General features: G+C 43.9%; 1 protein-coding gene and 2 long non-coding RNA genes across 3 annotated transcripts; 2 read left to right on the plus strand and 1 right to left on the minus strand.

The window, feature by feature from the left end:
- Positions 1-22,204: 22,204 nt before the first annotated feature.
- LOC309529015 lies at positions 22,205-43,630 on the minus strand. Its single transcript, XR_014218032.1, has 3 exons — positions 42,845-43,630; positions 22,857-22,939; positions 22,205-22,384 (listed from the first exon to the last, which is right to left on the minus strand). It is a non-coding gene; the product is annotated as an uncharacterized lncRNA (long non-coding RNA).
- Positions 43,631-45,062: 1,432 nt separating this feature from the next.
- Positions 45,063-52,106, plus strand: IRF2BP2 (interferon regulatory factor 2 binding protein 2). Its single transcript, XM_082216710.1, has 2 exons — positions 45,063-46,424; positions 47,267-52,106. Exons 1-2 carry the CDS (start codon positions 45,389-45,391, stop codon positions 47,971-47,973), a joined length of 1,743 nt encoding a protein of 580 aa, XP_082072836.1. The 5' UTR covers positions 45,063-45,388; the 3' UTR covers positions 47,974-52,106.
- A 2,579-nt stretch (positions 52,107-54,685) lies between these two features.
- LOC309529258 lies at positions 54,686-59,670 on the plus strand. Its single transcript, XR_014218144.1, has 2 exons — positions 54,686-57,457; positions 59,346-59,670. It is a non-coding gene; the product is annotated as an uncharacterized lncRNA (long non-coding RNA).
- The last annotated feature ends 1,278 nt before the right edge of the window (positions 59,671-60,948 follow it).

A 60,948-nucleotide genomic window follows, 5' to 3' on the forward strand; every position in this document is an offset into this window, starting at 1 on the left:
TAAGTGTAAAGAAAGTCAATATGGGGAAAAAATGGGGTAGGTACGAAGAATTGGTATTGAAGGAAGGAGGGAAGTGGAAAATTAAACCATACGACCAGGTAAAAAGATATACATACGATTGGCTGAGTTACTATCAAATAAATGAAATATTTAAAAAAGAAGTGAAGGAGAGGGGCTATGATGAAAAGACATCGAAATTTCAGAAAGAGATAATAAATTGTGATCGGAAAAATCTGTCAAGTATGTATAAAATATTGTTAGAATGGAATATGAAAGATGAGAAAGTTAAAAAAGTGATGACTCAGTGGACAAAGGACCTCGGATATGATATTCAATTGGAAAAGTGGGAGAAATTGTGGAGAGTGAATATAAAATTTACAGCATGTGTACTGCTAAGGGAGAATATGTTAAAAATGTTATATAGGTGGTATATAACACCCGTTAAACTAGCCAAGATGTATAAAACAGATAACAAATGTTGGAAATGTAGACAAAAAGAAGGGACGTTCTATCACCAATGGTGGGAATGTGGGAAGATTAAAAGCTTTTGGGACGAAGTCTATAATGAAATCAAAAAGATTTTAAGCTATACATTTGTAAAGAAACCCGAAGCTTTTCTATTAGGTATGGTTGGAAAAGATATCAAAAGAAAGGATTGTAAAATCTTCCAATATGCGGTAACAGCAGCTAGAATGGTGATAGCGCAGAAGTGGAAGCAGGAAGAAAGCCCAACGTTAACAGAGTGGAGATTAAAATTGACGGAATATGCGGAGTTAGATAAATTAACAGGGAAAATTAGATATATGAAGGATCAAAAATTTATAGATGACTGGGGAAAATTTGCGGACTATCTGGAGAACAAATGTTTAGTAAACACAACACTAGCAGGATTTAAAGAGGCACTGTAAAACACTAAGAAGTATTGCTTATGGAAAACAATGTTTGAAAGATGGTACTAATGGCAGTACGAAAGATTGGAATGCGTTATTAAGAGATAAATACGAATGAATGTCAAGGACGTTGAAGGAAGTCCAAAAGAATGAGATGTATGAAACAAGGATTTAATGTATATATATGGAAAGATTAATAAAAAATTTTTAAAATGCAAAAAAAAAAAAAAAAAAAAAAAAACAGCCAAGTACAGGGCAAGCCACATAGAATCAGTAGCACACTCTCCCTTCCCCCTATTGTGGTAATTGGGCTACATTTGGCCGAATCCTGAACCAAATCAGGGCTGGGCTGGAGCAGGTCAAGGCAGCTCTGGAAGGACACTGCTGACTCAAACAGATCCAGAGTTCAAAACACTTTCTAAGAAAGCCAGACAACCTGTTTCCAAAGTGTTACAATTAATTACAATGACATATAAGGAGAACCCTAGTGTGGAGAGAGAAGGCAAGGGAACACAGGAGCTGGGCTTTGCTCATGGATAGCTCTAGCTTCTAGTCCAGGGCTAGAATATCCCCCAGTACTCTCCAGTCACCATGCTTGAGGTTAGGGATGGTGAAGTCTTAAGAGGAATTTCCACTGCCTTTTTTTTTTTTTTTTTGCTTTTTTGCAAGTATAATGGTACCTGTGTTCTTGAACTTAAACTATTCTAGGAGTCCATTCGACTCCTGAAACCGTTCAAAAACCAACGCATGGCTTCTAATTGGCTGCAGGAGCTTCCTGCACTCAAGCGGAAGCTGCGTCAGACGTTTGGCTTCTGAAAAACGTTCACAAACCAGCACACTTGCTTCCGGGTTTGCGGCTTTCAGGAGCCAATTTGTTTGACAACTAAGCCGTTTGAGAACCAAGATACCACTGTATTCTGAATGTTAGAAAGAGTTGAGTGGCATTTTTTCAACTTGTCCTTTGCTTATCCTTCAGTACCCACCCCAGCCTTTATACCTGTTTGTTTTCCATTCCTACAAAAGCATTCCCAATCCCAACCTTTTAAAAATAAAAAGTAAAAATGTTTGTTGTCTGTGTCTTCCGAGTTACGTAGGTAGTGTCTATTAACAATTCAGTAAATACTTGGGCCTGGTTTGCAAAGCAGTGCTAAACCATGGTTTAGATTATGGTTTATCTGGGTAGGATGGCGTACGAAACTGTGGTAATGTAAAACGTAGCAAAAGTTTCCAAACTCCTCCACGCAGCTGCATCAATGGTGGAGGGGAGAGCACATGAGCCTGAGGCTCACTTAGGCATCTTCTTGTAATGCTAAGCTTACATGTGAGCCAGTGCAATAGGAAAAGAACCCCTACCCCCAAATGTTTAACAAATGGTTCCAGAAAATGAATACAAATTTGAATGGGGACGCTAACAATCCTCAATCAAACACAGCAGGTGTTCTCAGACTTCATTGACTCCATGGTGATATTATTTTCTCTTGCATGTAGGTGATGCTTGTCTATGCAAATTTCCCTTCATAGCTTACAATTAATCACTTTCCATCTTGTTTATCTTCCCTAGGTATGATAAAATTTTGATAGATTGTCCACTGTATGATTATATTAACATATGGTTGGCTTGTTCTGTCACTATAGAAGTGATATAATTATTGTTTTTATTTTTAAAAAATACATTTTAATAATACAGAGATCAGGACATAAATAGGTATTGCACAGGGTCACAGTCAAAATGAACCGTAATGTAAAGGAGACAATTGAGAAAGAAGCTAAGATTCAAGTGGTCACCATCCAAAAAAATCAGCATTGGTCCAGTTGAAATATGGATTTTCAGGACACAAAAGGATGATCAGCTGTATACATGTAGAAAGTTAGTCTTCCTGAAAAGAGTAAATACATTTTACAAATGGGAAAGACACTCCCCCATCCCATATTGCAGACTTGTAAGGTTTATATGGTCATGCTTATTCTATATAATTTTTATTGGGTTTTCAGTTTTTTACATTTCAGAATAAACATTTGCAACGAGCTTTTCCAGCTGTGTGAAAAGGGCTTTGCCTTAGGTTTTAAAACAGTGTAAAATGAACATCTCTCTTCAGGTTTTTTGTGCTATTTTAAAAATTATCTTTAGCCGTATTTTTCTGGTATGTTTGAGACCCATGCAAAAGGAAAAGCTTGCACAATGTCACTGTTGTTGTTGTTACTTAATTACAGTCACTGAATTAGTCCCCCATATGTACAATGTGGAAATATGAGAAAACAGTTCCTCTGAAACAGGTTATTGAAAATTAGATGTGTCTTCAGCAGACAACAATGAGTAGAAATAGGCACACTTGTAGGTTTGGGTCAGCAGAATGAAAATGGCTAACTTGTAGAAACAAAAGTAGGGACGTGGCATTAGTGGCCTCTGGAGCTGGAAGTATCTGTCAATTTGACTTCTCTCGATTTCTAATTTTCTCCATTTTAAATTACGTTATTCACATTTATGCAGGATTATTTTTTAACCCAGTTAAACTCTTGATAATTCACCAGCATGTTAGTGTGAGGTAAAGGACCCCTGACGGTTAAGTCCAGTCTCAGACAACTCTGGGATTGCAGCGCTCATCTCACTTTACTGGCCGAGGGAGCTGGCGTTTGTCCGCAGAGAGTTTTTCCAGGTCATGTGGCCAGTAGGACTAAGCCGCTTCTGGCAAAACCAGAAACGTCGTTTACCTTCCCACCAGAGTGGTACCTATTTATCTACTTGCACTTTTTGGCGTGATTTTGAACTGCTAGGTTGACAGGAGCTGGGACCGAGCAACGGGAAATTATCCCATCGCAAGGATTTGAACCGCCGACCTTCTGATCGGCAAGCCCAAGAGGCTCAGTAGTTTAAACCACAGTGCCACCCACGTCCTTGATTGGAGAACTACATTGCAAAAGTAAGATAAGTGTGAATTTTTAAGATAGCTGTATTTGGTTCTCATGTCATTTTGGAAAATGCCAGTTTGATGGATTCACCAAATCAAATTGCTTCCCCATCCCTACAGCTCACCCCCCCCCCCAAACATTAGCACACATATGACAAACTGCCCACCCCTCCAAAATGAGCTTCCATAGCAGCTGCGACTGAATCTATATCAGACAGAGGCAAACTCAGTCCTCCAGATGTTTTGGGACTACAACTCCCATCACCCCTACCTAACAGGACCAGTGGTCAGGGATGATGGGAGCTGTAGTCCCAAAACATCTGGAGGGCCGAGTTTGCCTATGCCTGATCTATATAATTGGTTATTTTTATTCACCAGTTTTTCCGGGTTAAGAGCAAATCTGCATTAAATGTAAAAAAATGTACAGGATGGTATTTTGATGTCAATAGCATCGGATGGGCCCTGTGAAAATCATGGCTGCACAAGGAGCACCAATTCCCCAACAAAATCCCTCATGGAAGTATTCATAGATATCATCACACAGACATATCTTTTCCTCACAAAGTTAACAGCAGCTTTTTAAAGAGGAGACAATTTAGATCAGGGGAAACAGCATGGAAGAAAAAGCTCGCCTGCTTCTAGTGCCACTTCCCTGCTTTTCAATGCATCCCCAAAACAAAACCCAAAGCATGAGGGATTCTGACCCTCATTCTCCTGCAACACTTCTAGTTTGCCAAGAATCGATGGGCCACTTCAGTCCCCAAGTCAAAGTCTACCACCCAGGCAGTAGTATTGGTTGAAACTACAGGAAGAGATGGCTTTAAATTGGATCAGGGGGCCTTTAAAGTTGCGGAAAGTGTATCATGAAAATTACTTTCAAAGGTACAGGTGCACAACTTTGAAGTATTGTTGACTGGAATGCTTTTCCCTTGATGATTTTAATCACATCATGAAATCAGCCATTCATGCTTTTGTAAAACACTTGATTTATAGGACATTTTAATTTATTACTCAGTGCTCAAGAGCCAACTGTTCGCTCTGCTGCTCCCCTGAACAGAACACAAGAATTGCCTTAAAGGTACATTTACCCCATGCAAACATTTCCAAACATCTTATTAACACTCATTATCTTAGATGCATGACTTACTTTGAAGCAAATTTCCTTGGAACATAACTTCTTAATAGCTTTTTGGCAATCTGGTAACCCTTTTTCTGTTTTGTCTTAAGCTCTTATTCTTCCTCTCCTCCTCTTCCTCCTCCTCCTCCTCTTTTGAAATTGTAATTGCTTTGGTTATGTGATGTTCTTAATTGATGATGTGAGCCATGATAGTTTATAATGATATATTCACTTATAAAATGAACAAATCAACAACTCCATGTTTGTGGCCTTAGAATGCAGGTCCTGGTGTCTGTTCCTTCTCTCCCAGAGTGTTTCTCCTGTACTCCAAATTAACATAGACCCGAAATAGACTAATTCATCCATCCTGGTCTACAGTGACAGTAGATGCAGGCAGGGGTCAAAAGCATTCAGCCTCCCCCAGCTGTCTGTCCCTCTTGCTATTAAAATTGGACCCCCACTCCCTCTTTAAACATGAGTGGGCCATTTCATGTTTAAACACCTGGACATGATGAGTATCTTGCTAGCTCCTGCATGCTTGCCTTTGTGTGGAGTGCGTGTAAATAATCTGCACATACCCCTTGTTGTCCAAAAGAACAGCAGATTCTGGGGGACTATTGGGCTGGAAACTGAGCATGGAATGGTGTCCATTCACAGCCGTACTTTGTGGGCACTTTCTTGGAGAGTGCCTCAACTGTGTGGTTCTTCCAGAGCTCATTCTGTGCCACCACACTTGAATGAATGGCCTGGTTTCATCTTTAAGTTAGGCAGAAACACTGTGGCAGATGTGCCAACCATGGGTCTTGAAACACTTCCCAAAGCAAATATTGTGATTGTGGTTCTGTAACAACAAGGAAGCTGAACAGAAGAATAAATTTAAATCCATGACACTGTACTTTTAAACCATTTACTAGTATTTTAGCACTGAATACAGAGGTTGGGGAGGAGTGACCATCACACAGCCTTACATCAGTCTTACCAATCCTTAGAATGAATACAGTGGAGATGGACAGATCAGCAAGTTGTAGCCTAAACAAGCTTTCAAGGAACTGCCCAGCAAAACATCACAAACACCAAAGAGCACAGTGGTACTTCAGGTTAAGAACTTAATTCATTCTGGAGGTCCTTTCTTAACCTGAAACTGTTCTTAACCTGAGGTACCACTTTAGCTAATGGAGCCTCCCGCTGCCACCGCCACACAATTTCTGTTCTCATCCTGAAGCAAAGTTCTTAACCTGAGGTACTATTTCTGGGTTAGCGGAGTCTGTAACCTGAAGCGTCTGTAACCTGAGGTACCACTGTGTTGTGAATATACAGCATTCAGTATAAATTCATGTTACTAGAAATGACAGTGACAACAGACTGTGCTAGAGATACAGGTTCTGTAGGCATCCTGAAGCCAACAATTATCAAACATCACTCAGCTAACCTTGATGACATGGCTGAAACCCCAAGACCAATTATGCCAGTTTCCTCCCATTTGAATGGAGTACTGAAGAGTCATCTTCCTCATCCTAGAGGTTACCTTTTTACTGTACCTCTAATTTCATGGAACTTTGAAGTGTCAGGCATAGCTCTAATGGCTTTAGCCCAAACGTAGCAGAGTTTTCCTGCACAGCGAAGAAGCTAGTCGAGGTGGAAATGACTAGTCAGCTAGACTCAGAATAACTATTTACAGGATTTATTAAAAGGAAAAAAAATAAAACCAGCAGAGTTTCTGCATACAAAACAAAGCAAAATAAATCCTTTCTATCTCTCTCTCTCTTAACCATACACAGCACTTCTACTCCTTCAACACACCTAACACCAAACTGTGCTAGCATTCCTAGATAACAGAGTTGAGTCCTGGTCGTTAACCAATCAGAGTAAATAGTTTCTAGGTTAAGCAGACCTTGGCTTTCTGCCAAGAGTAAATTGACACTGCCTTGAGTTAATTGTGTGAAGCCAGAATCTGTAAGTTCCCATGAGAATCAATTAACAGAAACTGAACATAATTTTCAGTTCTGAAAGTACTTGAGATCCTATTTTTGTACAGATGCCATAATTTATTATTTCTTAGAAACATGTTCCCAAAGACCACTGTTTAGGAAACGAACTGTGCTCTGTGTGGCCCTGTAAAAGTGCAAAGTCACCCTCTTCTATGACTGTGGAATGGACAAGTTCCCCTTTGTGAAGCAGAATGCTCCACACCTACCTTCTGCAACCAGGGGCCTCCAGATGTTCTGGATCGCAACTCACATCAACCCCAGGCAGCATGGCCAATGACTGGGGATTATGGGAGTTGTAATCCAAAGCATCTGGAGGGCTCCACACTATGGAAACCCACATTCTGTCCCACAGCCATAGCTTGACAAAATGTAGGGGGTGGGGACTTTACCCAGGAAAGAAAATGCAACACTGGCACAGCAGTATGGAGGATAACAGGAATATCATTGGGGAGACTGGAAAAACTGCAAGTAGATTGCCCTGTAAATTACTTAGAAGCCCAGTGCTCCTGCTACATTTGGGAAGCTAGATTGGCAGTTGTAAAAGACACTTTGGGAGGGCTTTGCCCTGGAAGATGACATATAAGTACTTTAAACTAAGTCAGTCATAAAATAATGTGGGCCAGATGCAGTTTGCCAGGTGGAGTGGAGGCATGACACTAGCTTCCCAGCAAGTGAGCTACTGCTGCTTACTGGGAGAGAGAGGAGGAGAGGGACAGGGACTGAGGGGCTGAGGTGGTGGAAATACACTGGTAGAGCCAATTTGGTGTTCCTCCTCAGAGACTTCCTGCTGCCTTTCTCCTTCTCTTCTCCCTCCCAGTAACCAACATCAACCCACTTCCCTGGAAGTTGTGTAGCAACTCTGCCCTGCCTGGTGAGCTCTTTCTGGGATGGGGGGCTGAGCCTTAGAGTGCCTTCACAAAAACCAGTCAGTAAGTTTACAGTTTGGGATTTGAACCAGGGATATCCTACCTCATACGCTTAGCAGGGGTGCCAACTTGATTGAAATATTGTGGGGGCCCAAGGAAGCCCTGCCCTCCATAATTGATCACATGATGCAGTGCACACACACCATTTAAATGGGAATGTCCATCAACTTTGTGGGGGCGCCGGCCCCTTCAAATATTTTATTGTGGGGGCTGAAGCCCCCATAGCCCCTAGGAGTTTGCTCCAATGATGCGTAGCCTGCAGTACAAGCAGAAATGTGATTCATTCATTGCATTTATATCCCAGCTTTCCTCCAAGGAGCGCAAGGTGGCGTATGTGGTATCTGCTGCACTCTGTCCCAGTCCCAGTATCACACTTTAAGCCAATTGCAGTTTCCAAAGGCAGCCCCACCCTCATGTGCCACCCATTGTAAGTAGTCCAAACATGATGATGCTGGAGGATAAATTGCCAGGCTAGACTGTCTCTAGCCGGGAAGGGCCATAGTTGGCATACCGGCCTAAGCTAATGAGAGGTGCTGAGTGCCACAGAAGATTTAATAGCACTCCCCTTGCATGTCAGATTTAATAGTGCCAGCCAAACTGAGGACCTGGACCTTCAGAGGATGTGCAACGTTGCCCAGGACAGGTTTAAAGCCGCCACTCTCAGTGAAGCCAGATTGAAATTGATCTAATGATCTTTGTCAGCCATGTGGACTGGCAAATCAAGACTTTTGCAGGCTGCAGCATGTTGCCGATGGTATTCAGATGAGCTGAATTAGAAACCATGTAGATTGCACTACTTTAAGTATACATTTTTCATTATCTCAAGCCTGTCTTCCAGTTTGGCTTATTTTTGGGCAGGGGGTTGTTATTACAGGAACAGGCAAAGCTGACAGCATTATTGCTACACTTAATAAGGAGAAACCTGGGCTTCATACTGACTCACTGCCAAAAAAGAAAAGGAAATGTTCAGCACTGCAGGTTCTTCTTCACCTGCAGCCTTAGTTTACAAAACCACATTGAACTTCCAGTAATATTGTGTTGGCTTCAGTGTGACTACCTGGATGAGTCAGGACTATTACCATAAATCCCAGTTGTAAGATTTTTCTGTGAAGCATATTCCTTTGGAAGTAACGACACCCTTCATGGCAAAGTTGGCTTCATTAAAAAAGAGATTCATTCATAGGGGGCCATCGCTGCATTTCTGCTCTGGCTGAGCTGGTCCTAAGCATGAATCACGCTTTCCTTCCAGATGACTTTTTATTGCTTCTATTTTCTCCATCAGAGGCATTGAATTTTGACACTTTTTGTGTAAATGAATCATAGACCGCCTTACATAAGAACCTTACATAAGTTGCGAGTTCCCAACTATCGTGCCTTTCCGTCAGAACTTACTTCTGTTAATAGCATCTTATCATCTGGCTGGCTTCAATCAGAAATTACTTCTCTTCCATTTAAAGGCCGTTTACCCTTTGTTCTCACTCATCTTCTCACATAGCCTCTTGAGATGGCAGATCCAGTGCTTGTGTGTATAGGAAACCTGACTGTGACAACCACTTTCAAACAAGTGCCATCATGTCTCTCCCCAATTTAATGCTTTTTATTTGGGGAGGGGCATCCATGAACAAAGCCACCCCCCTCCTTTGAGCCATACTTTCTTCTTCTCTTGCTAGTCTTTCAGAAGCCAAGGTCACATCAGCACCATATATCTAAAGCCATGGCATCCTCAAAGAATCTTGGGAACTGCGGTTTGTTAAAGGAGCAGGAAATCATTGTTCTGTGGGGGGCGGGGTCAACAACAACAACAATTTGTATACCACCCTATACCCACAGGTCTCAGGTATAGTTCCCAGGATTCTTTTGGAGGAAGCCGTGTGCCTCAGATGTGTTTTAGATGTATATGGCATGGTTGTGACCTCTCAGTAAGTAATGGCAGTATCCTTGCTTTTTTATTCACCCAGAATATTAGTTCTCACAAATCTGCCTATGGACTGTAAGTCTTCAGACTATAGGAAAGTGCTCCCATGGCTGAGTGCTCTTCTGCACAATCAAACCAAATAAAATCCCTGTGCAAAGAAAGCTGGCGTTTTAAGTAGGAGGCCAATCTGAAACTTTGTCATCTTGACATCCAGTTTTCCAAAATGTATTCAGCCTTGTTAAGCCATTACAAAACATTTTGTGCAATCTATTGCTCTGGCTCCATTAAAGTTTCTTGGGTGGGTTAAGGTTACTTGCATAAATTCAAGTGGAAATGCTTCTACAAAGCACAAGAGTCCCATATAGTGTGCTCTTTCAGAGGCGAACCCAGTGCTTTGGTGCTATAGTGCTAAACAGAAAGTATGAAATAATATATTTTAAAGTAGTAACAAAATATGCCATTGAAAAATCCATCACTGGCGCCACTGTTGCCAGTAGCACTTTTCAATTGTTCCTTTGTAGCCTCCTGTTGACAGGAATAAGGGGCTGAAGCTAAATTCTGGGCATTGTTTGACTTGAATTGGGGGGAGGATAGGTCAGTTGAATGAATGCCCTGATTCCCCTTCCCCTAAAAGTGCCATGAAGATACAGCTTCCTCTTGGCAGGTCAGTCCTAGACATTTTGCTGCCTGAGGTGAATGACAAGATGGTACCCCTGTCCCACATGCCCAGTGATGGAATTTTGCCAATTGTTCCTTACGTTGCATTTGGACACGTGTTACTAACCCCATCCCCAGCCACAACATTGTCAAGCTTGATAGCTTTCACCTCACCTCCACCCCTTGACGTTGAAAGCTGAGACCCAGATATAATTTAATGTGTCGTCTGTAATCCAGCTCTTATAGTCAGACTTGTCCATGCAAGTTCAAGTTCTCAGATAACTTGGAGAAAGGCTCGTGGGAATTGGGTTATATATGAAGAGAGCCAGCAGCCCTTTCCATGGCCACTTTTACCAGTAGCCCCAATCTGAGCTGGGTTTGGCAGTTCCTTGCCCAGTTCATGATAGTCCTTCTCCATGCTTTCTACTGTGGCGTTTCTCCTAATAATTATGATTGTTTGCACCAACCCTCACTCTGTTGTTTATAAAATCCCTCTGGAATTGTTAGCAGAGCATCAAGGTACTTCAAGCAGAAGAAAGATGGGACTTCGCCCGCGTTGTGGTGGAATGCATGCTGCACTCCGCAGAGATGTCTCATGGATTCTACTGCAACACAAAATCAGGAGAAATGTTATGCCTAAGCTCAGTCAGAATCCTTCCTGGAGTTCATTCTGCCAATGCCCTTTTCTGAACCCCTTTCACTATAGGACCTTTAAAGGCACCCAGTCTAGCTTTTTAATCAGAATTAGCTATGCACTATTAACTGTCAACAGTTCCTTTGTTCCTCTAATGGGTGTCTGCTGTTGCAACACTTGCGCTTATTAACCTTTGCCGGTGACTCAGCATGTGTGTCCTTCCGCTAAATAATGGAGTTTTAAAGAGGAGGAGTAAGTGAGCTGGGGATGTCAAAGGCAAGCATGCCTGCTTAAGAATGGAGTTCCCCTCCTCCTCCTGATTAACTCTTGTTTCTCCCCTCCTCTCATCTTAAACACAAACTGAACTCCTCAAGGAAAACAATAAAGCAGCATTACCTAACTATAAACCATGAATACTTTTTATATTACAAGAAAAGCGGTCGATGAACAATCCCAACCGGTCATGAAGATGACCTTTTGTTCTATACATAAAGTCAAACAGGATGGTCTAGAGCAGTGTTTCCCAAACTTGGGTCTCCAGCTGTTTTTGGACCACAATTCCTATCATCCCTGACCACTTGTCTTGCTATCTAGGAATGATGGGACTTGTAGTCCAAAAACAGCTGGGGACCCAAATTTGGGAAACACTGGTTTAGAGTATAAAAAAAGGCAAGAACAAAAAATCTCACTTGAGGAGCCTTAAAGCCTGGTGGCAAATTATGGTATAGTCACTCAGCCGCATTGAGTGGTACCTTGGTTTACGAACTTAGTCTGTTCTGGAAATCCATTCTTAAACCAAATCCATTCTTAAACCGAGGTGCATTTTCCCTAATGAAAATGCCGCTGGTGCCCTTCCACTGTTGGCTTCTGTTCTTAGACCGAGGTAAAGTTTGCAAACCGGGACACTATTTTCGGTTTTGCGGAGTTTGTTAACCGAATCGTTCTTAAACCGGACAGTTCTTAAACCGGACAGTTCTTAAACCCAGGTACCACTGTCAGGGCTAGCTCAAGACTCAAATGTTAGAGGCAGGAAGCCACTGAATACCAATTGTTGGGGTCACAAGTGAGAAAAATTTAGGTTTTTCTTGCAGGCTTCCCATAGGCATCTGGTTGGCCAGGGGATCTATGGCACCATTCACATAACAAAAACTGCATAGAGATACTGTATCAAAATTTTCAAAAGTAAGGGGTCTATGGCTTGGCTTTTGAAAAACAGAGGATCCGCAACACTTAGCTAATTGGGAACCACTGGTTTGTATCATATAGCTGACATTATTGCACAGGGGTGCATTTGGTGTGGCTAAAGTTTGCAACTATATTTCCCATGAGGAGTATATTGCCTCCTCTCTTGTTGAGCATTGTGCTGGGCCTGGGGCTTAACCGGAGCAACGCGGTCCAGGTCCGGTCCCGAATCCAAGGATTCCGCGAGGAGTCAGTCCAACAGGGCCAAGGCAGGTCACAAAGTCAGGAAAGCAGGCTAGGTCAGGCACAGGGTCTCAGGCAGGATCTGGCATACAGCAATGTTGCTCCCGCAACCTGGGGTGGGGTCCGACAGCCTTTTATCTCTGTTGGGGTAACGGCTGGTCCTTATCCCCCGGTGACTCACCTCCCTTTCTCGCCCGAAGGCGAGCACTCCTCCTGCGAGTACTCAGGTCTCTCCTTCTCTCAGACCTTAGTCTCTGCAGCTCGGGAGATGTCGGTGGGTTACTAGACCCAGAGGCTGCCTCAGCCTCTCCTGACCCAACTGGTAGTGGAACAGCTGTAAGTGATTGCCTAGCTGAAGGCAATGAGGTAATCCCCACATCTGGAGCCAGGGCAGGCTCAGGCCCCTGACTCGGCCCAGCTGGTGCTTCTTGCAGAGGAACCTGTGCAGATTGGGGCTCTTCAGAATCAGGCCCCAGACTCAGTTCAGATGCCGCCTGAGGCAAAGGATCCGGTGCAGACTGAGACTCCTCTGGTTCCGAGTCTGAGCCCAAGTCCCAGGCCATCACAAGCATGCTCATATTGTTCAGGGCCCTTTCAGAGTTTTATTTTGGGTTCGGTGGCTCGATGACAAGTTCGGCAGTGCTTGACATGGTCATGTGGCGGCTTCCCTCCCATGCCAGCTTGCCACAATGCTGCAAAACTGGTGGAAACAGGTACACTGGCATTGCAGTTTTGAAAAGTTGCTTGAGTTGGGAGCCAAGCACTTGGTAGAACAGCCATTTGGCCACATGCCAAACTTGCCAGTTGCAATTCAGCTGCTGTCAACTGATTCTCATGACAAGAATCTTAGAACAAGAAACAGTTAGGTAAACATTATCTGCTCTCACATTGGCTTCTATGTAGAAAAGGAAAAATGGCATGAAAGCTACAAAAAGATAGATATTTTTTATTAGTATTTCTGGAGTTTGGTTTCAGTTCCATCCCTCTGACCTGAAGTATTTCTGTGCAGAGTATTCCAAACCCACAAATGAGATTCATAATTTAGTTTATTCTCCCTCAGATGTACAATATAGGATTGATTTATCACATACTGTATACAGGTTGATATATAGCTAATGTTTCATTTTCAAAAGCACCCGCTCCTTGATGCACACTTGCAATTCTTTGTTGTTTTTAAATTTGCTATCCTCTGCACAAGGAAGGATGGGAAATGCCATCTTTTTTTGTAATATATTTAGGATGTATGGTTCAGTTATCACACGTCACGTTACTTTGGAAGGCTAGTAAGATGTCTGCTGGTTCCCCCCTCCTCGTTTGGGCCAAATAGATTTGGTAAAAAAGAGTCACTGTCTCTCTAGTCCAAGTCAAGTATTAATGCTCCTGTGCTAGTCAGCGTTGCACTGACAAGGCCTGGAAGTGAACCAAGGTCTTTTTGAGCCTCTGCAGTCAGTCCACCTCTCCTATGCACCCCACATCGCTTTCTGGATATCTAAAGTCTCTTAAAGACCTTCTTGGTAGTGGCACCCACCCTGTGTAACAGCCTCCCATCAGATGTCAAGGAAATAAACAACTATCTGACTTAGAAGACACCTGAAGGCAACCCTGTTTAGGGAAGTTTTTAATGTTTGATATTTTATTGTGTTTTTAATATTCTGTTGGGAGCCACCCAGAGTGGCCTAGGAAACCCAGCCAGATGGGCAGGGTATAAATTATTATTATTATTATTATTATTATTATTATTATTATTATTATTTATTAGGTCAGCCCTCTGGTCTGTGGATGGGCACTGATCCTGGCCCTCATGGTCTCCCTCCCAGAAACTTTAGATTGTTAAAGGCACTGAGAGTTGTTACGGGACCCCATTCGCCTCAGTAAGCTACAATTCCCAAAGTTCCCTCAGAACAGGGACTGACTGTTACAACATCTCGGGGAATTGTAGCTCTGTAAGGAAAAGAGGGGTCTCCCAATAACTCTCAGCACTCTTCACAAACTACAGTTCCCAGGATAGTTTGGGAGACGCCAACAGCATGATATAGCTTTACATGGATAGTGAAGATGTGTCCATAGTGGTTAACCCAGCCCTGCACATTCCAGATTGAATAAGATTTGATGTTTCTTAGTGACAGCTTTCCTCCTAAATCCATTGCAGCTATAACACTCTCCTAATGAGCCACTGCATATAAAATGGGCTATCATTTTCTTCATTTCTCCCTTCCAAAGATATTATTAACAATTTCCGTGATGCATCTCCTTAGAATATGTTCAAGCAGGATGTTATTTTGGTAGAGTCAGGATAAAAATGTACATTTGTGCATTTTCATCTCCCTTATACTTTTCTTCTACAAATAGGTGGTTGTCTAAAATTTCTGACTCTGTACAAGAATCATAGACTTTACCAGTTTAAGCATTGCATTAGTCACACCCGAGAAAGTATGCACTTGCTGCTTAAAGAGAAACAAGACAAGCCACGGTCATTCAGTTCCAGCCCTGAATGAAATTCAAGGATTTGCATAATTGCATATTTTGCAGGGTGGTTGTAAGAAAGGCCCAGTTTGTATGCAACACTAAGTCAAACCATGGTTTAGTGTGAATGAGTGAATATGTAGGTTCCTGGAGTGAACATCACATCTGCTTCTTCCCTGGTCCTGCCACCGCCACACTATTCACAGCTAAGCCAGGATTTACAGGCTTGTGGTTTGTCTCATTCTAAGACACGAGATCAAGTTTAGACAAATGCACAAAATGGAAGCATGTTTTTGAACTGGGAAAACTACTTTTAGGTGGTTGCTATTTGCAACCAGGAGGAGGGGGAATGGCAGATGGGCAACGGGTTAAGAACGACCAGGATCAACACCTGGCATCCTTGGGCAGCTTTCATGCTCACAGTGTCTTGTCAGGGCCCATTGAGCTTTGCTGATGCCTGTCATGGACCACTGGGTAGCCCCCGCAAAGCCCCCAATGCCCCATTGCTCTGGGGAATTGTGGGAAATGTAAACGGCAGCCACTTGGAGAGTTGTTGCTGCTGCTTCTGCTTACTGCCACTGTCAAGTATCTTTTCCACTGAGAGCCAGTGTGGTGTAGTGGTTATGAGTGGTAGTCACGTAATCTGGGGAACCGGGTTTGTGTCTCCGCTCCTCCACATGCAGCTGCTGGGTGACCTTGGGCTAGTCACACTTCTTTGAAGTCTCTCAGCCCCGCTCACCTCACAGAGTGTTTGTTGTGCGGGAGGAAGGGAAAGGAGAATGTTAGCTGCTTTGAGACTCCTTAAAGGGAGTGAAAGGCGGGATATCAAATCCAAACTCTTCTTCTTCTTCTTCTTCTTCTTCCAAGACCCATCAACAAAGGAGGGAGTCCACCAGCCCAGGACTCTTTCAAATCTGGGGCTGGCCCTGCTTTCCCTGCTTCTCTGTTCCAAATCACAACCACTGGAAGGGACTTTTTCTGGTTCAAAAAGGTGTCACTTCTGTTATGGTGTTGACATGCAACATGTAGTTTGGGTCTGCATCTTTGGATTTAGACACCAGTCCATTATGAAATTGGTGGCATTGTGAAAATAATGACATTATGTTATCATAAGCATTTTGTTTTCATTTCTATGGACAGCGGCAATGTAAAAATAGATCCTTCTTGCTGTGAAATTTGGGTGGCTGCCTGTTTGTGATAGTTGCCTTTTTCACCTTCTCTTCTATGCTTCCCGAGATATTCTGGACAAAGTGGGTGAGTGTTTCCTGTTCTTAATGGGGCTGGCTAATTGAAGCCTCTTGCCTCAGACGGGAATAATTTCCTGTCCCTGTCTGGGTACCACTCAAGGTGTTTTGTTTTTTGTTTTTAAGATAAGACTCTTAAGGTCATTTCAAATGACCGGCTCTTTCCAGTACAGCTATTTGTATAAGGTTTTAGTCCCAGGTTCACAGATTCCAGTGATCTTATCTGCCATTTCAAGTGTATTTGGACAATTCTGTGCTCTGCTTCCTGAACGGGTTGGATGGGGAGAAGTTCACCTAAGCTTTTGTAAATGCCTGCATCTCATAGTCAAAATAAAAAAAATCCTTCCAGTAGCACCTTAAAGACCAACTAAGTTAGTTCTTGAACTAACTTAGTTGATCTTTAAGGTGCTACTGGAAGGAATTTTTTTATTTTGACTATGGCAGACCAACACGGCTACCTATCTGTAACTGCATCTCATAGTGAGATGTTTGGCTGTCATGATTGACATGAAGGGTTTTATCACTCTAGTTTTGCCTGACAAAGTAATGGGTGGTGGAGGTCTAACAAAAGACTTGATGATTAATGGGCTGGAAAGCTCTCTTCCAGCCTTTGGAATATGACACCCATCCAAGCTGGCAAAAGGACAAAGACAGCTTATCCACAGCATAGGTGTAAAGTTTACAGAACTACAATTCCCAGCATTGTTAATGAACGACAGTTCTGAGAATTCTTTGTGGCAGGGAATGTGCTTTAAATGTATTGTGTGGATGTGACTATCTGTAGACTGGCGTTCAGAAAGCTGAGAGAAAGCTAAGAGGGTCGTGTTTTTGCTGCTGCTGCTTGAATTATCTGGGCTTGGAGCAGTCTTTGGGGTCATTTAGTCATGTCTAACTGTTCATGACCCCATGGACCAGAACATGCCAGGCACTTCTGTCTTCCACTGCCTCCCACAGTTTGGTCAAACTCATGCTGGCAGCTTTGAGAACACTGTCCAACCATCTCGTCCTCTGTCATCCCCTTTTCCTTGTGCCCTCCATCTTTCCCAACATCAGGGTCTTTTCCAGAGAGTCTTCTCTTCTCATGAGGTGGCCAAAGTATTGGAGCCTCAGCTTCCGGATCTGTCCTTCCAGCGAGCACTCAGGGCTGATTTCCTTAAGAATGGATAGGTTTGATCTTCTTGCAGTCCATGGAACTCTCAAGGGTCTCCTCCAGCATCATAATTCTGAGAAGCTGATGCAACAGAATCGTCATCCTGTTGCCTACTTACAGATGCCCTCAGACTATCAGTATTTTGCGGGAAGAATTCAAGTCTATCAGTGGCTAGTAGCCATAGTGGTCATATTCTACCTCTTCTATCAGTCAGCATGCCTCTGAATACTAGTCGCTGGGAATCAGAGGGGGCAGAGTGCTGTTGCACTTATGTGCCATTTGCAGGCTTCCTATAGGCATCGGGTTCATTTATTTATTTTTAATTTAATTTATATACCGCCCTCTCCCCTCAGGTCTTAGGGCAGTTTACAAAACAAAATAAAAATATAAAACCGCAAAATCCATAATCAAAATAACAGCAACAACTCAATAACTCACCCGCTCCCCTTATGGTCATTGTGAGACCAGGATGGTGGACTAGATGGGTCATTGGCCTGATCCAGCACGCTCATCTTATGTCCTTAGGATAAGGAGTGTTTGTGAACAATGGAGACTCTTGGAGATTTCAAGCCTGCTGACATGGCCATCAAGGTGACATGAATATAATGGGACAAGGGCAAATCGACCTAACCAGAAGGGGTGAATCACTGAAAGATGAAAGGGCCTTCTTGGTAGTGGCGCCCGCCCTGTGGAATGCCCTCCCATCAGATGTCAAAGAAATAAACAACTATCTGATGTTTAGAAGACATCTGAAGGCAGCCCTGTTTAGGGCAGTTTTTAATGGCTGGTGTTTTAATGTATTTTTAATCTTTTTGTTGGAAGCTGTCCAGAGTAGCTGGGGAAACCCAGCCAGATGGGCAGGGTATAAATAATAAATTATTATAATATTATTATTATCTTACGAATATTTATAATGTTATCACCCGATCACCTTTTGCTTCCTATTAACAGCTTCTGAATATCAGTGAAAGGAACTCTTGTCACTACATAGGCACATTCCAAGTTAGACCATTAGTGCACCTAGCTCTGGCTGGCAGCAGCTCTTCAGGGTGTCAGGCAAGAGTTCCTCTCAGTCCTATCTGGTGGTGCTGGGGATTGAACATGGGATCTTCTGCATGCAAAGCAGATGCTCTTCCACTGAGCCACAGCCCTTCTGCATAGCTCAAGTGGGATAGCACAGTTGATAGAACAGGGGATGCTTAATCTCAGGGTCGTGGGTTTGAGTCCCAAGTTGGGCAAAAAGATTCCTGCATTGCAGAGGGTTCGACTAGATGATCCTTGTTGTCCCTTCCAACTCTACAGTTCTGTAATTTCTGCTTACCACCAACAGAACTGATAACCAATGAAAGTGGCCGGTGTGTGTCCATCAGTTTCCCTGAAAAAAAGCCTATCGTCTGATGTCCTTCAAGGAAGATCCTATCATGGAGGAGAAAACAGAAGTGGAAATGCAAGAGGTTGTAACAGTAATGCGGTGAGCTGTATGCTTCTCCGGTGAAAGCTGTTCTGCAACTGTGTTGGTTTTACAAAATTACACAAGCACCCACAAAATTTTGCAATGGGGGCATAGTCTACAAACCGAAAAAATTGAATTGCCTGCTCATCTTTGTGGCATCTCTACGGTTCTAACACATAGCATAATGGAAGAGGGGGAAACTGGAGTTACATGGGTGAGGAATTTGACTTCTGTGTGTGCTGTATGGTTTAGTTCTCATGGCTACCTCTGCTTTTTATAAGTAGAGTGTTTAAATGCCCAAAGAACACCCAAGTTCATAGAGCCCTTAATTCCAGAGTTGTGTTTAGGATTAGGAGAGATGGACCAAGCCACTAGTGGCTCTATATCTTCCAACACTAGGAGTTACAGCTCAAATAGGGTCTGTTGCTCAGTGGCAGAGCATCTCCTTTGAATGCAGAAGGTCCCAGCTTCAGTCATCAGCGTCTCCAGGCAGGGCTGGGACTGAAACCCTTCCTGAAACCCTGGAGAGCCATTGCCAATCAGTGTAGCCGAGTTGTATGGGCCAAATGGTCCAACTCAATTTAAGGCAGCTTCCTATGTTCCTAATGTAGAATAAAGATGCAGTGCCCTCACATTCTGCTTGATAAATTCTGTCACTCAAGAGTATTTACATTTGGACCACAGCCATACGCTTATGTTGACGACACAGAACAGTTGATTACACAGAAGATTTGCGAGGTTCTTCCTTTGTAGACTCTGGTTCATAATAAGAGCAGGGCAATTTCTGATTATAGATAGCTCTTTGATTTAGTATACCATATTATAATTGGACAGAACTGAAGGTCAGCTCCACACACACACACACACACACCCCAAACACACCATTTTTTCATGGAAATTAAGGACAAATTAAGAGAGAGTACATATGTCCAGATTCCACAAATTTGTTGGCTTCTGGTGAATCATATTATGGTATTAATTTGACCAAGTCACCATGTAATTTTGTCCGCTTCTCCACCCTATCCCCATACAAGGAAGTGGCTGTTCTTGTTCCACTTGTTCCCATCTGTAAATAAACTGTTTCCTTATCTATATAATAATTCTCCTACAATGAAGCCACACTTTTGCTGGGGGCCCTATTCTACACCATAGTTCTTTAAGGCAAAGTAATGGCTAACCTGGCCCATGTTAACTAGGTTCTCTTCCCCTCCAGTTTAGCCCATGATAACAAAACCTCTTGAAAGTTTATGCCTTTGCAGTTACTGGAAATGTCACAACATGCATGGAAGGCCTAACTACAGCAATAAGCCTCACTCCTTCATGGGTTTAAAATGCATCAGTTTAGGTAGGCTTAAGGTACATTTCCAAAATGCAAAATTACCTTTGTTACTGGACATGTGGCCTACTAGGAGTGTGGTAGGGCTCCTTTGCTGTTGGAAAACTATTCCACATGCAAGAGAGCTCTGCTTGACACTCCAACAAGATACCTTCCATTGCAAAATCTAGTAGGGCAGGTAGTGTAAGCAGCCTATAATAAAACTGTACACATATCACAGACAAGCACAGATCATTCCCTTCCCTCTTTATCAGATCAACCCAATTGTGGGTCTAGGTGGATAATAATAATAATAATAATAATAATAATAATAATAATAATAAGAAGAAGAAGAAGAAGAAGAAGAAGTAGAAGAAGAAGTAGTAGTAGTAGTAGTAGTAGTGTATACCATGCTTCATCCCAGGGTGGTTCACAACAGAACACACAAAATGAGAATACACAAAACAAAACAAAAACAAACAAATAACCCCCCTCCCACAAACACATTTAAAATGCCATAGAATGTTCAACAGCCAAAAGCCTGGTTGAAAAGTAATATTTTTATACCAGGCGCCTAAAGATATGTAATGAAGATGCCAAGCAAGCCTCCCTGGGGACAGCATTCCACAAGTGGGGAGCCACCACAGAAAAGGCCCGTTCTCATGTTGACACCCTCTGGGCCTCTTGTGAGGAAGCTACACAAATAAGGGCCTCAGATGGTGAACAAAAGGTCCAGGTTGGTTCATATGGGGAGAGGCGGTCCTTCAGGTATTGCAGTCCTGAGCCACTTAAGGCTTTATAGGTCAAAATCAGCACTTTGAATTGGGCCCAGAAACTAATTGGCAGACAGTGCAGTCGGGCTAGGATTGGTGTAATATGCTCAAACCGTCTTGTCCCCGTGAGCAACCTGACCACCAAATTCTGCACCACTTGAAGTTTCCAAACCATCTTGAGAGGCAGCCACATGTATAATGCATTGCAGTAATCACAGTCGTCTCTAAGTGGTGTACAGGAGATCCTGTACAATAAGACTAAAAATGAGTTAAAAATAGAAAATCAGAATTCAATTAAAAAGCCTGCTGAAATAAGAGCCAGCTTCGCTCACAGCTGAACCCAAAGAGAAGTCAAACTAAACAAATGTTTGAGCCCCTGATTCACTCACATAAATCTTCAACTGATCCCTAAAATGCAGTTGCATACCCATGCAACCACAGCTGATAGTTAAAACACACACACGCACAGTGTGAACTATAGGAAGGCATATGAGGAAAGAAGCAGCCTTTGCCTTCAATGAGGTTTTGTTTGCTGGCTCCAGATTCTTCCAGTAATAACCCTTCTGATAATAAACTATCGCTGGAGCAATTTGCCCAGGAGTACTGTGGCGATGTTGCAGTGCCTGAAGCCACAATACATCTCCCTGAGGAAAGAAAGATGTGGAGTTACCAGACTCTGAATCTGGAACTGGCAGCCCCTTTAAAAGTTCCTGAATTGAGACATTGGTCTTTGGGAGTCATCGCCAGGCCCTACATGGCTGTGGACCTTGTTAAACCATCCCCTGCTGTCCCTGGGAACTCTTTCTCCTATGTCCTCTGGTGTCAGAATCTGGCCAGTTGCCCGCAAATTGGCTGTGCTGAGATCTGCTCTCTGCTCCTAAGGACCACACCCTGCCAGGGGCGAATGAAGGCATTGTGACACCTGGGGCAGGGCGGGGCATTGCTACGTAGGGCACATGTGCGGCATCACATTGTATGACGCATGCGCTGTACGTAGCAAAGCCACACATGCGCTGTACATAGTGGTTTGCCAGCACCACTGCTCCAGCGCCATACGGATGGTGCTGGGATCCTCTGCTTGCGGCTGCAGCCGCAAACAAAGGATCCTCCACATGCTGCTGCAGTGGCGCAATGGGTGTGGCAGGGCGAGCCCCCGTGGGGTGCCTTCTTGTCACCTCCCCAGACATGGCACCAGGGGCGTACCGCCCCCTCCTGCACCCCTGTTGCAACACCACTGCACCCTGCTACCTGTTGCTGGTCACCTTCTGCTCCAAGCTGGTTCCTGCCCATCTTGGTGGGTTCTCAGCCCAGTCAGAACATGCCAGGATGACAGTAATGTCAATGGGTTGTTAGTGATATATCTTATTTTCTCCCTTTCTCCCGTAACAGAGGAATAGAGAAAAGCAGGGCAATTTGTGTTTACCTTTTGGATACTGCGAGTGCTGGGCTTGGGTCTAAGATGCACCACCAATACGGCACAGTTTTAAACTGCTTTCAGTGTGTACTGCAGACATGCCTTTAGGATATACTGTAAAGTGAATCAAGAATAAGTTTTATATGAAATTGCTTTGAAAGCTTCTGTTAACTGCAGTGAGAGTAACTGAAAACGAAGATTAAAGCTCAGATGTTCTGAAACGCTCTGCCACAAGTCGTTGCATGCCTCTCTTGTGAAAAGAAGAAGATCTGAGCTATTTCCTCTTCTCCTCACAACGATCTTGTCCTTCACTCCTCCTGGAGGCTCTTTGGCAATCCAGGCGTGGAGATAAAAAGACATGACATTGCAGTATCTTTGGCGGCTCCCTTTACCAAGCAACAGATCTGCAGAGGGAGGGCAGCTTCCTTGTCATTGCACAGCTAACCATACCAAGCACAGAACACTTGGACTGAAGCAAAGACACTAAATACAGCAATGAATTTGTATGCAGGAGAGCAACAATGTTGTTTCGAAAACAGTTTTACAGCATTGGGGGAAGTAGAGCGGTTTCCAAAGAGCTACTTACTCGTGTGTTGTGTCTCCAGTGACTTTGATAAGATTCAGAATACAATAATAGCGATCCGGAGTGTAGCCACAGAATGCAGTGCACTAGAGAAAATACAGCAAAGGGAATCTGTGTCAGTGGATTTCTTTCTGAGAAGGGCAAGCCCTTCCTCCTTGTCCTGAGATTCTTTGTGCAGCTCTTTGAACTAGCAAAGACCCACAGATTGGGTGCATGTTGCTTATATCCTGTTAAAGAGACAGCCTTCACAAGACACTAATTCACGTTCTGCATTCAACATGCAAGCCATCTGTATATGGCATACACAAATATGTACTGTGCATTGGTGCCATTTAAGTGCAGCTGCCATGTGGGTGCCTGCCTGCTCTGTGCATCACACTATTCCTTATTTGGTGGTACCGTCTGTCTGGCAACATCTACTATGTCAGGCCCACACAATCATTCACAGCAACCATGAATCCTTAAGCCATGCACTGCAGCAGCTTTCTTAAACCACTATATGCTTCCAGCAGTTTCCGCCAGGGCATCTGGTAGTCAATGGTCAATGAAAAGGTGTGTTGCAATCTTCTCTGCTTTTATTAGAACTGGACATGCAAATGGAAATGTTAAGACTCTGCAGTAATAATAAGCTAATTGCTCTCGATAGACAATCTCCTCAAACTCTCAATCCACAGAGTCCATTCTTGAATTCTTCAATGCTTACATTGCCTCTGTCTTAAAAGGGGGATTTGTGATCAGATTATCATCAAAACTGAGACAAATAGGGGAAAGAATGAGCACTGGAAGCTGCCTTGCACCAAGCCAGACCACTGCTCCATCTTGCTAAATGCTGCCTACATTGTCTGGCAGCTGCTCCTGTCTGGAGAATTGAACCTGAGATGTGCTCTCCTACTGAGCTAGGCGGATAAGAAGCAGGTGAAAAATTATTGGCGTAATCTGTGCTAATGCCTTCTTCTTGTGTGTACTAATGGCCTTGAAATGGCAGAATAGCATGAGGTATGTCAGGACATAGCAAAATTCCCCCAGGAGGGGCCTGGGAATCTAGGAAGCAGGTTGATATGGTCCCATAACAGCTTCATTCAGGTTGCAGCCAGGTGAGCGGATCAAACTCCAGGAACACAGCTCACCAAAAAGGGGGCAAGGAAGGCTATGAGTCAGGGGGCCCTTGAGACATCCTTTTTATTGTGCATTCATCATTATATCGTGCTCATGATGATATTGGAGCAGTTATATGCAACTGCACTTTCAATACAACTAGCAGCCGGAAAAGTTTTGGGGTAGTTATACTGCTTCTGTTGCAATAGGTGCCTGTCCTGTTGTTTTTTGTTAAAATCTCATAACTTTTTATACGGAAAATGATGTTCTCTCCCCCCACCATTTTTAATGCATTATAGTGCAAGAGCACCTTAGCAATATACCAGATTGTAACTGCTTTTTGTGATGTAGCCGCTTCCATATACTTCCTATTGATGGTGGATACTGGCATTCCTTTTGTTTTTGTGTCTGGAGATGAGTGATGATTTAGCACAGCCATCATATAACCTGTACAGGGAAAACTTAGGTAAAGGTAAAGGTACCCCTGCCCGAACGGGCCAGTCTTGACAGACTCTGGGGTTTGTGCGCCCATCTCACTCTAGAGGCCGGGGGCCAGCGCTGTCCGGAGACACTTCCGGGTCACGTGGCCAGCGTGACAAGCTGCATCTGGCGAGCCAGCGCAGCACACGGAACGCCGTTTACCTTCCCGCTGGTAAGCGGTACCTATTTATCTACTTGCACCCGGGGGTGCTTTCGAACTGCTAGGTTGGCAGGCGCTGGGACCGAACGACGGGAGCGCACCCCGCCGCGGGGATTCGAACCAGTGGCATGGCATCTTAGCACAACTAACTTGCACTCAGAAAATAGGGGTGATGGGGTGGGGAGTTCACATGTGGATGCAATAATGCAGAAACATCAGAGAGCATCACAGAACAACTGATAAAGTGAGGTGGTGTCTCCAGTATGAATTCAAGTGCACTACTAATGCATCAACAACATGTTGCTGCATACTTCCAAAATAAAATAGCCATCTGAATAGGCCCAGAGCTGAAGAAAGGTTAGGCAGATTGCGACAGAGAAGTCTAACTTGCTGGCTGCAGCCAGGTCTGAGAGCAGCGTACCTTGGAAGGACTTATAAAGTATTCTCAGGCAGCCAGAAGGTACCGTATTTTTCGCACCATAACACTCACTTTTTTCCTCCTAGAAAATAAGGGGAAATGTCTGTGCGTGTTATGGAGCGAATGCCTACAGATGGCGGGGGGACCTGCTGCAGTCGTGAGCAGAGGATCCATGGTTCCCCTTCCTTCCCTTCTCTGTGGCTCGCTTTGAAACAGCAAAGCGGGAGAAGAACTGCTGAGTGAGGAGGAGAGAGAGACAGAGAGCCTGCTTGCTTTAAAGGAGCAAAGCGGGAGAGGAGAGGAGCCGCTTACACGAGTGTAAGTGGCTCCTGTCCGGTTGGCTCCTTTAAAGCAAGCAGGCTCTCTGTCCCTCTCTCCTCCCCACTCGCTAAATAACAGCAAAGTTTTTCGCAAGCAGGCTCTCTGTCTTTCTCTCCTCCCCACTCGCTAAATAGCAGCAAAGATTTTTCAAGCAGGCTCTCTGTCTCTCTCTCCTCCCCACTCCTCTTATAAGAGCCTTCTCCTCTTCTGCATTATTAACAGCATCCTTCTCCACCCACCCCACGCGTGTTCCCTGTCTCTTGAGTGCTTTTCCTTCCCTCCCCACTTAAAACATGGTTACAAAGCACGGATCCACACAGATCCTCAGGATTTTTGCACCGGGTCACCCCAAATTCGCCATCTGATCACATAGAATGTCCATGGCTACAGCTTGCACCAAAAAAATCACGCACCCACTGTTGCCTGGGGCCGCAGTGGTGCAAAAACGTGGTTACAAAGCACGGATCCACATGGATCCTCAGGATTTTTGCATTGGGCTACCCCAAACTCACTGTCAGATCACATGTCTGTGGCCACAGCATGAACCGCAAAAATCATACATCCACTGTTTCGTTTAGAATTTTTTTTTCTTGTTTTCCTCCTCTATTTTGCTCTAGTATGTAATTGACATGCACTGGCTGAAAGTACTGAGCATCCTTTCAGAGGGGGGGCGGAAAGAGGGGGAATGTGAGAACAGAAATTGCCTGCTGTTGGTGAGCGTACATTCAAATGGTAGAGTTGTCTATCAAAAGTCACACAAGAAAACATCTGCTCACGCAGAGGGGTTTCCAAAGCATTTTATGGGGATGGAGGGGCACATAGAAGTCTGGGATGAGGTGCAGAAGGATGCAGCAGGAGTGGGTGAAAATCAGAGACAGAGGCAGCTAATAGCAGGGAGGAGGGGGCAGGAAAGCCCTATTGCCAGAATGGCCTTCTGCTCACATAACTTGGGATACAACCCATAACCATCATAATTTACACCACTTAGAGAATACTACTGCAGACAGTGCAATACAGACACAACTAAAAATCACCAAGCCCTTCCTATAGACTTACCATCTCAAATCACAACAAACCATTCCACTTTATGGAATTAAAAATGGTATGTAAACAAGTATGGCATCGTGCTTGGAGCCCTAAGCACAAACTGATGGTTATTTGGAAGTAACCCTCTTTGAAATCAATGAGATCTACTTTCAAATGAATATGTTCAGGACTTTGGTCACAAGCCATTTGTCTGACTGACAACAATGTTTGTTTCATCTCGCCTCTCTAATGGATGCAGTTTTTTGTTTTGTTTTTTAATTCGTATTGCTTCACAGGAATCCTTACTCTGAAACAGGCTGATTCATACTATCCTTTGAAGGTTTCTTTGTTATGCTTTACTGTATTGTTGCATTTAGGGCTGCTTTCTTGGCCAGCGCTAATAATGGTCATTAAGGATAAAGCCAGAGCTTTTTTCTCAAAAAAAGTAAAATAAGGCCATGCTTTCTTGACAGGTATCAAATACATTGATATTTTGGGGAAATCTTGTGCCTTATCCAAAACCTCTATCTCAAAATTATGTTTGTGTCTACTGCACAGGGTCAATAGATGAAGCGTGACTGTAGACCTTAATTATTCAAAGGAGGCGATGGCATTGATTGTTGTTGCAAGTGTACAAAGAGGTCTTTGGCATCAAAAAGAACCACCTACAGTAAATGGAAATTATCTATAGATGTAAAGGGCACTGTTAATTTTTTCTTAAGGAGGAAAAAATAGCAGAGTAAATCAATGCCTGACAAATGAAGAAGAAGAAGAAGAAGAAGAAGAAGAAGAAGAAGAAGAAGAAGAAGAAGAAGAAGAAAACAAGTGAGCTGCTGGCAGTGAGAGCCAATAGGAGTTCTACGATAATATCTGACCAAGTTCTTCTTTGGTAGGTCATTCAGTCTCCTGCTGATTAAACCTTTCCATTACACTTCCCCCTCATGGCTTCTGTGTTTTGTGTATCTCTGCTATAAACATGAGCCAGCATTTACTGAAGAGGCAACATAAAGGTAATATAGATAAGCGATCCCCAGACTATGATTAAACGAGTTTGTTCATTTTCTGTGGGAGAACCGCTGCAGCTCAGAGGCAGAGAAACTGTTTTGAATGCAAAAGGTTCCCGGTTCAATTCTCCCCTCCCCAAAGATGTATTTGTTAAACATTTCTAAACAATAAATCAATTCCAACCCGACACAATTGCAGTGTGATTTAAAGGCAGTGTACACACAAACGTGAAATCTATTTTCCTGTTGCAATGCAACTATCACTAAGCAACACAATCCGCAGGCAAATTCACAGGCAGGTAACCATTATCCTGTGGTGTGCTGCAGGCAGGTGAGGATCTATGAAGTTATTCCCGTAACTGGATCTTATCAAATCTGTCATGTTTTGCAGTGCCTGGTGATACACCAAATGCTCAGAGATGGGCGATGGTCCAAATAGTACTTATCTACCCCTCCCAAGAAGGCCCACTAGCTGACCTCCAACATTTAGCAATTTTTATTCTAACCACTGCCAGAAGTACCACAACCAGTTCTGCATGTTCAGGTTCAGTTCTTAGCATCTTGAGGCAAGGTTGGGAAAGACTCATGCCTGAAGCCCTGAGTTGTAGCTGTCAGTCAGTGTAGACCAGGAGTTCCCAAACTGTGGTTCACAAGTTCCATTCCAGTGGTCTGTGATGTACCAGTATTAAACATACATATTGATTTTTAATTGTATTTTTATTGCTTCTTTTACTTCTTACATTGCATTTGATTGTATTATCAGTTGCATCCTATGGAATTCAAATTGTAACGCAAGGAAATAATATATAAGAAATAAAAGGGGTAATAAAAATACAGTTAAAAAGAACACAGCATCTATCACAGCACATTACAGCTGCATTAAATGGTCTCCCAAGACCCTCAGCAATCTTCAAGGCATCCAGGAGAGAGAGAAAAATTGGGAACTACTGGTGTAAACAATACTGAGCTAGATGCATCAATCATCTGACCTGGGCCACAGTCACATACATTAAAAGTGGTATCATACTACTATAAACAGTCATGGTTTCTACAAAGAATTCTGGGAGCCATTGTTTGTTATGGGTACTGAAACTTGTTAGGAGACCTCTATTCCCCTCCCAGAGCTACAATTCCCATATGGTTTAAGTGCTGAGAGATGTTAGGAGACACTTATTCCCCAGACCTATAGTTCTGAGATTGATTTAACATAGGGAACTATGGGAACTGTAGCTCTGGAAGGGGGAAATTTTCTTCTAAGAAGTCTCAGCAGCCATAGCAAACCATGGCTCCCAGAGTTCTATGAGTTGCTTCAAGTGATATCATGGTGCTTTAAATGTATGGTGTGAATGTGGCCTTGGTATAAGTAAGGCAGCTTCTAATGTTCCTATATTCTCTTCACCATTCCCTTCGGCGCTGACACGTTCCAGCCAAACAAAAGTGCTCAGCAAGGACATAGGCCGGGGCACAGCCTAAGAAAAGTCCCTGGCATTTGTCCCCCCGCATGTGAGGTTCCCCAGTCCTTTGATAAGAGATAATATATCCTGTTAATTTCTTAGACACTATGACCTCAGACTTTGCCCAGGTATTTAACAGCCACATCTGCTGTCTAGAAACCAGAGTTTCAAATTACACTACTGGAGCAAGCCTTGTTATTTTTCCAGGGCTAAGGCAATTTGTGGATGGGGCTGTGTGACAGCAATACGGTTCCTTTAATCATGTGGGTTGTCCGTTTAGCTTTGTAAACAAAACTGTAATAAGAGTAATAAAAAAAGGTTACAGCACAACAGTATTTCAGAGTTTACTGCCAGGTAGAAATGGAAAGGGATAGAAGATCATAAGAACATTTTCTGTTGGTGTTTTTTTTATTATTGTCTTAAAACCAACAGAACTTTCTTTTTTAACTGAGACGTTGCAGATCTTGCATACCTTTCTGTGCAAACACTAGCTTCTATTAAATTAAATTAAATGGTAAAATGTAGCTTTCTTTTGTGTCTTAGTATCACTTCCGAGAGCAGTAAGGGAAGGGGGTGGGGGAGAGGAACTGGCAACAAAACAGAATAAATAAAAATCCCTGTGCAAAGAGTGGGCATGATCCATGCACAGCTAAACATGATTGAATCCCACCCCATTGCTATCAGGGGGACAGATTTAAACATATGCTGAAATCCAATTATACTTAAAAGTATTTCAAGTAGACTGGATCATTTCACGCTCTGCCAGTTCAAACTCCATGGTAAATCCAGCACCTACATTGCTCCTGAAAATGGACCTTTGGCCATGCAACGAAAACAAATGTTTTGAAAGTCACACCCTTTCTGTTTCCCTTTATTTTAACTGCCTTCTTCTGTTTTATCTTTTTTTCTCAATTGCCTTCCTCTTTGATTTCCTTACTGATTTCAGTGGAAACTCGTCCTGCCTCCTGCTGCTGTTGCTGCAAACTGGTGTTTTTCACCCAGGTGGCATTAAATCTGCAGGGAACGTACCACTCCCACTGCCAAATTTCTGAGACCCCATGTAAAATAAAGGCAAAGAACAAAAGAAGAAATGCGTCCATATTCATTTTTATTTTAATGTTAAAATGAATTGTTTCAATGTTAAAACGAACATGGGTGCATTGTTAACATGATTGTACACCCTAGCCACTGTGTCAAGATTTGATGCCTTACTTGCTTCTCATCCAAAACCCACCCATAAATCAAGAGGCAATAAATTGCAAATAACCTCCAGTCAATGTTTTCCTGTAAAACCCTGACTGTATTTTGTATTGCAATATATTTCTTCTGCTCTTAACTAAACAAAGAGATCAAGGCAGGTGGAAATTTGCCATTAGCTTCAAAGAGCAGAGTAAGTTGAAAAAGAAGTATCCGTGTTTACCTGTTATCTTCTCTACTACCTTGGCATTTGTTATCACAGTGTGAGTCTGTGTGTTTATGCTGTAATTATGACTCATAAAAAGTCCCTCTGGGTTTATTTAGATGTGGAATCTACAAGAGTGTAGTAATGTGTGGGAAGGAAAGCCTGGCAGCCATGTTCAAAGCAGAAAACCGACCTGCCTCTCCCCAAGGAGATAGCCCCACCCTGTTTAAACACCACCTTTTCTTTCTATTCCACTTTTAACCCATGAAGAACCACAGAGAGAATATATAAATGGGCTTTCTACCTTCCTTCTCTATACTGAATTTATAAGGATGGTGTCTTGGTCAGACACAGTTGGCAAAACAGCTTAAGGTACTCCTATCACCTGTGCATTCAACGGCCGAATCCAAGCGTGCCCCCAAACTGCAAACATTCTGCAAAGAGTATCCTAACAGGAGCTATTATTCCAGGGCCCATCACCTTTTTTTACCAGGAGCACCTCCACTCAATCAGTTGCCTTGATCAAGCTAGTGGTGCAGCAATGAAACTACTAGCACATTTGCAAAGCTAAGCAGGGTCCAGTATGGTTTCAAACTGGATGGGGGACCATGTGTTGAGATTCATGCATTGCAGGGGGTTGGGCTAGATGACCCTCCAGATCACTTCCAACTCTACGATTCTATGTATTGATTAGCTTATTTGCCCGTTTATAGCACATCAGCACCACCAGATACCAACTGAGAACTTCATCATCTAAAGCTGTACTGCTGAAGAAGGCCATTTACCTCTGAGAAGGAACACTACATAGAGTGAAGCTTTTCACCAGCACCTATACAAGACTACGCTGCCTTTGTTGATCCAGGTAGACATCTCCCCAATTGGCTATTTGGCCTTGCAGTGATCAACACAGTCCCCATTGCACATGTGGGTGTTGAGTATGCTGCAGCAGGGTTCCTGCTTCTCAAACTTTGTCTGGATTTGCCCTTTGAAATTATGCATCCCTGTACGAAGAGGCCTTGTGTGTAGTGTGGGCTTGCATAAATCTCACATGAATCTCTGCTCTTTTTTCTTGGAGTTTCAAGAAGACCAGAAAGATCAACTTACACAGAAGTTTAGCCTTGAACCAAAATTCAAATCAAAGAGAATTTTTAAGGATATGCATATTATGGAAGAACAAGAGGGAAAATCCATAAGTAGCTTTAATATTTCAAGAGATGCGTTAGCCATAATTTTGTAACTTCTGCGAGACAGCTTTTTAAGTATAAGCAAAGAAAATATTCTCGTTCATGCTCTAGAAATTGGGGTTCTGCATCCCGGAAGAATATCAATTGAAACACATCAAAAAGCCCTACAACATGCACAAACAGCCTAAAGCAGGGGCTGGCAATCTCAGGCCCAGGGGCCAGATAGGGCCATCTAAATAGCTTTATACAGCCCTTGGCACTCTTCCCTCAAGCTCCACCCCTTCTTCAGGCCACATCCCTCACCAGCACCAGTCTGGAGTGTGTCCTCAACATGAGATGGTACTGCTTGCTTGTGGAGAACCTCTGGCTTTTGGGTGGATGGAATGTAGCCTACTGATTAAATGGAAGAGTCACCTCTGTTGGTCCACCCACTTTTGCCTCTGGCTCTGCCCACCAGTAACAGGAGCTCCTCCTCCAGGAATGTTGACTAGAACAGGATGTGACTAAAAAGGTTCCTCACTGGATATAAAGGAGTTTTGGGGAATCCCCAGCCTGCAGGTGTAATTGGGTGCTCTGAGCCTCAGAGGTTGGCCCACCCAGACACTTTTGGTGAGACATGCCCACCTTTGCCACTCTTGATGTCATGGTGCAGGAAAGTTCAAGGTGTGGTGGATGCAAAGGAATTGTTTGGGTGTTCCTCTTCAACCAAGCCTTGGGCTGATTAATATTCTATAGCCTTTTAAATGTGTTTGTGGGAGAGGGGGCTATTATTTTTTGTTTTGTTTGTACTATTTATTTGTGTTTTTATCTTTTGATGAAGGGCAGTATATAAATCATCTATCTCTATCATCAGATAGATAGATGACTATCTATCATCTGTCTATCTATCTATCATCTATCTATCTATCTATCTATCTATCTATCTATCCATCTGTTTGCCTATCTATCTATCTATCATCTATCTATCTATCTATCATCTATCTATCTATCTATCTATCTATCTATCTATCATCTATCTATATAAATTCTATAAAACTACAAAGCACCTCACATGCAGAGGGAAAAACATGCCTAGAAATCTGCAGGAAAGAGGGTGTGTGACTTGAGGAGAGAATTATAGCGGGAAAGTGGGTGGTGTGGAAAGGGTTAATCACCTGCTCCCCACACCACTTCTCTGCTTCATTTTGCCCTCTTCCTAAGCAGATTTTCTCTAACAAATGTGGCTGTCAGAGTTATGCTCCACACGCTTCTGTGTAATGTTTCATTATTCACCAAATATATTCCTAGAAAAGCTAGCTGTCCAGTAATATAATGCCTCCAGCCTTCCTTGGCAGTCTGGGCGTTGATTCATTTCTAAATTGAATTTGTTCCAATTCAGCAAGAGTGAATTTCTTACCCTGTTTGTCTCTATGAAAGTACATATGTAATGTAATCCAACCATCTCTATTATTATCATACACATAACTTTATTTATTCACAATTAAACACCCTACTTTGCACTTATAATTGTTGCAAAGGGCCAGTGAAATTATAGGTTTGTTTACAAATGTGTTTGATTTGTCTTTCATCTTTCATTTGATTCTCTTAATGGAATTTTAAATTCTAATCCTATTCTTTTAATTTTGCGAAAGCTGTAGCAATATTCTCCATTCCTGCATCCAGATCGTGTGAAGGTGAATAGTGGTCCCTATGAAATAGCACTTGTGTACGCGGGTGGTGCTGTGGGTTAAACCACAGAGCCTAGGACTTGCCGATCAGAAGGTCGGCGATTCGAATCCCCGCGACGGGGTGAGCTCCCATTGCTCAGTCCCTGCTCCTGCCAAACTAGCAGTTCGAAAGCATGTCAAAGTGCAAGTAGATAAATAGGTACCGCTCCAGCGGGAAGGTAAACGGCATTTCTGTGAACTGCTCTGGTTCACCAGAAGCAGCTTAGTCATGCTGGCCACATGAACCAGAAGCTGTACGCCGGCTCCCTCGGCCAATAAAGCGAGATGAGCGCCGCAACCCCAGTCGGCCACGACTGGACCTAATAGTCAGGGGTCCCTTTACCTTTTTACCTGAACCCAAACTGTTGAAACCTTATGGGTAGGTTAGAAACCAACTGTGTTTCTGGATGATGGGAAACCTCCTGTTTGAAACCTATTTTTAAAGGCTAAAGAGTAAACCCTACACAAATCTAGAGTCGAGTCCCAAAAAAGGTTTGATGGCGCCTTGTACGCCTCCTTCCAGCAACTCCTGTAGACAAGTTGATGCCAAACATATTGTTCTGCTTTCTGTTCAACCACACCAGTGAGGCTGAGAGTGGGGTCTTGTCATCTGGGCAGCTCAGGACTGCCACATACACTGCCCAGGCTTGTGCCCCAGGGAGGTCACTTTGGTGCTGCTAACACAGCAGTTTGATTTCATTCCTGGAGGCGCACTCTGTTGTCTCTCAAGACAGGCGGATGCCAACAAGTTATTTTCATACAAAGATGTCTATATTGATTTTCACTCAGTATAGCCAAGTGGTGTACAACATAATTTAAACAATCAAATATGATTAAAACTACATAAAATATACAACATCATATAGCGGAGAGAAATGAGTGGGCAGGTGATCAATAGTCTGTAAATGCTCGGGTGAATTAAAAAGAAGTCTTCAGTTGCTGGCAGAAACACACCAATAAAGGTTCCTGCTGGATCAGCCAGAGAACATCAGATCATTAAGGAGAGACTGTCCTGTAAAACGCTACAGAGAACAACCTTCTCCGGTTTTGCACCTATTTATTGTATCCCACATTTTTATCCAAGGAGATGAAGGTGGTGTACATGGTTCTCCTTATTTAACCCCCACAACAACCCTGTGAGGTAGGTTAAGCTGAGAGGCAGGGACAGGCTCAAAATCATCCAGTGAGCTACATGGCTAAGTGGGGATTTGAACTATGATCTCCAAAGTCCTGGTCCGACACTACGCCATAAGAAGCCAGTAAAATTAGGGGAAAATATATCTGCCAAACTGCTTGACTTGTCCATTAACTTTCTTGTTAAAATCCCTTCTCTAAATCTGGCATCAGCTGGAAACTGGAAAAGCTTTTCTTTTTACTGCATCAAGTTGAGTGAGGTAACTTTGAATATAACACTCAAACAGCGTCATACAGTGAGCCCGCCATTGAGCAGGGGTTTCGTTCTTTTTTGGGGGGGAAATATTAAAAGTTTTTTTGGCATAAAAATTCCAAAATAAAACACAGATACAGAGGAGGGGTAACCCCCCCAATAAACTACTGAAAGTACAACATCACTTTTAGTTGTTGCACAAGGAGAAAAAGGTGGGACAATTCAGTTCACAATAAAACCTCTCCACATACTTGTCTGTAAAGCTGGGGGTTTAGTGGACTGTTCAGTTGAATTAGCATAGGAGAAAAAACTTATGGCATATTGAGTTAAAAGGATCCATTTTTGATGAACCATTAAGGACTCTCCGTTTATATGGCAGGTGTCCTGACAATGCAATGTCCCATACTTTTGCTAGCCACTCCTCCTGAGAAGGACGTGATTTGGACTTGCAATGGGAAGCCACTATCAATCTGCAAGAAGTAGCTAGATCGTTCCAGGGATTGAGCTTAAAGCCAAAATCATTTATAGTTAAAACACATTGGGTTCAGTGGTGGGTGGGATGGCCAAAGTGTTTTTTTCCTGGAACTCTGTCCTCTTTCCACCCCTTTTAAATTATTATTATTATTATTATTATTATTATTATTATTATTATTGCCATGCATGTAAAGCTGAATATGCACAAGTTAACTGTGCGTAAATTGCGGTCTTGCTGTAATTTTTTGCAGATCATTCAAATTTAATTTGTGTTCAGAAGGAAAGCCCAGATTCTTTTCAATGAGTTATTCTGAACTAATTACCCTCAATCTTAATTCTTATGCATTTGACTTTTCACTCTTATGACACCTTGTTCTTTTGTTGTTGTTGTTTTTTGGATTGACTTCGGTCCAGTTCATTCATTTGTGATTTTTGTATACTGAGATTTGTGTAAGCTGCAAATGTCATGGTGATATTCTCCAAACCTTGTATCCAGGTATGCAACAGTCCCTGTGCCATGGCACTTGATAAGCAAGCATAAGACACTGAGAAGCCTTAAGGGTGGGTTGCTAGCAATGGATTTAGGGTATGGCAAAATGTACAGAAGGGAAAGGAGGAGGTGGGGATCATAAAGAAAATGATTAAATAAAACCTGCCTGTAGTGCATCCACAGTGCGATCGTAGAAAGCCAAGTTCTTAACAGTTTGCTTACGTTTACTTGATTCCAAGATGTCTATGTCCTCCTTTAAGCTTGTAAAGCACTACACTGCTTACTACCTCTGCATCTGATCCACAGGGACACCAGTAGTTTTGACACCGTTCATCTGAAACTGGCCTATCCTTATTTTTGCTGCAGTTAGGGAAACAAATTAGTAATACAGGAACTCTTATACTGGAAAAAGCTCAACACTTCTGGCAAAGGCCCTGAGAAAGTTTTGTCTTTGGCTTGGAATATTCAAAACTATTTGATAGAAATGTGACCCTTTCTCCAAACTTTCTAAGATCCAGAACAACAGACTTCTAAGTTTGGGTCCTCCAAAGTAGAAAATCTCTCATGATTACAGAAGCTTTAAACATGACTGTTCTAAACTTTTTAAAAAATTAAATGCAATACTGCTGTTATTTTCGTTACGCTCTGAGAAAATAAAAACTTATTTGTTTAATGAAAACTTAATTGAAGAGCTTTGCGAAATGAATGCATCTGCCAAGTGATATTCTTAGCTCCCTGTTTTCCCCTTATTTTGTAATGTGTTTCCTGATAAATTCTTGGCTTGTTCCCATTTTCTGTGAGGCTTTTCTTTTTTGGCCTATTGAACTAACGCGTTTAAAGTCATGAATAGAGCCAGAACTATGTCACATGAGGGTCACAGATTCCATAGCTTCCTGTTTATTTGTAAAAGGGTTGTGGAGGTTATTCCCAGAAACTTAATTAGAAAAAAAGGCAGCTGGGGGTAAAGTTAACTTATTTTCAGAAGAAGAAATCTAAAACATGAACATGCAGCCCCCTTGTATCCCAAAGTCACAAACGCCATTCAGAATAAAGGAATCAGGTTAGATGTGGTTGTGGAACTTGCTTCTCATGAATGGTGTAGAATCTCCTTTATGATTGCCAAAGAAAAATTGGATTGGCATCTATTGGATATATGTTATCCTATGAATTGAGCAGATGACTATGGGAAAACCACTGTGAAGATCTTTTGCACAGGTCTCATTTCAAAAAAAAAAAAAAAAGGAACTATGCAAATGTATGCGGCTCCCATTCATTTAAATGAGGATTTTTGCAGGAGAACGTCCAGCTGGACTGTTCCCAAGAGGATCCTTTGCAATCCAGTGACTTCAATTGGTTGACTTAATCAAGTAGTCTAAGCAAAACAGATGGTGTAATCATTACATCTGAATTAGCAATTCCCCCCCACAATCCTTTTGTTCCCTAGCCAAAGCAGCATACCAGATCCTAAAGCCATTTAATAGACTTGTAAAAGGCTATCTTTCCTCAAGAATTTGGTGTGTGTGTGTAAAAATACTAAGCACAATATTGATTGAATTCAAGTATTTGAAAGAGATTCTGTTGATTTACTGAAGGGACCTGTAAATCCTTGTCCCCACCATTCCCCCTTCCTAAACTAGCTGGGGGATGGGGTCCCTCAGCAGTGATGATGGAGCCTCCCAGGCTGCTGGGATTAGATTGGATTCATTCAGTTTATGTACTGCTTCACAAAAAAGGGTCCCCAAAGAGATTTACAGGGACAGGATAAAAACCATTGGGACACAATAAAAATTCATTGGGAAACTTTTAATATTCATGATGTGAGTGCTCTGTCAGAAATTCCTGAGGAATTCACGGCTTCCATTGGTCTCTCCCAAGAAGATGCCCTTAACACTACTCTTTCATCCTTTTATAGGGCCAGTGTGATGTGGACAATGACCTATCAGGCAGGTGAACCTATCACAGCTGAGCACCCTTGCACCATCCCTTTTGTGCTAGGCACCATGTTATCACCCTGTTTATTTTTAATTGGTCTTTTAATTAGCAGTAAAACACTTTTCTTGCTCTCTCTCTATCTCTAACATTAGTGGAACACCACTTAAATGAGTGTTATAGCAGTATAACAGTAAAATGCTAATTTAGAAAATGCTTTTTTTAAATATCATTTCACACACACATGTATATGCTTCCATACTACCTACCAATCTATCTATCTGTCTGTCTGTGTGTGTGTGTGTGTGAGAGAGAGAGAGAGAGAGAGAGAGAGAGAGAGAGGGAGAGAGCGCGAAGTGGCAAAAGTGTTTTGGTGTTAATAAAAAGATCAATGTATACTTCTTGATGCTTCGGTTGAAGACGATGACCTCACTGAAGAGGTCACTGAAGACCACATATTATTAGTGCTAGGAGCCACCTATCTGGAAGCAACATCAATCTGTTATTGATATATATATCAGTAGCACCTTAGAGACCAACTAAGTTTGTTCTTGGTATGAGCTTTCGTGTGTATCTGAAGAAGAGAAAGCTCATACCAAGAACAAACTTACCGGTAGTTGGTCTCTAAGGTGCTACTGAACATTATACACACACACACACGCACACACACACACACACTGTGTCAGACCAACATGGCTACCTACCTCAATCTGCTATTATTTTTATTTTTGGTGCTCAATAAAACAAAAGTGATCTGGGTGTGGTGGAACTTTCAGTAATTTTGTTGTCATGAAATGGTCACTATCAGGTTCATTTTAGGCTTTTGGAGCACTAAGCCTCTCCAGGGATAGAGTACCGACTAGGATGGTCCCTCCTAATGGACTTATGTATCCAAATGGTTTCCTGACAAATCTTAGGGATTTCCCTGTCATTTAGCAGGTAATTTTGTTCAAGGCCTTTAGAACACAGAAATAGACTGAGGAGTTGGCACAATTGCTCCTGACCACCCACTCGTATGTAGGAGGGCCAAGTAATTTCCCTGGTTCTATGAGGAACTTGGAGTGATGAAACAAATGGGACAACATATAGAGTGATATTGGTGGAAAACTCAGGATGAGCCTGATCGAACATGGCCTGGAGCCCATTTAGGGCTCATTCTGTGGCACTGGTAGTGATGAAGACATTTTTGTTCTCCACCACCATTGTATCTGCACAGAATTGGGTGGTCAGGGGCCTATTGCACCCAGGCCCACAAGATGGTAGTGAGGTCTATATAAGGTTACCAGATTTTTTTCAAAGAATCCAGGGACACTTTTTAAAAAGAAAAAGAAAAAAGGTTATTTTTTTTTAAAAAAAGAAGTAATATCTTCTCTTCTGTGGTCTCCTCTGTCGCGCAGCCTTCCTCTGGGCTCTGGTCTGGAGCTCTAGCCGCTCGGGTTGGGCCTGGGCTTGGCCACGTGTCCTTGCCCACCCAGTGCTCTCCTACCTCTCCTCCGCAGCAGCAGCGGCACAGCAAGATCAGGGCTTCCCCCTTTTTTCTCCTTCCTCTTTCTCTCTCTTCCTTCTCCTTCTCCTCTCCTCCTTCTCCCTGAGTCAGCTCCCGGGTTTTTACTGGCCCTGGAGCACCGCTGGGCAATTGGCCAGGTGCTCTTGCTCCTGGCTCGATTTGGGTCATGGGGGGTGTCAGCAGTTCCTCCAGTTGATGCACCGGGCGTCCCCGGTTCCCTCTCGGCAGTGGCAGCGGCAGTTTCAGCAGCCCGGAGCCAGCCTGGTAGCGCGGTTGGCTCTGGCTGGCTTCAGGAGCTGCTCACTGCCATGGCACCCAACATTTTGCCTTGCTGGAAGTCCCCATATGATGTGTCTTATGCCGTTGAACCAATCATGCAACATTCATTCCCTACTAATAAATCTACAACACTCAAAATACAAATCCAGGGACATTAAATGAAACCCGGGGACATTCCGGGGACAGATTTTGTCCAGGGACAGATTTGTAAATCTGGGGACTGTCCCCGGGAAACGGGGACATCTGGTAACCACATGCTGTGACCAATGTGCAAGAAGCCTTTCAGCCAAAATGATCATAGCCATTCTGACTTGGATGCCATAAGAACACAAACCACGGTTATGGCAGAGCTAGGTTTTGCAGCTTGCTCTTAACTTATCCAGTTGTTATGGATACTTTTCAGTTTGTGGATCTTGAGGACGTGCACAGAACTGTTGGAGAAGTGAGACAGATCCCATGATGTGTATGCCCTTGCCCTTCATGGTATATAAAAGCCATCAAGGGGAACTGGCTGAGCAGGTAGTGGGGATGGTGAATACCTTTCTGCAAGAAGCAGCTGTTCCACTGGGCCTAATTTTAAAAGCCCGTCCCAAACCCCAACATGTTGGATCCAGTTACAATAAAGGAAGAAGTCAGGTATAGATTGCCCCTCTGCAAAATGAAGAGGGAGAGGGAGAGATTATTTTTCCAATTCCAGCTTGAAGCTACAGAATCCTCTGTATTACAGCCAAATCTTGATCAACTGCTTTGCTAACTGATCCAACTGCTCGAGCAAATTATATCCATTATTTCAGGGGCTATCTTGTTATTTTATTAAAAGGGTTGTTTCATTTCTGTAGAACATCATTAAGCGATTCCATAGTCCCCTACAGAAATCATCCTGCCATTTTATATTTCAGCCAAAAGCAAAATCTGAGTTGTTTAGTATGTTTGTCTTTTTCAAGCAGTTGTGCAAGGTCTTTCTTTTTTCATTTTTAACAGGCGGATGGTATTACAGCCAACTACCATTAGGTGTCCTCTAGCAATAACAATTCCTAAAGACAGTGGATGCTCGGGTTGCGAACAGATCTGTGCGGGAGGCACGTTCGCAACCTGCAGTGTTCGCAATCTGCAGCGCCGCGTCTGCACATGCGCAAAGAGAGATTTAGCGCTTCTGTGCATGCATGAGTGCCAAAACCTGGAAGTAACCCGTTCCAGTACTTCCGGGTTCAGCGCAGTGCGCAACCCAAGAACACACAACCTGAAGAGTCTGTAGCCCGAGGTATGATTGTACTGTATAGAACTCCCATGTAACAATGGAAGCCCTGCACGGGTTAAGCCCAAAGGACTTTGATTCAGCTCAGTTTTACAGAGCAAACTCCCCAAACAAAAAAGGACCTTTGTTTGATTCTAGGAATGCATTCGACGCCTTAAAAAGAACAACAATAGTCAGGCTTTGAGGTGAAGAGGAGGACAAGAAGTGTGGAAGCATTTTTGCTGATGTGGACTATATATTTTTCTACCTTTTCCGTCAAAGCCTACAAGCGTTGTGTCTGATGTTTGTCAATACACTATATTAAAGGAACCCGATGCGTGCCTCCCCGTACACATCTGAAAAAGGTGCCTCTCCCTCCCTGTTTTCGCTAGCAGTTCAGAACCGTCACAATTTTCTCTCCGTGCTCAAACACGCTAGTTCTTGGCTCCTCGCCAGTATAGGCAAACTACACATGCAATTTTCCTTTTACAGAACCTGGAGGCTGAGCAAGAGGGCACAGAGGTACGTGACTAAAACATCCGAACTTCCTCTTTCATAAGCCCATCACATGATGGAAGCAATTACAATTCCAGCCTTGTCTCTGTGAATTGCAGACGCATTGCCTCACCCTAGAAACCCGTCTCCCTCTCCCCTCTGCCTCCCTCTCCCCTCCTCTTTATGTGTAGGCAGCAGTTGCTGCAGCCGGCTTGGAAAGGATCCAATTTCACTCAGGAGAAAGAACGAGGGCAGAGGGTGGAAGACAAAAACAAAGATCTGTTTACTAAAAGTATACAGCTTCTTCGGGAGGGGGGAGGAGGAGGAGGAAGGCAGAGAACGCAGCTGACAAAGAATTCGGCAGAACAGAACATAAAAGGCATGGCGGCTTTGGAACTGAAAACAAGCCGCGTTAACTCTTGCCTGTCCAAACAAAAAAAATGAAGCTGAGGTGGGAAGGGAGGCGGTGCCGCAGTTGCCATTTCTTTTCAGAGAAATTCCAGACGTTACTGATGGCCGTCCATTGTGAAAAGAAATACATTTCTCAGGGAGATCCCGGCTTCCCTGGTTAAACAGCGCCCGCACAAATGTAAATATTATATAGATGTGCCGATTTCATTTCGTGCACACACACACACAAAATGATCCTGCAAGGCTGTTTTATGAGGTTGGACAACGATCGCATTGTTTGACGGGGCCACGGAGGGGAAGGAGCGGGAGTGGGCGTAGATGACTGGCTCAGAGCTGTGCGGGGAAGCATAACTAGGCGAAGAAGGAAGGGCAATGTTTACGTTTCATCTAGCCTCGCTGGGGAGGCATCAGAGGGCAGGAAACCATTAACCCCTCATTGCACGGGCGGGACGGGGGATCGAATTTCTCTTAACGTATCACCGGTTGCAGTCTCCTCCAGTTTAACGGGGAAGGGAATTGCTTGTGGGAAGGGGGGGCGCTTTGCACCATCTCTTTTGCACAAGGCTCGGGTAGCCTTCAGCAACCCCACTGCACTGGTTTGTGTGCTGATGGGATTGGCTGGCAGCCCTTGAAAACGCATCGACAGCATCGACTCTGGAAATCCCCACGGGAGTCCTGCCATATATAAATGATTGTGAAAAACAACACGGAACGTGTTGACTCGGGATTAAATGCCTTCCACGATATTTCGGAACAGGTTTATTAATGTGATCTAACGAGGTCAATAAAACCGAGGGTGGTTTGCTCGGGGTGGGGGTGTCGGGGGAAGCCAAACAAACCCTTCCGCTTCATTAGGAAAAGCTGTTCAAACAGTAACTGCATTTTCAATAGCAACACAGCAGAAGCGTCAGCAAGATTCCTCTCCCCCTCGCTTTGCCAATCCAGTTGTAAAGATAATAATCTACACTCTGCTCTTCCAACTCACAACCAGCTCATTCCAGTTCAAATGAGTTTGGTTTTTAAAAAAATACATCTGCCCGGGGCGTTTGCAAAAAAAAGAAAAAGAAAGGAGGTCGGAAAGTTGACAGCTCATGTAACTGACTTTGAGGATGGCGGAAGAGTTAATAGCGAAATACTGCAAATTCAGCCTAAAGGCCAGCGCGGGCTGAACTGCAGTTGCTAATCGGCTCACGCGCCAGGAGGGTCTGTAACTGTAAAGAAGGCTTAGGGTACGAAGAACTGCTGCTGCTGCTGTTGCTGCTGCTACTGTAGCAGCAGGGAGAAATCGGTCTTATGGCGGCGGTGGCAGCAACAGCAACAAAAATGTGCAAGCTGGCCAGGTTGTAGCACTTGGATTTGCAATGCCAAATCGTTCTCACATTCAGCAAAGTCTGAATGGAAGACGAGTGCTACGCCTCGATTAAAAAGCGGCGGCAGCAGCAAAGGCGTGCAAGACCTAGGGGAGAAAGGCGCAGCACATTTCGCCATTTTGCACCCGTCCTCCACGGTAGCCTACAAGGAGGTTTTCATACTACCTTAAGTAAAAGTTAAGCCTGGGAGGAAGGGAGCGCTCATCGCCCAGAAATAGCAGCAGAGAGGGCGGCGCTTAGCGCTGTGACGGCGCAGCGGCGGTGCTGCCTGTAAGTCTTTCTCCGTCCCTGGAATGTGCATTTCGTTAACAAGGCATCGAGTGCCAATGGCATAGAGTCACGTCTCCCGACTGCGGCTGCGCACGCCGAGTGTAGCAGAAGCCCTTGAACAAAATGCGAACGTCAGAGCTCCCTTCTCCCTCCCTTCCCCTTTGTAACCTACATAACTCAGCAACAGCAATACTGTGGGAATGGTGACCTAGACGCAAGAGTTTTAGGGAAACGCTTCCACTTTGTTTACTCGGCACGGATTGTGCGCGCACACAGTGGCACTAACATATACACACATATACACAAAGAGTAGGATCACGCCTTTCCTGCAGGGGAAACGGGGTTTCGTTTGGGGTTTTTAAGTTTTGGTTATTATTCGTATGCAAATACCGGATGAGCTGTCCGTGGAAGAAGGAAGAAGAATATCTGAAGGTTCCGCGGGGAGGGAAGGAAGCAATTGTTTGGAAAATGTTACACGGGAGATGTGCGGGTGCACGCGCTCTACCTCTACCATCTGCGCAGCACACACTGCTCCTGTTTCATGGTTAAAAATACCAGGAAAGAAAACGGGATGTCCCCATTTCGGAAAGAAATTGCTTTTTTATTTTTTTAACAGATGAATTCATAATGAACTTTGCTACCAGCAAGCGTAGCCAAAGCAGTGATGAAGCATAATAGATTTATGAGCTTTGAGAATATTGCCTGCGTTGCAATACTAGAAACCGTCGCCCCCTCGCAGGTTTCTCGTGCCTTCCCCCCCCCCGTGGGGTTTCTCTGGCGCAAGGGATTTGTTCCTATGCCTCGTTTTGTTACGAAATATAAATATTCCACTTGCTGCTAATTCTAAATAGAACACATGCACCGATCCTCTGCACTTACTTGGGAACAAGACTCGTTGAAATCAGTGGGGCTTTACTTCCGAGTAAACACATAGGGTTGCGCTGGCAAATTGTACATGGATGACTAGGTCAGGTTGAAGTCTTTACCGTAAAGAAGCGACTTTGGAAAAGCATTCATACGTCTTAATTGAAATAACATTTATATGGCAAGTGAATCAAATTATTTCAATGGTTCTCACTGTCAAGTTAGTATACTTGGGATCGTAGCCTCAGGTTGTCTGATTCTATGCGTTCTTAGTGGTGCTCTGCAGGGATGCTGGAGCCCACCCTTCTTGCAATTTAGTAGGACTTACTCCCAGGTAAGGCTACCATCTTATTCACAATTGCCAGAGGTGGTGAATGCAGTGGCGTTTACTTCTGAGTAGACATTTCTAGGATTGCAGTGTACGGTAAATATGTTTGCGATCTGAGTGGTGTTGGGAAAAAAATCCCCTCGGATTTACTTCCCAGTAAATCTGCACAAGGCTTTTAAAAAATAAATAAATCCTGATGCAACTGAAGGGAGTGGCTGCTCTCCGAAAGATTCACTCATAATCCTCTCACAATATCCCTTCCTGTAGCTCGTGTACTATAATTATGCCTTTTTACAGGGGGCGGGAGGAGGCAAGAGAAGATCAGGGGTTTGAGCTACAGGGAGAGCTTTCCAATCTAGAGAATCAGACCCCGAGCGATTTGCCGAAGGTCACACGATGAGAGTCAACGTCGAAGCTCGAATTAGACCAAAGGATCAAATGGTAACCTAGATTCCCAAACGCGGCCATTGCAGTATGCAAAAAACCCCTGTTTGAAACAACAAGTAGTGCCATAATAATGCGAAGCAAAATGTGCATTGGGGGAGGGGGGAGTCCAGCCAACATTACTATCATGGAAGCCTTGCCTAGAAGAAGGCAGGAGAAGAGGAAGGCCCCCAGCTCCCCATTTTGCATCCATTCACATGCGAAAGCCTTGCCGCTCCCTCCTCCTCCCCCCTCCCTCCCTTCCTCCCGTGTGCTGACTAGAAGAGAGCTGGTTATTCTTGCAGCTCTTGTTGTCTTGGCAGAAGTTCAATGAGCAGCAGGAGGAGGAAGGGGGAGAGCCGAGCACGCAGGCGCTCCTGGGCACTGTCGAAGAATCGAGTCACTGGAGCAGAGCGCACCAGCGGCGGCGGCGGCGGCGGCGGCTTCTGGAGTCCCCGCCCCAATGCGAGTGTCTGGGCGGCCGGCAGCCGGCGGGCAGCGCTGTAGTAGCGAGAGCGCGGCGCGGGCAGAGCGAGCTGCGCGCTGTACTGGGGGGGTCGGAGAGCGCCTGGTTTGGGCGATGCGTCTCGCCGCGTCCCGGTGAGCGACTGCAGCCTGCGGGACTAGGAGAGCGGGGCCCGGGAAGAAGCTTTTTGCCCTCGCCGCGTCTTGGAGCGGCACTTGCCGGCGACAGGAGGCGGCCGTCGGTGCAAGAGGCTGCAGCGGCTGCAGAGCGCAGAGCCTCCCCGGTGGCTCGCAGAGCAGCGGTGGGAAGAGGAGGCAGGGGAGGAGACGCGGGGCGCTCGCTGCCCCTGGACTCGGCCATGTCGTCGGCGGCGGTGGCGGTGGCGGCTGCCTCGCGCAGGCAGTCGTGCTACTTGTGCGACCTGCCCCGCATGCCCTGGGCCATGATCTGGGATTTCACCGAGCCCGTCTGCAGGGGCTGCGTCAACTACGAAGGCGCCGACCGGGTGGAGTTCGTCATCGACACGGCTCGGCAGCTCAAGCGGGCGCACAGCTTCCAGGAAGGCCGGGCTGCGCCGCCGCCGCCGCACGCCAAGCAGCAGCCGCCGCCGCTCAGCGCCAAGGAGATGCACTCGGCCGCAGTGGCTGCAGCCGAGGCGGCCGCCCGCGCTCCGCCGCAGCCCCACGAGCGCTACTCTCTGGCGGCCGCCGCGCCTTCCGAGCGGCCGCCGCGCCTGGGACCCGAGTACGGAGCGGGCAGCCGGCAGGTCAACGGCATCCTGGTGCCCAACGGCTTCTCCAAGCCCGAGGAGCCGCCGGAGCTCAACCGCCAGAGCCCCAACCCGCGGCGGACGCACGCCGTGGCGCCCACCCTGGTGCCCCTCATGAACGGAGCTTCCCTGCCCGCCGCCATCAACATCAACAGCCGCGCTGCGGCGGCCGCGGCGGCCTCGTTGGCCGCCATCTCCGGAGCGCCCACCCCGCTGCAGGTGTCGGTCTCGCAAGCGCAGCAGAGCCAGCAGCAGCCCGGGGAAGTGGGGGGGCACAAGCGGCCCGGCTCGGTGTCCTCGTCGTCGTCCAGTAGCGGCGGCGGCGGCAGCGGAGCCAGCGACATGGAGGGCAAGGACAAGGGCCAGCAGCAGCAGCAGCAGGCGCGGGGCTCGGCGGACAACTTGGAGCAGCTCGGCGCGGAGAGCAAAAGCCGCGCGGCGGCGGCGGCAGCAGCGAGCGCCGAGCAGGAGTGGATGGGCAAGCCCAAGACCGTGCGAGACACCTTGCTGGCCTTGCAGCACGGCGGCCACGCGGTGCCCTACGAGAGCAAGTTCAAGAAGGAGCCCGGCATGGCGGGCGGGAGGCTGCTGGGCTACGACAGCAACGGCGCGGTGGCGAAGTCAGGTGAGCTGCGCTGAGGGGGAACTGGGGGGCGCGGGCGGGCGGGCGGGGGCGCGCTCTTGGCCTGAGCAGGGGGAGGGGGGGCTGGCGGTGGGTTTCTGAGGGAGAAGGAAGGGAAGCACTCTCTCTCTCCCCCCCCGTTCCCTCATGGAAAAGACGAGCCAGGGTCGCCATTTCGGCCCAACTTCCTGGTGCTGAAACCCCAGCGGCGTGCTTGGTGTAACATGGATGAGTCAGGGCTCTTTGCTGACAGACACTGACAGAGGGTTTCCCCTCCCTTGCCCTGGCCGCATTCTTTCGCGAAGGGAGCTGAGGCGCGCAGGGCTGCTCCGAGCAACAGCAGACATTTTCCTGAGCCATGCGCCATATGTTCCGCATATGCTCCGAGGCGCTCGCTTTGGGCGTGCAAATAAGGAGGGTGCAGGAGTTATCTGGGCTCGGCAGATCCCGCGCGCCCCTCACGGCTGCAGCTCGGCTGGGGCATAGATTTGCCTTGAGCCTGAAGGGGCTCGGAGCGAGTGGAAGATTACCAAGCTTGCGAGCGGCTCTTTTGGCCGGCAGCCAGCGTGGGAGGGTGGTAGGTACAGTGTGGGCACATTTGAATGCATGCAGCATGTACTGTAGTGTAAGCGCTGGCACGCCGTGTTCACATGCCGATCCACAGCCCCAGATAAGCTGAATTTACTGGGGGTTTAAGCTGGTTTGATCCGTTAGAATTCAGCGAGCAACTTGGCCCGAATCCCAAGTGACCGGGCTTTGTGGCATCCTGACCCTGCCGCTTTGCACACGTTTTCTGTGGCTGTGCTTCTGCGACACTATATCTCCTCTCCTGACTTGCTCCATAGGGGCCCGGGCTGCGAGGAAGAGAAAGCCTTCTCCAGAGCCTGAAGGTGAAGCCGGACCTCCCAAAATCAATGGTGAGGCGCAGTCATGGCTACCAACCTCGTCAGAAGGGATGAAGATCTCCATGGCAGCTGCGTCCTTCATGTCCCCGCCGCCGCCAACCGCTTCGCCTCATTCCAACCGGACCACGCCACCCGAGGCAGTCCAGAACGGCCAGTCCCCGATGGCGGCACTCATCTTAGTTGCAGACAATGCTGGGGGGAACCATGCCTCCAAAGATGCCAACCAGGTCCACTCCACCACCAGGAGGAATAGCAGTAGCCCGCCCTCGCCATCCCCTATGAACCAAAGAAGGCCAACCCGGGAGGTGCAGAGCCAAGGGGCAAATGCCGGAGGGATGGAGCCTGTGCACCCCGCCAGCCTCCCAGACTCTTCGCTGGCAGCTAGCGTCCCCCTGTGCTGCACCCTGTGTCACGAGCGCCTGGAAGACACCCACTTTGTGCAGTGCCCCTCCGTCCCATCCCACAAATTTTGCTTCCCTTGCTCCAGACAGAGCATCAAACAGCAAGGAGCTAGTGGGGAGGTCTATTGTCCCAGTGGGGAGAAGTGCCCTCTGGTGGGCTCCAATGTCCCTTGGGCCTTTATGCAGGGCGAGATTGCAACCATTCTTGCAGGAGATGTGAAAGTGAAAAAAGAGAGGGACTCTTGACTTTCCCAGTTTCTCAATGCAACGTCAACCTTAACATAAAACTGCTTGAATTGTATATATCTATAAATACCTATAAATATCTATATATATATTATATATATATATATATATCTCCAAGACAAGGGAAATGTAGACTTCATAAAACATGGCTGTATAATTTTGATTTCTTTTTTTGAATACATTGTGTTTCTATATTTTTTTGAAGACAAAAGGTATGTACTTAATGTACTTTTTCCCCTTCTTTTTTTTTGTTATAGCAATTATTTGTTGTGCTTCCTTGGTGAGTTACTGTTTTCAGTGTAGGCTGTGACTTGCGCTGCTTTTTTTAGAGAGCACTTGGCAAACCAGAAATGCTTCTAGCTGTGTTTGTATGCACTTGTTTTTTCTTCTTCTTCCTCTCCTTTTTTTTTTTTTGTTCTTTTTTAAAATGCCAAATACATCTGACATTGTAAAGAACGCCTTACTGTTGGTGGTTCCTTATTTTTTGCCCTCACTAATACATGCTGGAGGCATGCAGGTTTTAGAGATAACATGGCATTAAAGGTGTTCATAGGATTAAAGTGGGAATGCCACTCAGTCCAGTCCAAAGACAGGTGAGAAAGCACAAGGGGTTTCATTTGGAAACATCATTCCCTTGCTGCTGCTGCTGCAAAAATGGCCAGATTCTTCAAGTAGTTTTGTTTCCATAAGGAAGTTGCCTTCAGAGCATTATGCTAAGTGAGGCGCTGTTGCATTAGGAATTGGGGAGTTTGTTTTTTTCTTAAAGGCAGAGTTGACCACAGTTCAAGAGGTTGGTTGTAAGATTGCAAAACTGCATTTATTCAATTACGTAATGTTCCTGCAGAATTTTTGTGATAAGTTAGTTTATTGTCTAACTGTGCATTGGTGCAGACAGAATAGCACTGCCATTTTTTTAAAAAAACAAATCCATACCTTTTCAGCACCATTTGACATCACCACTTCCTCCATGTTCATGTGGAAAACTCTGAAGCAGATTTCTTTTTTTTTTTATTTACTTAATATAGTGCAGGTGGGCTTTGATCTTGCTTATCAAGTATGATAATGTTGTGATTGTTACTATTGCTGACATGTTGCCAGGTTGTGGCAGATAACAGTATGGTAATAACAGCAGCATACGAGGCTTTTACCTGGCTTGCCTATTACGGCAGCATAGAGATTAGTGGAAAATTCTACCTGAAATTTCATAATACTTGTGTTGGAGAGAACTAATTCTCATCTAAATGGAACAGCTTGGGATTTAAATCAACTCCAGTTTCTTGCCTTTTAGACTACTTTCAAGAATTCTTTTGTAAAATTATTATTTTGATCACACTTTTTTTTTTGCATCAGACAGCAACATTTTTAATCAATAAATCATCAGTTACTAGAAATAGTTAAGCCTTACTGTAGTGATTCTGTGCTGTTTACAGTTGTGTTAGCAACACTGCTGTGCAAGCCCTTGTGCTAAGTGTTTATAATATGTCACATAGACTTGTTTGAAGCAGAAAGATGGTTATACGGTCCCCATCTCTGTGGCAAATAACACTATACATTTTGATGTTGAGAGAATCTGTTCAACTAGGTTTAACAGTTTTTTATGCTGTTGGGTCAGACTGTTCTTATGTGTTAATGTTCAGACTGCTTTTGAATGCAGAATAGATTTTGGTAGGCTTCTTTTTTTTAATGGTCATGACATTTGGAAATCCAAACTGCACATGCACAGTAACCTTTCTTTTTTGAAGTGTTTTAAGTACACCCACTAGCATTGTGTTCCATATTACAGGTCAGTGTAAATTAAATAACAAGATTTGCATGATAAACCAATTCAATGCTCTTTAAAATGATAGAAATACATATAGTGCAGACTGGTGTCTTATGTAAACACATGTTTAGACAGTTCGAGAGGGGAAAAAACGCACATATATACAACTGTAAAGGATTCTTTGGAACCACTATAGTCTGTGGAAATATGTATTTAGGCACTTTATTAAAAATTGGATTTTGAATTGATAGATGGTAACAAGTTCTTAAGAATCTCTTTGACATGATACCTCATGTATTATACCAATTTGTATGGAGAAACTGCATTCTAGGTAAGAGAATATCCATACCAAAATTTTCCTGGAAAGTTCGTTGTGATGTCTTGGCATGTAGTTCAGATTTGAGCTTCTTAACTTGAAGTGGGGATGATAGTAACTTTTTTCTTGCTAAGACTATTCAGGCATGTCAAGGTATTGAAAGGCATATGATCTAGATCTCCAACAAAAGCTCTTTTACTACACTTATATCCTGAATAAGTGTCTTCATATATTGTAGCCCAGTAATATCACTGTATGTTCTTTAAAGTAGTTTAAATAGTGGGAAAGTTTAGGCCTCGTCATACCACATGATGACAGCTGGAACACATTTCAAAGCTCTCCACCTGTTCAGTCAACTCCTTCCAAACCTGTTAAGGTGACCGGTTCTTACATGCATTATAAATTCATAATACAGAAACGTCATAAACTAGTACATGATTTTTGGATCAATTGGGCCTGTTGTAATTTTAGTTTGTTTCCTGACAAGTTTATGACATCACCACAGTGGAACACATTATATTTACTATATGTTTTCTTGGCTACAACGTTTTTTTTAAGTGCTTTAGCTGCAACAGTACTACCATTAATCTCTGATAATAATGCAAACCTTGATTCCATTGCAGCTAATGTGAACCGAGTCATTAATTTCAATGGAGTCAGGCTTTGCACCCTTACTTTTTTGAAGTTTTTAATGGTGATAATTTGTATAGCAATAAAGCAAAATGTTGTTTTAATGGAGAGTGTGATTGTCAAAATCTCACCTTCATTTACACTTTTAAGTTACTTTTATTGAAATATCACCTGCACTATGCTTTCATTGTTTATAGTTACTAAACTAACACATTACTATTTTTTCCTATTATTTTTTATCTTTTGCATTGAATAAAATGAAACTAGGAGCTTTAAACACTTTCTGCGAGTTTTTGTTACCCTTTTCATTTTTAAAAAAATACTGCAGCTACTGAGGTGCATAGTAGCCAAATCAACTGGATTTTTAAGAGATTGCTGCCTTTTGCTAGACATAAAAAACAGAACCTAGGCTAAGAGCAGAACAGCAGCGTAACTGTAAGTGTACTATTTTTTTTCTCAGGAGGGCTGACCATCCTCCTGACATAAAAGTAGAAAGAAGCTCAGCAATTGTATGGTGGTCTATGAAGCCTTGAGCTATGTATCTTGCGAAATCACATTTAGGAAGAGGTTTATTTGGAAGGGTTCTCCCAATGGCTTTTTATGGTAACAGGATCCTGGGAAATTTTCTCTGTACTAGGGCCAAAGCCTTCTCACCTTACTACCAAGAAGAACAGACACAGTGTTCTGCTGATATGAGAGAGTCATTGAGGGCAGGTGATTTCACTGTCTACCTTGCAGCTTTGCAAAAGGTTCTTTTAGCTGGAGGTGTTAAACCCTAATATAAATAACAAACAAGGCTGGTGGCAAACAACTATCCTAAGTATATGCAAGTGGAAGAATCCTTGAATTCAGTCCAAATAAATAAGTTTAGCACTGAAATGCTGGCTAAATATATATAGCATTGGGGTACTTGACTTTCTCCTTGCAATAATGTGGTGTGGAGAAACATGAACTACTATGCACAGATGCAGCCTAGATGTTCCCAATCAAAACAAGTACCAAGTAGAAAAACTTATTTGAAACGTTACTGGTTTTGCACAATATTTGGAAAGGCTAAGGTATGATTATGATATATTATTCTTAGTTTTATAAGAACTGGATATTTTAATATATAATTTAATTATTTAAATAGGAGTTCTGCATGAGCACCAAATACAATACTCTACAGAGGTATAAGGGGTTGCAAGTTGCTTAACACTAAAAGTTGCACTGTTAAAGTGGGGAAATGAGTTCAGCTAAAGATAGTTTACACAAATAGCCCAGTCAAAATGTGTTTTTAAGCCAATGACTTCAGTGGGACTAAATTTGTTTTAAAAATTCAAGGGCTCCTGCACTTCAGACTGAACTGAAAAGTTCCAGTTACATAGTATTCTTTGGCTGATGGTGTATATGCAATGCTATAAATAATTAAATGGTAAAAAGTGATACAGGTATAAGCCGATGATTATTTTTTTTTAACTTTAACCAATTGCATTTATGTGGAAAGGTTGGCCCATTAATTTCAATGGGATTGCTTCTGTGGTGCGACTATTACGACTGCCTGCATGGAAAGATTTGAAAAGTAGTTTATTTAAAGCTTGCTCCTGCCAAAGACTGCAACTCTAGGGTTTTTTTGTTTTGTTTTGTTTTTTTAAAAGACATTAGCAGATGAGAGTTTTAATAAATAGCTAGGAGGTGCATGAAAGCAATGGGGAGAATTGAATGGCCCATTATTACCCACTCTTAGTAGACCTACCTGTATCTGAGATTACAAAATAAAGGTGGCTGTAAAAGAAACTCTTCTTACCGTTACATATAAAAGTGCCCTTGATTTTTATCAAATCTACTGTTACAGGTTACTGACCAGGCAAGTCAGATGTTTTTCAAACTCCTCTTGCTAATGGACAAGGTTATTTAGAGATAGAGGGGAAAATCCTGCAGACAGCTTATAAAATAGTTTTACTTGCTAAAGGGTAATAGGTTTCTCTTCCTAATTCTTGAGTGTAGATGTGTAATCATTCAGAAAACGTTCGCTGCATCTAGGCCACATGAAATCCTGAGTCACCCTCATTTGCTTGCCTTTGTTCAAGAACTGCAGATTGAGAGGACACGCCTTTCCTCAGTCATAGACCAAGGTCAGGCTATTCTAACAGATGAATGGAATACATATTTATCCGTTTCATCATTCCAGACTGGAGCTGGGACACTTGGACTATTAACTCATTGACTGCCTTTGGTTAAGCTGTTGTCATCAGAAATCCTGAGAAAGCATTTGTTTTTATCATGATATTTTTTATCTTGAACAAATTCCTAACCTATAAGTGACACTTTAATATCATGCAACAAGTTGAACAAGTAATATGTTTTAAAATATATATATTTCTCCTCGTTTTAAATTATCACAATGCTTATACAGTTTTACTGCACTTGGGGGGGACCATAAATAATCAGTGTCACATTTATAAATTTATAAATACTTTTCTAAGGCTTTCACACAATTTAAAATCCAGTCCTTCACCCACTTAAAGTTCTATCTTATGCACATTTCCGTAGAAGCAAGTCTTGCTGGATTCAGTGCAGCTATTACTACAGAAACTGGAACTGGTTTGGGACCTGCAGCATGGCACCCCAATCCTGAAAACAATTTGTCAGAAAAAAAGTCCTCTGTCCAATTGAATTTACAAGCTCATATGGCAGATTTGATAGTGGTGCAGATCACTTCAGAAAGGCATATTCCTACCTCTCCCACCCATGTGGTGATATGCTAATAGGAGTGTAAAGCAAAGTGTATGCTAAGCATATTCTTGGCTTAACAATTTCAGTTACGCACCTTCTGACTGCAAATCCACTTTATCTTAGAATGCCTGGGCTGCAAATTATACATAGAAATACATCCTTTTGAAAACTGGAATTTACTTGTGTACATTTAGGGTAAGATTGTCAACACAAAGAGAATCTGGGCTTCCCCAACCACCCAGTCCTAGACACATTTATGCAGCCTGAAGTTCAAATGCTTTCAATTAAAAATACTTCAAGGACTGCAATCTGCTTGTGCCATGGAAAGTTAAGTGTGGCATAAAACTGAAGATTTGTCTTGTCTCTTCCTTAAGCACAGTGGTGGGGGAAGCCATCCTCCTTTAAGGAGATGCATCTGAAATAAAGGCAAGAAACAAGAGGGAAGTTTTCCTGATCCCACAGTGCTGTTGACAATCAGCAATTATGAATTTCGCAGGTTAGGAGGTAGTGGGAATAACAGGGTGTAGGGACTCTGCCTTGTAATTCAACATCAACCAGCTATGTTTTTTGTTTAAAAAATAAGCAACTCAGATGAATCTGCCTTAGAGTGAGTCAGATCATTAGTACATCTAACTCAGCATTATTTACTCTCTGCTGGCTGCAGCTCTCCAGGGTCTCAGGCAGGAGATGGGGAAGCCATTGTCTGCTACTTGACCATTTAACTGGAGCCGCAAGACATTGAATCTGGAACTTTTTATAGCAGGGATGGGGAATCCTTTTAATCTCAAGGGCAGCATCCCTGTGGCAAGGAGAGCCATAGGCCAAAGCTGATGGGACAACCAATTTCACCTTTGTACAGCAGGCTAGATTCTACACACTTTCCACACTGCCCTCTGTATCCTTCATCATGACAAGCAAAGAAGAATTATCAGATACCAAAGATGTATTCTGGCTGGGCAAAAGCATATAAGGAGGATGCATAGTAGGGCCAGTAAGAGTGTGGCCTGGGGAGAGACCTCAGGTTCTCCATCCCCATTTTATAGGGGTAAATTGCACTTTTACCACTAAGCTACGGTCTCTTACCCATCTGAGGTTTCTGCCACATTTCCCAAAACAAATAAACAAACACACCTCCCCAAACAGTTATGGCTATGTACTGGAAATCTTTTAAAGGATCTATGATTACTATTAGTCCCATTACATGGATTAAGATCTGAGGCTGAAAAATTACACATGTATGAGTCAACAGACTGATCTAAAACAAAAATACTTGGATTTCTGTTCTAAGTGAAGACAATGGGCTTGATGCCACAATCTTAACCATATTACAAGCCATGCTGAAAATGAATGGGCTTTACTTACATCTGACATGATTAGGACTGGGGTATGATCTAGGACTGGGGTATGATCTAGTGTAAATACAAGTACTTCAGTTTAAATGGGTTGTAGACTGAGGTGCAAGGGCTACTCTGCCTATTACTTGTGTGGGGAAGACTTCGTGTTTGGAAAAATGGGTGTGCCATACAGGGGCACAATTGGGGAGCCATGATTGGCTGCCATTCCTCACACTTTTACACATCTTAAAAACCTATCCCTTTTAATGTGTGAAGCTCTTAGTTAATGAAAAATAGATGTTAAAATCTTGGCAGTTCCAAAAGCCAGAGCTCCAGTCACTGGAAAACATGCTAACATTGCATTAGCGTTCCTAGAACCAACTCCCAGCATCAGAGGTGCTTTAGCGAACTGCAGTCTTGTGATTTTTAAAGGTTTTTAAACCCTTACTTTGAAAATAAAGAGATTGTGTAGGTTAGTAAATGATTAATTTCCTTAGCAAGCACCTGAGCTGTAATCTAGCCATGTGTTCTCTGTGATTAAGGTTTGTTCAAGGTGCTCACTGTGCCAGACAAAGTCCTAAGTTCAAACAGTAATGTTTACACAACCAAGTTCACCTTCTCCTTACAGCTCTGCCATCCCAAGCGTTATTCCACACAGCTGATGGTTTCCCTCTCTGCCCTGCAACCACAGTACTCCACAATGGGGTAGTTAAATCTGCCTCTACGAAGAACAACCTGTCCAATTGCGAGGTGAAAAAAACATACAGATTCTATTGGGACAAACCAGGCCAAATAGTCTAGATGACTGTATCTGATCAAAATTCTGAAAACAGGCTGCGAACTCAGATTGTGTAGGACTCATCTAGCATGTTTTATACTTTATGTGCCACAGTGACGTCTGCTGAGTCATCATAGAATTGCTGAGTTGGAAGAGATGAAGGGTCATCTAGTCCAACCCCCTGCAATGCCCAATGTGGAGCTGAAACCCACAACCCTGAGAATCTCATGCTCTACCGACCGACAGAGCTATCCAGCTGTGCCTCTGATCACTTGCAACTGTTTCAGCATGCACAGAGATCAGAACTTGTGGTTTTAATTCACCATTTTGATACTTTCTGCCAAGTGCTTTACAAATTTGCTAGATAATAATAACTCAGCTAACTAATAACTTCAGAATGCAAGTGTTGCATTACAGGTAAAAAGGCAGTGAATATCCATGTCAGGGAAAGCCGAATTTTATTAGATTTCTGCCTGATAAACAGTAACCAGAAAAAAAATAGCTCAAATCACTGGAAAGCTACCAGTCATCTTACGTGAGCTGATCGATATGCTTCTGTGTGAGGTGCCTGCAGCAATGCCCAAGTGAGACTGCAATTCTGAACACAATGATGAGGAAGCTTGACTTCCAACAGCTTGACCTCACCCCCAAAGGCACACTCATCCATTGTTTCCCTGAGACAGAGAGATGCCAACTACTAGGAAGCCAGCCCAGCGAATGCAGGACTTACTTCTGAGTAACATGCCTGGGATTTGCCGCAATTATGTGCCATATGCCGTATAGATCCACACATAAGGCCTTCTGATTTTGTAAGCCCTGTTGTAGTTACAGGGGTACCTCGGGTTACAGACGCTTCAGGTTACAGACTCAGCTAACCCATAAATATTACCTTGGGTTAAGAACTTTGCTTCAGGATGAGAACAGAAATCGTGCTCCGGCGGCGCGGCAGCAGCGGGAGGCCCCATTAGCTAAAGTGGTGCTTCAGGTTAAGAATAGTTTCAGGTTGAGAACGGACCTCCGGAACGAATTAAGTACTTAACCCGAGGTACCGCTGTACTTGTAAGTGTATGCCTAAGCCTATTCGTTTTTTGAGTTGTGCAACTTTCTTCTTTACATCACATTCTGACCTTTTTGTTTCAAAATAAAATGTTTTTTCCCCATTTCATTTTTAAAAGGTAGTTCTGGGAATACATTGGGGGGGGGGGGGGAGAGAGCCAAAGCACATAACCTTCAGAAGAGGTCCAGGTACACACCCACTCCAAGCAACTTTTTGTACTTATGTCACAACAACAGAGGGTTGGCTCAGATGACCCCCGTGATCCCTTCCCACTCTCAGTTGGGTTAGACGAGCGTGGTGCCAGCCCCTCCCGGGCCGGGAAACTGCACCAGCTGCGCCCGCTATAATTAGAGCGAGCGAGCGAGCGGCGCAGGCGTGGCGGCGGCCCCTCCTCCTCCTCCGAGGCCCGGGCGGGAGAGCAGCTCCCTCGCTCGGCCCCTCGGGCCTGCCGGAGAAGGACCAAGAAAGGAATCGTGCCGACCGGCTCCGCTCTTGATCTGGACGGGTCACCTGGTGGTGAACCAAATATAGCCAAGCGGCCCAAGCAGCTCCTGGCAAGCAGCCGCTTTGCAAAAGCGAGAGTCGCGCGGCCTTGCGCAATCCGGGGGAAAGGGCAAAGGCGTGACGTGGCGCGCCGCCACAGGCTAGGCCTGCAAAGGGCCAAGGGGTGGATTTGGGGCTTTGGGGTGTCTCCCCCCCCCCGCGCGCTTTTGCCTGCCTGACTCATCGCAGTAAGAGAGCCGCAGGCGTCAGCAAGGGTTACCCGGGAAGGACTGGTTTGGAGATAGCTACACCAGCAAGCTTGGCCTGGGAAGAAGCATGCAAGTGACTGCACTCTTCGGAGAGTCCGGGAAACTGCCTGGTTCCCAAACTCCCAGGATCACTTAGTAATGTTTGTGCCCCTTGTAGCAATCGTAAAGTGCTGTGCTAGACGCTGCCTGCTTTTGGATTCTATTTTTACAGGCAAAGCACTTGAATGAAGCTCCCGGACCAGAGTTTGGGAACACCTGCCCTATATTTATTTATAGTTATTCATTTAGGAGCAGGACTGTAAACTGATATTCTCACATGCTTTTGCGCGTCCTGGTCTCTAGAGCAGAGAATAATCCTGGGTGTCATAGACTGGTGTTGCCAACCTAACTGTAGAATTTCCTTTTAAAGGTTCAGTGGCAGTTCCTACTGTAGCTATTAACTTTTTGAAAGTGGGTGTTAAAATATCCTCTCTGCTTAAAAGAAGTAGAATTAAAACTTATACAATGCTAATATCTCTTGTTAGCACTGTTGGTTACCTACTTTTCACCACTGGCTCTGCAAAGCAATTAACAAATATTCAGCTTAATAAACTTCCAGCTTACCCATCAAATAGAATGTTTACATACAAGATTATATGAAAGGTTCGACTGCAGCTTTTTAAAAAAACGGAATTCATATGAGGGTCTGTTTTAGCAGGGAGTTCTAGACATTTTGCAAGCATATGATAAGAAACTATTTAATAAATGTCGCTCTTTAATTTCATCAAATGAAGCCTATGGGGCAATTTCCTGTTTCCAACAATTACCTTATTGATCAAAGGAAGATATGCTGTGCCAGGGCACCCAGTCTTCCTACTGCCATCACCCTTTTCTTACCTGAATTCAACTTCAACATGTTTTAACTCAGCTACAGCCTCCAGACACTTGAATCAGCACTGAGGCAGCAACTCCCAGCTGCTTAGTTACCAAAACAGAGAGCTGTGTGTCATAGGCATATGGATGGCATGCAACTGCAAAGCTCTGGAGGATCTCATCCAGCAGCTTCGTAGAGATATTAGTGCTGTTCCAAATACTGACCCCTAAATAACAGACCTTGAGGGGCTGACCTTCCTCTCATCATCCTGTCAGGCATCTTTCATTATACAGCCTCCGGCATATGCTGAAAGCACACCTCTTTACCCTGGCTTGCGGGGTCTATTTTTAGGACCCACCTTATTTTTTTGGGGGGGGAAATTATATGTTGTTTTGAACAGTTTTCAATTGTTGTGTTTTAATATTGTAACCAGTCCTAGGACCTTAGGCAGGTAATTATTAATAAGAATCCCTCTTTGAGTGAGTCTCTCTAAATAAAGTTATTCTAATAACCCTCCAGTAAATTCTAGCCCATGGGTAGGCAAACTAAGGCCCGGGGGGTGGATCCAGCCCAGTCGCCTTCGACGGTCCGGGAATCAGCATGTTTTTACCTGAGTAGAATATGTGCTTTTATTTAAAATGCATCTCTGGGTTATATGTGGGGCATAGGAATTTGTTCATATTTTTTCTTCAAAATATAGTCCAGCCCCCCCCCCCAAGGTCTGAGGGACATGGACTGGCCCCCTGCTGAAAAAGTTTGCTGACCCCTGTTCTAGCCATTGTAAACAAGAAGTCCACCATGTTGGATACAACTTAGGAGGTCTAGAAGTGCCATCAGAGAATTATTCCTTTTATGGATCTCAAGAAATACACCTAATAGGACTCCTTTGAATGTCTGCTGTCTCCTCCCACATTCCACTTTAAGTTTAACTTCTGACTCCATCTGTGGCATCAGCATCGGCCAACTTTTTATAACCTGTCAGTTTAGATGGTTTTGGTTACTGTCTAGACTGATGAAGAGTTCCGGAGAACTCAAAAGCTCGCACACTTTCGTAATATTTTGGCTGACCTAATAAAGGTATTGCCCCAATGTGGATATTGGAATGTTTCTTATGGGATAACCTTGACTTTCTTTCTTTCTTTCTTTCTTTCTTTCTTTCTTTCTTTCTTATACAGAACCAATGCCTACTAAAGCTGTCTCATTACCATACCCAGGAAAGAAGCCTAACTGAAAGGGGTTCTGGGCCCTAGACTTTCACTAGTCCACAAGTACTTAGCTCACAAGTAACTTAGCTCACAAGTACCGGTAATTCCCTTCAAGGTAAGCAGGCTGAAGTCATCCAAGCACTGGAGATTGTGGATGTTTCTGATACTCCTCTGGTGGTACCTGAGATGGATCAGAGCTGAGCAGTTTCATCATCCATGAAAATTATCACCATGAGTTCTGTATACCAAGAGACTTTGAGCCAGGAGAGGGAGTAATAAAGTGCAGTTCCTTCAATTTCTGTCGTTTCTTCTTTTTCTATTAGAATGTTTTGAAAATTGACAATATTGCTTTACATTATGTTATTTTAAAACACCATGGCCATACTACAGAAAGGCAGGATATAAATACTTTAATAAATAAATGATCTTATTTTGTCAGCTATCCATCCTGCTCATCCACAAGATCCTTGCCATAATTGCCTCTTGTCCTGAAGGGATGGGGAACTTGTGGCCCTCCAGATGTTGTTGGATTATAATTCCCATCATCTCTGCCATCTACCATTTTGACTTGGGCTGATGGGAGTTGTGGTCCAGCAACACATGGAGATCCACAGGTTTCCCGTCGCTGTTGGGCAATCTTCCTCAGAACATTCCAGAACCCAACTGATCCTTAAGTCTCTGTAAACAAGTCATCCTGATGCCCTCCCCTCCCAAATCTGGGGATTTCCTACAGTTTCTGTCTAATCTGACAATGCTGCTAGTGATCATAACCAAAGCCTAATCTTGAAACCTTGTCTCCAAATAATCATGGAGTATCGTTTGCTGATACAAAACAGTCATTACAAAGTGTCTCTTGCTAACGGTTGTAAGCACCATTACAGTACAACATTCCATCTGCATCAGACCCAGAGTTGCCATGGAAAGTTTGTAACCAATGGAGCCAAAAAGGTATGCGAAAGCTGTGTAAGCACAAGATACTATTTTGTACTTAATGACTATGCATGCTTTCAGTAAAATAATACTGTGCACATGTGTGCCATTTTTTAAGCACAGAATCTTCTTGTGATTCACAAGCATTTAATTAATCCTCATACCACCCACATAAAGCAGGCATATGTCATTAGGGCCTTTTTCCAGATGCGGAAACAGAAACACAGAAAGGTTTTGTAAGTTGACTGAGGTCAAAGAGCAAGTCATTGGCAGGGCCAAGCAGAAAATGGAAGACTTTTTCTCTTAGTGCCTTACTAGTGCACTGCTAGCCATGCAAGGAAGGGGGCTGGGATACATCTGCTAGCAGAAAGTGTTGCTGTGTTGAGAAGAAGCCATGCTTGATGTTGGAAAAGATGAGTGCACAGTTTCTGGGGGTGGAAAAGGGAGGAGAAGTTTATAATATCAATAATAAAAATCAAATTAAACATAATAATCAAAATCCCACCAGTCTAATGACCTTGAAGTGATGTGACATGCACAAACCAATAGTTTGCGCATGGGAAAATATTTGCAGTTTTTCTTCAACGGGACTTGCTCCCAGATAGGTGTGAATAGAATTGCTGCCTTGCATTTCCTTTTTATT

Source organism: Podarcis vaucheri (assembly GCF_965113315.1).
Source record: "Podarcis vaucheri genome assembly, chromosome: 3".
Classification (NCBI taxonomy): domain Eukaryota; kingdom Metazoa; phylum Chordata; class Lepidosauria; order Squamata; family Lacertidae; genus Podarcis; species Podarcis vaucheri.

Coding starts and splice junctions, on each gene's coding strand:
- IRF2BP2 (XM_082216710.1), top strand. CDS start 45,389: ATGTCGTCGGCGGCGGTGGCGGTGGCGGCTGCCTCGCGCAGGCAGTCG. Junction 46,425..47,266: donor CGGCGCGGTGGCGAAGTCAG/GTGAGCTGCGCT, acceptor CTTGCTCCATAG/GGGCCCGGGCTGCGAGGAAG.